The 72,089-nt window shown below is 38.5% G+C and overlaps 5 protein-coding genes across 5 annotated transcripts; all 5 read left to right on the forward strand.

Moving 5' to 3' along the window:
* Positions 1-4,532: 4,532 nt before the first annotated feature.
* Positions 4,533-5,654, forward strand: LOC311097958 (proteinase-activated receptor 1-like; the record flags this gene model as incomplete). The annotated part of the gene is made up of 2 exons (XM_084137968.1): positions 4,533-4,548; positions 4,819-5,654. 2 exons carry the CDS (start codon positions 4,533-4,535, stop codon positions 5,652-5,654), a joined length of 852 nt encoding a protein of 283 aa, XP_083994094.1.
* Positions 5,655-16,215: 10,561 nt separating this feature from the next.
* Positions 16,216-36,710, forward strand: LOC311098095 (proteinase-activated receptor 1-like). The gene is made up of 6 exons (XM_084138176.1): positions 16,216-16,864; positions 17,471-17,527; positions 17,605-17,643; positions 23,377-23,706; positions 33,033-33,125; positions 34,571-36,710. Exons 1-6 carry the CDS (start codon positions 16,801-16,803, stop codon positions 35,671-35,673), a joined length of 1,686 nt encoding a protein of 561 aa, XP_083994302.1. The 5' UTR covers positions 16,216-16,800; the 3' UTR covers positions 35,674-36,710.
* A 2,266-nt stretch (positions 36,711-38,976) lies between these two features.
* On the forward strand, positions 38,977-44,087 carry LOC311098096 (proteinase-activated receptor 1-like). Its single transcript, XM_084138177.1, has 4 exons — positions 38,977-39,198; positions 39,798-39,875; positions 40,228-40,353; positions 40,530-44,087. The coding sequence occupies exons 1-4, from the start codon at positions 39,135-39,137 to the stop codon at positions 41,669-41,671; spliced, it is 1,410 nt and encodes a 469-aa protein (XP_083994303.1). The 5' UTR covers positions 38,977-39,134; the 3' UTR covers positions 41,672-44,087.
* Positions 44,088-55,000: 10,913 nt separating this feature from the next.
* Positions 55,001-56,054, forward strand: LOC311097036 (proteinase-activated receptor 1-like; the record flags this gene model as incomplete). The annotated part of the gene is made up of 1 exon (XM_084136499.1): positions 55,001-56,054. Exon 1 carries the CDS (start codon positions 55,056-55,058, stop codon positions 56,052-56,054), a length of 999 nt encoding a protein of 332 aa, XP_083992625.1. The 5' UTR covers positions 55,001-55,055.
* A 4,134-nt stretch (positions 56,055-60,188) lies between these two features.
* Positions 60,189-69,432, forward strand: LOC311097037 (proteinase-activated receptor 1-like; the record flags this gene model as incomplete). Its single annotated transcript, XM_084136500.1, has 5 exons — positions 60,189-60,330; positions 63,438-63,500; positions 64,711-64,767; positions 64,858-64,896; positions 68,435-69,432. 5 exons carry the CDS (start codon positions 60,189-60,191, stop codon positions 69,430-69,432), a joined length of 1,299 nt encoding a protein of 432 aa, XP_083992626.1.
* Positions 69,433-72,089: the final 2,657 nt, after the last annotated feature.

Genomic DNA, 72,089 nt, shown 5'->3' on the forward strand with positions numbered 1-72,089 from the left:
ACTGCAAAGCTACTTTACAAATGGTGGAAGTCTGATGTGTGGCCCACCTGGTCTGAAATACTTGCTAACTACAAAAAGAGAAGCAGTTTTGGTGTCTGGCAAAATTATTTTAAAGAGCTGGAATGTCTGGAAAGTGTGTCTATCTGGTTTTTCATCTGTCTTCTGTGTGAGAGTGAATCGTTTAGTTGGTAAGAATGACTTCTGCCTGTAATCTCGTAATCTTACCAACAATACCAATCATTTGTAAATCTACCAGCCCAAAATTTAATCTCACCACGTTACTAATGACTAAGATGGCTATTCTGACTTTCTTCTGATGTTATCTGTGGGGGAATGTCATTAGGTAAGGCTTGTTCGCAAAAAAAATAAATAAAAAAAATAGAATTTAGAAAGCAACTGGAGGCAAGATTGTGCAATCAATTCTTAAGGTCAATATATTTTGTGGCAAGTGACTTCAAATTTATCGTGTTTATGCATAGGTTAACTTACTGAATGGACATGAACGTGTTAGTTATTTGGCCCCTGTTTTTTCTACTTGTGACTTTATGGTTTCTTGCCCATAAGTCAATTAGGCCTAGTGTTGAGCTCATTTGCATATTTAAAATAGATTTTTCAAAGAAACTTGTAAAACAAAAATGTTACTTTTCATGTACACTTTCACTGTGTGAGGTTTGATTGTGATAGAAGTAAAGGAAAAAATAAGTCCATTAGGGATTTTGGCCATATTCGATTAGTATATTGCTCATTTGCATATTCAAATTCATTTTCAAAGAAACTTCTAATACAAAATGTTTTACTTTTCTTGTAGACTTTCATTGTGTAAAGTTTTATTGTGGTAGGAGTAAAGGAAAAAATTAAGCCTATGCAGATGTATTTTGGGTAGCCTATATTCGATTAGTGTATGCTCATTTGCATATTCAAATTCATTTTCAAAGAAACTTGTAATACAAAACATTTTACTCTTCATGGGTACTTACATTGTGTAAAGTTTCACACAAAAAAATAGCCCCATTGGGGTGTATTGTTGCCTGGCCTTATTGGCACACATCTCAGATTGATGAGAATTTAACATATTTCCTCAACTAGGATTTCTTAGGACTTTTAGTATGTTTTTCTGGACACCTCATAGAAATGATCTAAGCTGCAAAAGAATCTTTTACAATTAGTTATATTTTTGACTCCAAAATGAGTTATTTTGCCTGGACTATTGCGAGAATTAGAATTTCTATATTACATGTTTTTTTGTTTTTTTATTATCGCGAAGCAAAGAGGACACTGACACCGACAGACTAGACAGAGCAGGTTGCTTTAGATATGAAACAAATTCTCAGCTCTCAGATTCTGTCAATTTTATTAGGAAATTCAAACAATAGGATTTAGGGGCTTGTAAATGTGACGTGACAGATCGTGGTCGTGAACCTAACATACTCTTTACTTAATAGTAAATAAACACAAATGAACAGTAGATGTGTTCAAAGATACTGTACAACTTACCGAAATGTTTATGCCTCATACATTATGTCGATCAATCAGTTTTTTTCAACCGTGGAAAGAGGTCAATAAAACAGCTGGAGAACACCTCGTTCACATAACGTTATATTTACCTCAGGAAAGCCATTTGATAGCATGTTAGTTGCCAAGACAAATTATATATATATAGAGCGAGGAGTATTTTGCTAAATATGTGCACTAACTATATTAAATATTTTTTATATTTTTACTTATATCATTAAAATATTGTAACATTGTTATTGTAGCAAAAACACATTATATTTAATATGAGTTGTTATTTTTAACCTTTAATAATAATACCATCTGATAGGGCTCTCTGTATGTTTACAGCATTAGTTGAGTTTTTTTTTTCTTGAGAAAAATTAACATACTGTAGCCTACCTAATATTTATCCAAATTAATCGATATTGAATCAAGATTGGAATCAAATCACAAGATTTGAATTGAAATCGTGAAATTTGTTTTAAGCAATAATAAAAACAGTAGCCTACCAGTCATTGTACCATGTAAACATTGTGACACGTTATCACTAAACTTAACAAAATTCTGTTTAGTTACCAAATGTTTTGACAATCACAATACACTTACATCAAAAATGATCCACAGACTGAGTTTATACAAAGCATATGTTACATCCTGCTTAAAGGTCCCTTCTTATCTGGACAGAATGTTCAAAATATCTTATTTTCATGAGCATAAATATGCTTATTTATTGTTCTATTTATTTTATACTATTGTACTATAGAGACAATAACAAGTTTGCAGTAATGCAAATATGTCATTATTTAATTTTGTAAAAAATATTATTTTAATTCGAAAACTGTGCATTTAGTTGTTGTTGCTAGTTTGAGTTGAGAAATACACATTTCAGAATGATCACTAATCTATGCGCAGTTTCCTTGAGAACCAAGCAAGCTGACTCATGAAACCATTTGTTTATTATATCGCAATCGCATTGCTCAATAATCGCAATATGACATTGTCCCCAAGTCGTGCAGCCCTAGCCACAACCATAATAAATAGCCTAGTGTCTAAACAAATGTTTGAGCTTAAGGGCAAATGCCCAAATTAACCATCGTGGTCCATCTATTGCTCATTGTGTGCTGCAATGTCTGTGAATTACAGCATGATTTCTCATGCACTCTGTATGTTGTATAATAGCAGCAGAATGGCTCAACTAAGGTTGGTGGGTCCAGTGATGTCACCAAATACAAATCATAGCATCTCCACACAGAAGAGATGAGCACTCAGATAGTGAAGAAGCGCTGTCAATATAGAGATTCCTTGTTTTTCATTTGTTTGTTTTTCAAGTGACCCCTAATCGGAAGCTACTCATGGAGGTCAAAACTATCTTGCTTTCATTTACACTTATGCATGCATCCACTGTTACCTTTAACGGTAAGTAGGCTTACATCAGTCCAGTTGTGCAAGAAAGAAGTTTGACTTTTAATTTTAGTCTTTTTGAATTTTTTTCTAATTATGCAGATGACTGAAACCTTGATTGCATCATATTGGAAGCTTTCGGTTTAAATTTAACCAATTAATTTATTTTTTGCAACAAGAGAAATAACACAATTTGGATTAATGTAAAAATAGCAAATGTGTAAATTTTAAGCCATCACACCATTTAAATCTGAAATTTAAATGGTGTGATGGCTTAAAATTTACACATTTGCTATTTTTCTTAATCCAAATTGTGTTATTTCTCTTGTTGCAAAAAAAGTACTGTGGCAGAACCATTGTATTTACCATGGGGTTTTGATATGTATGGTGCTGAATAATTTGTATTTTCATATACTATGGTATTTTCATGGTACTCCAATTACCATATTAACTTCATATACGATATTAACATGGTACAAAAAATCATAGCAAAACAATTTATATCTTCACAGGTTAATATAGATGTGGTTCTAAAAAAAAGTGTAAACAACAAATTGAATGTGAAATTTGAATTCAAATTCAATGTCTTGCATCAACAAGGATAAAGGACACATTTAAGGGAACCCAAAATGGAAAATTCTGTCATCATTTACTGTCAAATCATTCTGTCAAAGTCAATGGTGACAAAAACTGTTAGGTTACCAACATTCTTCAAAATACAGTAGTATCGCATGCTTTTATGCACGTTAAGTTGTAATGTGTTTCTGTTATGTCATTAGGTTCTTTCTGACATTATGTTTTGCATAAGTGGGCCTTCATTGCATTTAGGGCCAATTACTGCATCTGTTCCCTCTGGATCATATGGCTGTTTCCTGCGGGCACTGGACTCTTAGCAATGCTTTTTTGCGCCTGCATGTCTGAGAGTTTTTCTTTTCTGTTTTATCCCTGAATCTTCATGGCAATGACAGAGATCAGATTGTTAAGAGATGGGCTGGATTAATTAGCTGGACATCTTAATCTATGCCTCTTGCTTTTAGCTTGCGTGCTGCTATCACTAAACGTGTGTTTTCTCATGTTTGGTTACAGAGAGTCATGTAAGCAGCTTTGAAGAGGCTGGTGATCCAATAGACTACAACAACCATTCTGATGGACTTTAGAATCCCGAATTTAGTGAGTATAACAGCACCTATCTGGGTGAAATCAAACCAGACCTGTACTGTACCCTACTGAAATCTATGACTGTTCACCTGAAAATTAACATTCTTTTAGCCTATACTCACCCTCATGCACACCATAAGATTTTCATTCATCTTTAAAACACAAAGTAATATATTTGTAATGAAAACTGAGAAGTTTATGTCCCTCTTTTGAAAGTCTATGCAACCAAAAAGATGGATGATCCAAAAAGGTCATAAAAGGCATTGTAAAAACAATCCATCCAATCTTGTTTAGAGACACAATCACTTTCTATGATGAACAGATTTAATTTAAGCTTTTATTCACATATAAACAATGATCAACACACTTACATAAAGTGCATTAATATGGTAAACAAATGTGCATGCATGATGCACAAGAACCAATGATTTTTTTTCTATTGCGTTTCGAACACACATTTTAACTTCCGTCTTTATCGTATGTTATGTGCCGGATGTATGCGTTAACCATAAAAAATCATCTTGGCATTTCCATCCAGTATTTTTTTTGTGATATCCCAAAATTCACATAAAAATAGGTGGATGGCAACATATAGGCCTAGTGACTGAACTGTGACATGAATACTGTACAGACACTCGAACGTAGTTGTTTTTGTGCTAAATAATAAAAGTAACAGAATACGTTTTTTGTCACTTTAAATTGTTCACTTATTTATTCAAAACTGATTATTCTTTGTTCTTCAGTGACATCCTTGCATACATTTAGATTGTGTGGATCTTGTCTACCTCATATCTAACCTGGTGTGTGTGGACCTGCTCTTCACCCTGCTGCTGCCTCTGAAGATCCACTACCAGCTGAACGCTTCAGATTGGGTGTTCGGTGAGGTGGCGTGTCGTGTGCTCAGTGCTGCTTACTACTGCTACATGTACTGCTCCATACTGCTGATGATGTGCATGAGTGTGGAGAGACTTCTGGCTGTGGCGCTTCCTATCGCCTCTCTAACCTGGAGGAGTGCAAGGAAAGCCACGTGTGTATGTGTGCTGGTCTGGCTGCTGGCGCTCGCTGGTACGGTGCCACTTCTCTCAATGACACAAACGGTAGAGATTAGGGGTGTGGGCATCACTTGTCATGACGTGCTGTATCAAACACAGAAGTATGTGTACCTGTTCTCCATCCTCTCCTGCCTCTACTTCTTCTTGCCTCTGGTTGTCACCTTAGTGAGCTACTTTACCATAATATATGTGCTCAGTGTAAAGTCTGATCACTTTGCAAAATCTTCATCATCTTCAGACAACCGAAGGAGAGCTGTGATTATGGCTATCACTGTGCTGATGGAGTTTGTGGTGTGTTTCGCTCCAACCAATGGCATCCTGTTGTACCACTGTGTTCGTTTAGCTACTGGAGGGGAGGGAGATTCATCATATGCTGTTTACCTGTTAGCTGTGTGTTTTGGGAGCGCAAGTGTTTTCCTGGACCCTCTTCTGTACTACTACGGCTCGTCTCATTGCAGAGAGCAGATTAGATCTGTGTTGAAGAGGGAAAAGCCAAACACACCAAGTAACACGCAGACAAAATCCACAGCTTTCACAAGCTTGCAGTAAAGTGTAACATTTAAAAAAACAGATCAGGAATGTGGTTTTCCTAATTGCTAGTTTCTATATATTATATTATATTACAATATATATCCTGTTTATCTGTTTATCTCTCTTCTAAGCTGTTAAACACAAAGCACAACCATTCTTTAAGATTTCGGCAAAAATGTATGTCATTGCATGCAATCCACTGTTATATGTGAAACAGAAGTTTGCTTGTGTTGGGAGGACATTAATCATTTCTGTTCCATTAACAGAAACAGGGCAGGATATTGCTAGTTCCCAGCATGCTTTGATGAGCTTGGTTTGAGGATGGGTGGCTGAGCATATTGTAAAAACACTCACACAATTACAAGGACAGAGTAATTTTCTATGCTTGTTGTACATGAACGTTTATTAATAGTAATTGTGATGTCCTATAATGCACCACTAGATAGCATTTTGAGTTGGATATATGTGAAGAGAAGAAGAGTGAGAGAGAATGCTGAGCATGTGCGTGCATGTTATCCTGCTTGTTCAAAATAGTTATTAAAATTTCCTAAGAGGAATATGCTTTTTTGTGCGTATCCCTGTATTTTCCTGAGGATGGCATCAGTAAGTGCTCTGTTACCAAGGTTTTTTTTTTTTTTTTTTGCCTTGTCCCGGTGAGCCCGCTATACCGCTAGTAACATAACTGAAGATGTTTCAGCACTATGTTTTATTCATCAATGCAACTTGAGATTCCTGGCCAGAAGCTAGAAAAAAGAGCTTTGCTTCTTCACTGCCTCGAAACTGAAGGTCAGAGACTGTTTTATACATTGCCCAAAACCGGTGATGATCTGGCAGATACTGTTAAAGCTTTAGCAGAACACTTCATTCTAAAAAGTAATGTGGTCATGGAAAGACATGCCTCCAGGAAACAGCAGTACAGAGGACGGATGAAACAGTAGTGCAATATATTACTGCATGAGAGATTTGGCTACTACTTGTGAATTTGCTGATAATCTGGATGATATGCTGCGTGAACAGCTAGCTGAAAACATTGCTAACCCTTGCATTCGCGAAAGATTATTAGTGGAATCTAAATTGACACTGGAGACAGCAATTCTGCTCCAGTACAAGCTGTACATGCCACTCTTGCGACCGGATGACAGCATCCAATGGTCTAATTCAAAGCACGTACCTCATCAAAACCCTCTGCTTCTGCTCCGTCAGCTCGGACATGCTTCTGCTGTGGCTCCACTGGATGTCTTGCAAACACACGGAACTGCCCTGCTACATCTGCTAAAAGTAAGAATTGCAATAATACTGGATATTTTGCACGAGTCTGCCGCTCTGCTCCTACTCATTCAGTGCATTCAAGTAAATTACCAGAGGTCTGTATTCTACCTGGAGAAACTGACTATTTGATGTGTGATGTGACCATAAATGCTACACCTGCTGTAGACCTGTATCTCCTCAACTCACAGTGGACTCTGGTTCATCAGTGTCCATCCTGTCTAAATAATCGTATGAGCAGCATTTTCGCACTGTGCCGTTACAAGCTCCTACTGCCCATTTAGTAGCTTATTTACAACAAGAGGCAATTTTAGTACAAAATATGGCACAGGCATGGACCTGATTAAGGGACTCCAGTTTCGATTTGATGGACACACTGTTCTGCCGCCTCCACAATCTGCTTCAGTTTGTGCTCTCTCCACTCATTTTACACACAAAGTTACTGATTTCATTTCTGACTCTGTGAGAGATACTGTTTCCGCAGAACTGGATCGACTCTTGCATGCATATGTAATTGAAAAGATTGGCTCGTCTCCATGGGTTTCTCTGATTGTTGTGGTCCAAAAGAAAACGGGGGCTGCGAGGCGCCCAACAAGGCAGTTATAGTGGACAGCTACCCATTGCCACACATGGAGAAGATGATGACATTACTGCAAGGTGCAACTGTTTTTAGACTGGGAAAGTGCATATCATCAGGTACCTCTTCATGAAGTCAGCCGGTACCTTTCTGCTTTCATTACACAAGGGCCTCTTCATGTTCTGCAGGGTACCTTATGGCTTAGCATCTGCTCCATCTGCATTTCAAAAGATGGTTGTCATTCTAAAAGGACTCCAGAATGTTACAAATGATCTACGTCATCATCGTGTGGGGACGCTCACTACAGGAGCATGATCAAGCATTCATCACAACCAGATGAAATCTCTAAATTATCCAAGTTGACAGAGTGAAGATATAAAATATTGGATGACCTGTAATTTTCTTCTATTAAATTCAGATAAGACTGAGGTATTACTTATTGGACCAAAATCTGTACACAGAATATCTTAGAATATAATCATTTGCATTAAGAAGGATGGACTGTAACTTCATCCTCTACAGTTATTATATTAGACAGCAACTTGTCTTACGAAAATCATATTTCTGTTACAAAAGCAGCCTTCTTTATACCTCAGAAACATAAGCTCCAGAACATACTATCTGTTTCTGATGCAGAAAAGCTAGTTCAAGCATTCATGACCTCTAAACTAGATTACTGTAATGAATTACAGCATCCTCAATAAACAAGCTACAATTAGTCCAGAATGAAGCTGCTAGAGTTCTTACTAGGTCAAGAAAAACACCAATTTTATCATCTCTACACTGGTTACCTATTAAGTTCTGTATCAATTACAAAGTTTTGCTACTGACCTATAAGGCCCTAAACTGTGTATTTAACTGATCTTCTATCGCCCTACAATCGCCCTACAATCCATCACATTCTTTAAGATCACAAAACTCTGGGCTTCTGATAGTACCTAGAATATCCAAGTCCACTAAAGGAGGGAGAGAGTTTTCACATTTGGCTCCTAAACTCTGGAATAGCCTTTCTGATAATGTGCAGTGCTCAGACTCACTAGTTTTTTACATAATGTATCTCATGACCTTATACTCCAGTCATATCAGATCAAATACACATAATTATCTTTGTTTAATGTTATGAACAGCAGCTATGCTAATTATTTTCCATTGGCTTTTCTGTTTTATCTCGGGATGCCCATCCTGAGGTAACTAGAGAGACCGTCAGCTCCAGTTTGGATCCAGCCTCTTATGATGATGCCCAACACCTGTGAAGAGAGAGCGCCAACCCATGCGAAGACTTCAGATGAATCAAGCTCTGAATCAAGCACCAAGGCTACATTTTTCTATGTATCCGAATCATTTATTAACAAACATTTATTCATTAATTCAATGCCTTAAGTTAATACATTGTTTACATTAATACATTATTAGCTAACTTTGTGATTTGTATATGTACATTTCTGAAATACATAACTTAACATGTCATTCTTATTTCCAAAAAGGGGATAAAGTGCTCATAAAAAAGTCAGGACATGTACCAACAGCTCATCTAAAATTCACACCTCCAGTTGAGGTAAGGAAAAAACTTTGGCACTTTACCTTTTGGTAAACCAGCTGTGATCTACATGTCTAACCTGGCGTGTGTGGACCTGCTCTTCACCCTGCTGCTGCCTCTGAAGATCCACTACCAGCTGAACGCTTCAGATTGGGTGTTCGGTGAGGTGGCGTGTCGTGTGCTCAGTGCTGCTTACTACTGCTACATGTACTGCTCCATACTGCTGATGATGTGCATGAGTGTGGAGAGACTTCTGGCTGTGGCGCTTCCTATCGCCTCTCTAACCTGGAGGAGTGCAAGGAAAGCCACGTGTGTATGTGTGCTGGTCTGGCTGCTGGCGCTTGCTGGTACGGTGCCACTTCTCTCAATGACACAAACGGAAGAGATTAGGGATGTAAATGGCTTTAAAATGGTATTTGAGAGAATGAGGCCACCTGTAGTAAGTAAAGTTAGGCTAAACAAAAACAGACCAAACTATATTAACCTGCTTTTGTTATTCATAACAAACGCCAATGACGACAGCAGGAATCAGCTAAATTAGTTAGGCTATATCAGCAATTTGAAGACACAGTTGTACAGAATATGTTGAATTGAATGACTAAATCAATCTAAGACAATAAGTCAATAATTTCCATTTGTTCATTACATTAGATCAACGTAGTTAGCATCGCGGCTAAAACCTTCATACCAGATACTGTGCAATAAACGAGTGATAAACACTGTAAAAACGTAGTAATGTATAATAAATTTAGTTTATATATATGTGTGTGTTTAAATATATAGTGAGTAGACTCTGTATTTATGTTTATTTGGCGAGTTTACAAACCTTGTAACGGAGAGCCGAACAAACGGCGGAAGCTTTGATGAGAGGAGCTGTTACTTTCCCGATGACGTCGATCAGCTGAGCTTTGTTGCGCGCGAATAGTACGTCTTTTTCACCTGGGTATGTATACTGAATCAAACTTAAGTAGCCTATAATAATAATAATAATAATAATAGGATAATAATCTCACTCTGGACTCACTGAACCATTGGGTTCCTCCAGATGCTGGCTTTAACATAAGAGATCTTCCAGGAACCACTTAAATGTTAAAAGATCTTCCAATAACCCTTTTATCGCGTTCAAGTTCCTCTATTTTCCCCCAAAGCACTTCGAGGTCTCATGGTAATGAAAAGGTGACTCCAGAACCTCTGAACTAAATAAAAAGTGCTTAAAGGATCCCATAAGTTCCAGCAAGAACCTCAAAGATTGTCAATGCTCCTCCAGTAACCCTACTATAGGAGAAAGAGCTTTGAGGCACCTAAATTACATTTTGAAGTTCCTTGAGTATCCGACAGGATATTTGAGGCTCCTTTAGTTTTTACAGTGTATGATTAAAACGATGAGTGGGTCTAGTGACATTTTGCTTGACCCCAAAGGAGTTTAGTAAAAGAAACCCCTAACGCATCCTTTGTTTTATCTGTGAATGTTAAAATCTCGGACAATCGATGCTTTATCGACGTTGACCAATAGGTCTGAGAGAAAATCTGCAAACTCTTTTTAGGAAATCAACATAGGGCTCTGAGTTTCTTTCTTCTGCTGAACACAAAGGAACCCAGCAAGCAATATCCGTCATTTCAGCGTCTAGGTTAACTATAGACCCCATATAGTCCGGCTATGAGTAACACACTTCCAGACAAAATAACCTTGAATTTGGTTAAATGTCGTTTTTGCCAAAATAACTTGCGAGATGTATGATATTCCATCATGTAAGCAAAGTCAACAGTAATTACAAGACGTTTAGTTTAATTTCTTTGACATGTTCTCTTGATGTATGCTTGACCTCTGGTTACACGTGTATTAAACCTTCACTGACAGCCCAAACTTTGCCTTGTTTTTAGACGTCTGGGCCGTGTTTGGACGGCTATTAGACGTCTTTTAAACACAAAATTGCTTACTGGGAAGATATTTTGAAGAATGTTGGTAACCAGACAGTTGATGGACCTCATTGACTTCCATGGTAAGAAAAAAACTACTATGGAGGTCAATGGGGTACATCAACTGTTTAGTTACTGGCATTCTTCAAAATATCTTCTTTTGTGTTCAGCAAAAGAAACTCATACAGGTTTGAAACAACCTGAGGGTGAGTAAATGATGACAGAATTTAAATTTTTAAGTGAACTATTCCTTTAAGAATATCTATATATATTGTTGCAACATCTCTAGAGATGGATGTCACCATGGCCAATCGTACAGGGCTTGTAGAATCATTAAAACCGAGATAATCATTTGGTTTAAGCCAGGATTCAGTAGGGCAAAGTACATCAAAACTATCATTTCATTTATAATAACTGGCTTTAGTGGGAGCGATCTTGTTTAGGAGCCCAAGCTTAAGAAAGCATTGTACAAAAACTTTACAAATGAGATCCATTACATAAATGATAAAGGAAATAAAGTGCTCATAATGTTATTACACATGAATGGTTCTTGCATGTCAAGAATGTATTGTGTTTGGAGGCTGTGTTTTTAGTTCAGTATTCAGTATCTTGCGAGTTTTGACCTGTAGTGTTTTCCAGAATGCAACAGTTCAAATAAATGAACTGATATGATTCCTTCAGAATGTTGTGTTTTCTGCAGGCAACATGAAGTAAATATGTCGTCCAGGGGCTCGTTCTTCGTACGTTGCTTATTACATCCGAGATCAAATGACACATCCAAGATGATATCATCGTGCTAATCATGATCCGGCTAATTGGGTTCTTCGAACACACCTGTTGTTTATGATTAGTATCGCTGGATTGAGTTATCTGAGATAACTGCGCGTTCATGCGCTGGTTTAAAAGGGGATATGTATCGATAGTAGAAACATTGATCAGCAACGCTGCTATTGGCTGCTCAGCGTGGCCAAAGAGCGCGCTCAGTTTTTCTCCTCAGCAGAGCAAGATAGTCGAAGTTTATTCGGAATTTTAATGTTTAATCAAAACGCCAGGGAACACCTCAAAGTCTGCAAAAGCCAGGAGAGAGGGCTCGCAAAAAGTAGCAGACAATTTAAATCCGTTAGAAGTGGCCATGTTATTTGTTTTTATCACTTATTAGCCTTATTTGTATTTTAATAATTGCATAATTACTTTGTTCATTGTAATGTCAGAGTCAGGGAACAAATAAAAGTGAAGAACAAAAATATTCTACATATTTTTTTAGTTATATTATAGTCTCTTCTCTTCTATAAAAGGCACTGTTAAATAAATGGTTGTCTGTTTATAAAAGCAACCAAAAAAAAAGGCTGAGAAAAAAAGAGAAAAGATCTTAGTAGCCTACACTGTAAAATATTTTTTGCTGCATTAAATTAAGGCCATATAGTCATTTCAACTGTTAAATCTTGAGTAATGATGAATTGCTTTGACTTGTGAAAGTGAAAACTGATAAACTTATGTTAATGTAAAAATATTTTGCCATGAGTTATTGATCACATGTTTCCCAAGTGTAGTTCATTGTAATGACATTGTGTTTTCATCTTTTGTGCACTTTTACATAATACACCAACACTTGTATCTGTTCCCAAGAAAGTGGTGGCTGAAATATGTGCAGTAAATGGACATTTTCTAACTTTCCAAAAGAAAGAAAGTATAAGACTCTGTAATGTCCATTTGTTTCCATTGCACTGGACAGTGAATAAACCCTCTCAGATAACTGTCATATGGAGGAACTAGCCTACCTGCAAGTGCATAAATAACTTTACTTAATTTATACTTGTATGCTTTATGGCTGCAATATAAGTTGCAGGATTCCACATCTACAGAAAGGCCTACAGAAGAGTCTGCACAGACAGATGAGACACAGGTGGGCAGTGTATAGCCAACTTTTTATTTTTATTTGTTGAATGAGGCATGTTTCTAATCAGGGTTCGAAATGAGGGGGGTCTGGGGGGGTCCCGGACCCTCCATAAGTCATTAGGGACCCCCCATAAGAATTTATTTTTGGATTTTGGGGGGTCCCCGACAAATATATTTTAACATTAAAAATGATTGTGAAAATTCTAGGTCTTTAGTGACGTTTTATATTTATAACAGTAATTAATTTATTTCCTAGCGCGAGGCAGCAATCAGGGCAGCTATTAGCCGAGTGAGTTCCTATACAGCGTCACAGATTGTTGTTGTGGTGCTCCCGCAGATACGTGCTGTAGCTGAACGCGGCAAAACGAAACAAAGAGTGAAATCCTGAATGAAAATCCTGTAAGTGCTTCGATTATATTTATATCTCCATAATTGCTTATAGTAAAATATCAGGAGTTCGAGTTCCTATATCAAAAGTTGCATTAACTAGATACCCAGTGTAATGATTAGAAGAGTACGTTTGTCAACGTTTCTTGCTAGCTGTAACGTTATGTGTATGAAGCCAAATGATCTGCCAGCTAACAGCAGAATATGGAAGCTTCCGCCACAGAGTGAAAAATAAAAAAGGTAATTGCGACTTTTTAATCTCACAATTCTGACTTTTTTTTCTCACAATTGCGAGTTTACATCTTACAATTCTGACTTTTTATCTCAGAATTACGAGATATAAAGTCACAATTGCAGGTTATAAAGTCAGAATTGCGTGATATAAAGTTGCAATTGTGTGTTATTAAGTCAAAATTGCGTGATATAAAGTCGCAATTGCGTGTTATAAGATATAAACCCGCAATTGCGAGAAATATACTTGAAATTCTGACTTTTTTTCAGTTTATATCTCACAATTCTGACTTTAATACGCAATTGGGAGATATAAAGTCAGAATTGCATGATATAAAGTCGCAATTGCGTGTTATAAAGTCAGAATTGTGAGATATAAACTATTCTGAGGTAAAAAAATAATAATAATTAAAAAAAAGTCTGTCTTTTTTTCCTTAGAATTGGACTTTATATATATCACAATTGTTAGTTTATATCTCACAATTCTGAGAAAAGATGTCAGAATTGCGAGATATAAACTCGCAATTATGTGTTATAAAGTCAGAATTGCGTGATATAGCCTAAAGTCGCAATTGCGAGAAAAAAAGTCAGAATTCTGACTTTATAACACGCAATTCTGACTTTATATCTCGCAATTCTGACTTTATAACACGCAATTGCTACTTTATTTCATGCAATTCTGACTTTATTTCTCAGAATTGCAAACTCGCAATTGTGAGATAAAAAGTCGCAATTTTCTTTTAAAATGTTTTATTCTGTGGCGGAAACAAGCTTCCATAGAAGACCTAGCAGCTAGACTAGTTATTCAAAGCTAGCATAACAACCTACTTTTCCAGTCAGTGATTACGAAAGATAACCAGATCTGTGAGTTGATTAAAGTGAATGTGATTTGAGCATGAATGAGTATACATGAGAGCTTGGTAAGCTATCTAGGAAGCTAATATTATTTTTCTTAATTTAGAATCCTGCATCATGGAGAGAAAAATAACTTGTAACTTTGTTGCTCCAGAGTTAGAGGTTTACCTGTTAGATTATAGCCACTTCTCCAGACACCACTACAATACTGGGCCTAGCCCAAACCATGAAAAACATCCCAAGACCATTATCCCACCTTCAACATTGGTCCATATAATTTTGCCTACAGTATATAGTGTAGCAAGGTAGTCTTCAAAATTTTTAATAATTTAATAATTACATTTTAGGGGACCCCCCAAGAGTCCTAAGTCATTTCGAATCCTGTTTCTAATATCTCTTGTTGCAGGCACTTGACCACTGGCTTTTCTTTACAAAGAACAATTGAAATAAAACTCAAGGAACTAAGCATATTTGTCTTTTATTAAACATTAATGAAAAGTGTTTTTTTTTTTTTTTTGGGCAGTGTTGTGTAATATGGCACATGCAACAATGTCACAGGCCCTGTCAGGTGTGCAACCCTCAGACTTTTCAGACACTGAAATCTTCCCTTTAGTAAGCCAAAGTTCATTTCATTGTGTGCCCTTGTTCAATGAGCTAGAGCTGCATTGTAACTGGTTTGGGTCAGGGAATGTGGTCATAAAACACCTGTCTGCAAGCAGGAACATGTCATAATCACCTATGAAAAAATGCAGTTCTGTTAGGATCAGCATAAGTGTGTGTAATACAGTGAGCTTGATATTTAATTGTGGAACTTTTCTTACCACTTTCAAATAATGTGCATAAATGTGAATCTCTGAAAATTCTTAAGTCATGCACAGATCCTGGCCATTTTGCTTTCACATTTGTGATACGGAAGATTTGTCAACTGCCTTTTTTTTATTTGATATATTATTCATCTGGAATATTAAGAATCACAATAGTAACTGGGCTGCACATTTACATTGTGAACCCCCTTTCTGTTCACATAATCCCCTTCACTGAGGCCTTGATGGCAGTCTGGTCTAGCCTATAAGCCTGAGTGACATATATACTGTAATCAGCATGGTCATGATTGCATGATCTTCATAAAAAATTATGATAGTCTAAAAAAAATATAAAAAAATAAAACTGCTTAAAAATACTGCTTTACAGCATTGGGTCTTAAGTGGCTTGGAAATGCCACAAAAAAAAAAAAAAACTAAAACTGTTTTTTAAACCTAAATCGCCAGGTAAACTCCGAATGACACGATAGACAGCACTTTCCATAAAGTTCTCCACATCTCCAATAGTGTAAAGGAAAGAGCCACTCGCAAATAATCTTAGGGTACAGTTTGTGCTGTAGTTAAAGCCCGACTCCGACAAGTCGAAAATAAATGTGCGTTTCCAACAATTTAATAACGACAATCTCACGAGTCACGAGAAAAAAATATATCTCTCAGAAAGTGCACTACCGCGCTTCCCGTATCAGCTCCGCTTATGAAGCCGGGATCTAATCCTGTTTACATGAAATAAGCCTGCTCCCGAGCAGGTTTAAGCTTGCGCACCTGTTGCTATGACAGCAAGTCCAGGATGAGCTTCGAAGAACCAAACAATCCAAGATCATGCCAAATCGTCAACAATCAAATCCAGCTAACTGAGTTAGCGACGTACGAAGAACGGGCCCCAGGGCAAGTAACTGTTGGTTTGTGATGATTTTCTTTGCAGACTTTATGACTCTCTGCAAGGCCTTTTTATCAGCTGCAGAGCTGCCTCCTTACTGTACCACACCAGCATGCCATGTGTGAGGAGGACTCTCTCAATGGAGCAGCGGTAGAATGACACCAAGAGAAGAGCCGTTGTGACAGGTTTACATTCCTGAGCGTTCATAAGAAGAACAGACGCCTCTGGTGATCAACCCCACCACAGTCTTGTCATCCGTGAATTGGATAATGGTGTGTTATAATATGGTATACAGCATGAGTATACCGAGAATAGAGAAATGGGCTCAGCACACAGCCTTGTGGGACTCCTGTGCTGAGTGTCAGAGTTGAGGAATGATGCAGGCTCATCCTTACTGGCTAGCCACTTTAAAGGGTCATGAACCCCAAACACATTTTTTTTTTTTTATCTTCATGTTCATATACTAATATTCATGTGTCTGTATATGAGTGTGTTGCTATCAGGTGTTTTATTGATTGCTGTCTCCCCTTTTCCTACCTTCTACTCTCCCACTTTTCCACAGCTTTACACGCCCAACCTTTTTTTCTTTTCTTTTCTTTTCTTTTTTGACTTGTTCTGACTTTTTTAACTTTAAGGTGTGAACGACCAGGGTAGTTTCCAGCAGCTATAAACCCGTCGGCTCGGATCATCCGGTTAATCTGATTCAGTGACGCACAAATCGGACGTTGCGAATCCACCAGAGCCTAGGCTATATAATTTGGAGTAAAAAGTCTGACGTTAGATATAGACAGTTGATCGTCATGGGGATTAAAATGATCTTGCTTTCAGTTGTAATTGCACAAATGTACACTGCCACCATTGACGGTAAGTAGGCTAGATCATCAATTCAATATGCATAAAAAGTGACTTGAAATTTTGCTGATGCGAAACTTAATAGCCTACAGTGTTACTGAAACCTTGATCTATATTATGAGTGTAAGGAATTTTTATTTGCTTTCACAATTAATAATGTTTTTGTACCATTGTATATATCTTATTTATTTCGAACTTATTTATTGCACAGTTGGTTTTCATACAACTTTATAAAGCGGCCTTGCTTAGATTATTTTGATCAGTTTAATCATAATTAGTTTTTTTTTCTTCTATAGGTTTACCAAACAAAATCTTTGTCAAAAAGAAAACATCTTTGCTTTTCCTGAAAAACTGCTTTTTCTATAAAAAAAACACAAGCAAATAAGCAACAATAGAAAATTGCAACGATCCAATCTATTCTCGTTGGACAAAATCAAGTCTTGATTTTTTTATCGCAACTTCCGCTAGGCTACACCGACTCTAATAATTTACAAAAACTATACAGGAGATGGAAATGGCTGCAGCCTGCAGAACGGGGCGGGACTGTGTGATATTATTTTGTGCAGCAGAATATGGAGAAGGAAAGATTCTGTATATTTGACATGTTTTTATTTACAGATGATACAGAATACTACGACGAGTCAGATTACAACGACACTGTGACAAATCTGAGAGGTAAGCACTGGATGCTTTTGTGCAGCAGAATATGGAGAAGGAGAGATTATGTATATTTGACATGTCTGTATTTACAGATGGCCCATCATACAACAGGTCGGATTACAACTTCACAGGTAAGGATTGTTGTACAAGCACGCCCTCTAATGTTCACACTCCCAAATAACATTATTCACTACATCACCTTCACATTTTGTCGGCTTTAAAAATAAAAAAAAATAAAAAAAACACTTCGCAGATAAAATAGCTAGCTGTTCGCTATCATGGAAACCTCAAGCAGCATTAATGAGGAGGACATCGTTGCAAATGTATCATCCACGCCGTTTTCAAGATTCACTTTTAAAGAAAAGCAGTTAATTGGCGAAAGAAGACCTATAGGCTACACACATTTTTTGCAGAAAGCCAAAGCTTTTTAGAAGATTTCAAACACAGAAATTAAGCGATACCCCTGAATAACAGCATCAATAAAGAAGCTAATGCTTTACTGCTGGAATTGTGTGCTATTTGGGTAAATCTTTTAAAATCTAACATTGATTTTATTCTGGCCGCGGCTGCCACTGTTTTACATGTTAAGCTTTAGTTGAGAAAACAGTTATTTTGCAGAATTATTGGTCAATTTGTAAATTTTCTAACTTAGCCACCATGTACATTTGCTGTAATTCTGCATAATAGTTACATTTTCCCAAATCACAATTTGAATATACTGTCCGTTACATGCATTTAATCGGCTGCTATGACAGTCTAGGATTTATTATCAACATGCGGAACTGCATGTGGCAAATATGCTTTGGTCTGATTGCTGTCATGATGTGTCAGCTTACATTAAATTTTGTTGGTTTTGTGGCTAATTGTCACCATATATTCCGCTGAAATGACACACTGATCGTGTGATGCAATTCTTTGTAATGTTGATTTGCATTTTATTACTTTTTGTTTAGGTTTGGTGATAACTCTCACTCTGATGTTTGCTTGTGGTATTTCTTGTCAAAGGTAACGTAGTATTATAGAAGAGGACACAGTAGGGACCTCGACTGCATCCATCTCCATGAGTTCTAGGGCGCAATCTTTCAAATAACTGGGCAGCTTCCTTGTCCTTTTGGACCTTCTGAGCTCAGGCTGCTCCTCCACACATGAAGTCTCAGACACTGTAACCTCTGGTGTAATTCCACTTGTCTGCTGTACAACACAGTCATTTGAAGGTACAGAATTAGCTGGTTCAGGTGATGGAAACACATCAACATCTTGCAACAACACAGATGTTTCAACTGGAGGTACCACATGTCTGTTCCTCTCCTGATCAATGTGCCAGTGCAGTACCATTCCCAAAAGTGGCTTTATAAAGCTTGGTTTATACTCACTGCGTCTGCACGAGTGCGAATGTGCGCGTGGCAAAAATGGGGCCATCGCGGTGTGTGCGGTTATGTGCATTGAGTGTGCAAGACACCATTTCGCGTGGCGCCATTGGCGGTGTGCACACCATTTTTTTTAACTTTCCACATCCGAAGATACACGACTTCGAGCTGAATCTGACAGAGCACACCACTACGTCTCACCGCACCGGCACCCAGTTTGTGAGTCTAAATTAGTTAATTAGCCTACAATAGCAGACATAACCCATTTTAATAAAAATAAAGGTCCATGTTTTATAAAAATGTTAACAAATAAATGAAAGTGTTTAGTGAAATTATGTAATATATTGTTAATTTAGTTGTAGCCTATAGGCTACGTTATCATATCCATTTATTTTGTTCTAATTTCACAAGTAATAATCTCAAGGTTTACTGTTTTACACAATTATTTTGAGGTGTGCTTTTGTTGAAGTGTGCTAAAATAAACATTCATGTGTGAACCTTCTGAAAAATGGATCATCTAGTCTCTTGGGTCATCCTCTAAGAACATATTCTCTCATCCATGCTAAAACAGGATCTTTATCAGTCCATGTCCTCACCTGGTCTGCTTTACAGTGACACATCATTTTCATCCAGCAGCTGTTCTCTCTCTTCCTCAGCTGGAGTCTCCACTCCTTTTTCAGACAACGGCAACTGGCTCAATCGATAAACATTTTAATGCTCCCGGGCTGCTTGATACACAATGATGTAGTTGTACCCACACAATACTGCCCATCCCTGGATACGTGGTGAGGCCATCTGTGGAAATTCTCTCAGTTCATTAAACAGCGAAATCAGAGGCTTGCGATCTGTTATGATGCAAACAGTCTGCCACATACATATGTGTGGAATTTCTTTACCCCAAAAATGTAATCTTATCCAATTGAGACTGCATTTAATGTACGTGACACAAACTCTATCAGCCAGTCTGTTCCATCTTCCATCTTGTGCGACAGCACCCAACACGTCTCAAGCCAAGATGAGCAGTTTGGTAGGATTGTAGTGCACTAATATAACAGAGGACAAAGGCTTCTTCCTACTCACAGCCCCACATCCATTTTGTCTCCTTTCTCAACGGCGTGTGCAATGGCACCAACACTGTGGACAGGCTAGACAGGAAGTTGTGATAATAATTCATCAGCCTTCAGTTCACTCACTGTCTGAGGAGCGGGCGCTTCTTGAATTGCCTGCACGTTTTCTGATTCTGTGGCTCAAGAAAACCACTTCCTTTCCCAGGAACTCACACTTGCTCCTCTTTAGCCTCAATCTACTTTTCTTTAGTCTACTCAAAACCTCCTCCACATTTCTTTGATGTTCCTCTTCACTGGCCCCTGTGACTAATATGTAATCCAGGTAAACCGTGACATGTTTCATGTTTTGCAGGATTCCCTCCATGGTGGATTGAAAAAATGGCTGGACTCAACACCACTCCAAAAGGCAGCCTACAGTAATTGTACAGTCCCTTGCGTGTGTTAATAGTCTTGGTACTCTCATCCCGCATGATTTGCTGATATGCACACTCTCATCCCGCATGATTTGCTGATATGCACACTCTCATCCCGCATGATTTGCTGATATGCATGACTCAAGTTTGGAGAATTGTTAGCCTCCAGGTAGCTGAGCGAACAAATCTGCTACTTTTGGAATACGATATTGTTTTACACTGGATGCTCTGTTTACCATGAGTTTGTAACCTCCACAAATCTGGAGTCCCTGGAGCTCGACATCTGCCAAGGGCTGAACAGCAATTGGAATACGTCTGGGCTTATAAAATTGTTGTTGGGCCTCGGGTTGGCATGAATCTCAGACGTGGTGCCTCTAATCTGCCCCAGCTCTTAAAACACCTCTGCGTGTCTGTCTAGCACGTCTGCAAACTTCAGTGCTGGCACTGGCGTTACTTGATTCACCACCTCTGGCAACAACCCTAAGTCTTTTAGCCAGCTTCTCCCCAACATGTTAGGCCCCTCTCCTTCTACCATGACCATTGTTAGTTTTTTTTATTTTCATTTTTGATTTCCACTGTTCCTGCAGTCTGGCCCAGCATCTCCATCTTTTCACCAGTATACGTCTTCTGGTTCAAACTGCAGGGTTTCCATTCTGACATGCCTGTTTTTTCCACAACTTCGAATATTGCTCTTTGCTGATGAACGAAACTCCACAACCGTTGTTGAATTCAAACTCCACTTCCATGCCATTTACATTCACTTTCTGTTTGATAGTTGGACTTGGGACTTGAGAAACCTCTTGGGGCAATAAACAACATTTCTCAAGAGCAATTTTTGAAGGGGACACCAATAATACAGGCAAAATTGTAAAGGATATGTGTACACAGAGGGAAGCCTTACTATTAGCGTAGCATGGAGGCTGTACCATTATCCTTCTTCTCAAAGTTTCTCTCTGGTTCAATGAAAAAGCTGACTAAAGTGACCAAAATATTCTTCATTGGTGTACGATATTGACAAAAAAATTATCTCTATATTTTTGGGGATTTTATCGATAACGATAATTAGCCAACATTTTGCTGAGTGTGTTATTGTGCTGGTACCTTAGCACGTTTAGGATTACCGTGGACAGCTGACTCTGTCAGCTGAGTGGCAGTCAGTTCACAGCAGTGACGGAAATCATTTTTTTTACCTTTTATTGGCATTTTTACCTTTATAAATTTATAAAGATGATGCATGCAAAAGATGATGCATGCATTTAAGTTAAATTTATTTAATTATTTTGTTGGTGAAATAGAGCTAAAACAGGCAATATGGTTGTAAGTCATTAATATTAACTTCTTGTTTATTAAACTTCACATTTGTTATCATGCTAATATCTGGAGAAACACTGCACTCCTGAGCACTGTGAGGTAAGGGAGGGGGGACTCAAAATGTTTAAAACGTTTTTTTGTTGTTGCCACGTTTGCATTTGTATTGGTTTACTACTTACACAATTATTTTAAGTATATATCATTATATTATTTACAATACACATATTTTAATGATATTTTTAGGAGGGACAAACCCTCAGGTTCTTTGTTTTATGTTTGATCATGTTTTGAAAATAAAGCTGCACTTGGATTCTCCAAGCTTGCCTCCAGTGGATGTTGATTACAGCTAGATTATTTATTTCTTTATGAAAAAACTTTGAAATTGAAATTTAATTTTCAACACATGATGTTTTATTAACAAAGTTCGGGAGGAGCACGTTCAGATAACACAAGGAGAGCACTCAGCAATAAATGGTAAGAGGTAGGCTATATATACATTCAGCAGTCTCACCTCAATCCATTGACAGTTTTGCAGCATCCCCCCACCTCCCCTTCTCCACGCTTCTAGTCCTAAACACTTACATACGTGGGGAGTACTCTGGGTTCGGGCTCGGAGCCCTCCCCCCGGACAGCATGCCAAATACGCATTAAACTTTACCCCCTCAAATTGTATGTAAGTGTGAACTCGTGAAAAAGCAGATGAATGTTTTTTTTTCCGCACCGACAGCGGAGGCAATTAAAACACAACCGTTTTATAAAAAAAAGCAAATTACAAAATATAATTCCGACTACAATAAGAACATAACATAAAAAAATTAACTGAACTACATTTAATCGATGCTCTGTAGGCTTATCTGCCTGAACTCAAATCTTCCTCCGGGTCCGCATTGACTTAAACTGTGTGCATAATCAAACGCATCTTTTCGTGACAGTTGTTTTGTTCTGGCGCAGCTACACCCCTCTGCGTCCCATAGTGGTCACTGACACGCTCTAAAGCGTCCTGTCCAGTGCCCATAGCTCTTCAATGCACTGTCAGCTCCATAGCGAGTAATTTAGACATAGACATAATTTACAGATGTCTACAGAGAAACATACAAGTGGGATCCGCAACCAAGCCTGGGTATCAACAACAAGGGTAGGGCACACCCTCTAATGGTCACACTCCCAAATAACACTATACTTCCCTATACTTCACTACAGGCTGCACCTGGGGAGGGGCTACATGTGTTGCTCTGCCCCATATTTATTCTGATTGGCTCAGTGGTCTTTCATATGATAGGAAACATGTTCAGAGTTGTCTTCACTATAATGCATAGACACTACAACATTAGCCTACATCCTGCAATGGCAAGAGAAATTAATTATGAAATGTTTATTTGTGGTGGATGGTGTACACAAACGCTGTACTTAAGTTAATGCAGAGAAACACTAATAAAAAATTACTCTAGTAAAAGAGAGGTTTCTAATGCGACAAGTAAGATAGACCTAAAATAGCTCAGTCTGACATTAATATGAACTATTAGGAGCACACTTGATCTGAGGATGTCATAGAATGTAAGATCCAAGATCCCCTGGATCTTTGCTCATTTGAGTGGGACAAGGCCAAATCAAGTGTTTATTGTTCACTTGACTTTAAGAAAAGGTGAGAAACACCCTGGTTATGTAACCTTTCACTAATGTTGTTGTGCTTTTGTATGTTCATACAGGCTTCATTTCAATTTTTGCTGCTAAAGAAGATGAGAATTGTACTTTGGACCAAGCAGAGCTCAACTGTTCCTCAATGTCAATCTCAGAAGAGGCTGTTCTCTTTCTCAAAGGCTTGATGGTCACACGCGTCATGCCCTCGTTCTACATCTTCATCATCCTCATTAGTTTGCCCCTGAACGCTTTGGCCTTGGTGACGTTCACCTGTAGGATTCGAGTGAAGACACCAGCTGTGATCTACATGTCTAACCTGGCATGTGTGGACCTGCTCTTCACCCTGCTGCTGCCTCTGAAGATCCACTACCAGCTGAACGCTTCAGATTGGGTGTTCGGTGAGGTTGCGTGTCGTGTGCTCAGTGCTGCTTACTACTGCTACATGTACTGCTCCATACTGCTGATTATGTGCATGAGTGTGGAGAGACTTCTGGCTGTGGTGCTTCCTGTTGCCTATCGAACCTGGGAGAGTGCAAGGAAAGCCAAGTGTGTATGTGTGCTGGTCTGGCTGCTGGCGCTCGCTGGTACAGTGCCACTTCTCTCAATGAGACAAACGGTAGAGATTAGGGATGTGGGCGTCACTTGTCATGATGCACTGCACCACAAAGACCCTACAGTGCTGTATTATGTGTACCTGTTCTCCATCCTCTCCTGTCTCTACTTCTTCTTGCCACTGGTTGTCACCTTAGTGAGCTACTTTACCATAATATATGTGCTCAGTGTAAAGTCTGAACACTTAGCAACATCAGGCAACCGAAGGAGAGCTGTGATTATGGTTATCACCGTGCTGATGGAGTATATTGTGTGTTTCGCTCCAACCAATGGCATCCTGTTGTACCACTGTGTTCGTTTAGCTACTGGAGGGGAGGGAGATTTATCATATGCTGCTTACCGGTTGGCTGTGTGTTTTGGGAGCGCAAGTGTTTTCCTGGACCCTCTTCTGTACTACTACGGCTCGTCTCAGTGCAGACAGCAGATCAGATCTGTGTTGAAGAGGGAAAAGTAACACGCAGACAAAATCCACAGCTGTCACTAAAACCAGACTTGCAGAAAAGTGTCAAGTAAAAAAAAAAAAAAAAAAAACTGATCAGGTATGTGGTTTTCCTAATTGCCAGATTCAGTATATTATATTATACAGTATATGTATTCTGTTTATCTGTGGAGGTTCTAAGAAACACACAAGCAGCTTTAAAAGCATTATTCAGCTTAAGTCAGTTCAGTTTTGATTCATTCCAATAATTGTGTAAAGAAAGGTCATGGAAATGTTGTCCATATTTAGATATGTACTGCTAGGTTTACCTCCATATTCAATAGAAATGCCAAAAACACTAATATTTTAGTTTTTGTAATATTTTTACTCTGATTTATAGAGTCTAGCAGGATGTTTTTGCGATGGTTATTATTAAGGCTTCTATATGTAAATGGCTGGAATCTGTGACTGTAGTTCACACTGTCATTATTCTGCGATAAATTTAGCTGAATTCTGACAAAGCATTGATATGTAACATGAGGAAAGGCCAGATAATTTGCAAAGAAAATTAATTTTTTCCATATTTTTTCTAATTTTCTTTCTTTTTTGTTGTTTGATCACCATTGGTGACACGAACAACTGAGGGTACATTAGGCTGCTGTCCCTTTAAGACAAATGCACTAACCTAATACAAATGACTCATCCGTTTTCTTTCTCAATTGTTTACAACACAAAACCGACTGTGTTTACGAGGATACTCGCCGAGACAGGCGTTTTGACCTCATTTTGCGTGCACGTGTCCGTTTAAGCTTAAAAGAAAGAGTACTGAATTTGCCTTGTTGGAAACTTTATTCCTTCATCGAAGCAGGAGACGTTGGGATATCGTTCAAGCGGAAGTTATTCTTTATTGAGGACTTCACTGAGCATTGCTGCAGTCATCCAACAATCTAACTTAGTTCTATACAGTATAGTTTTTTATACATTTACAAGGAGGAGGGACTGAAAAAGCTGAAGACAAATCCAAACAAAGCATGCAAATGTAGGCATGATTTGATTCTATCAAGTGAAAACTGGTTAGGCAGGTTATCTGGCTTGCTCAAGAGAAACAGACCCAATCAGCATAACTATTCAAATGCATATATGCTAATCCAATCAGCTTAACTATTCAACGTCTGGAGCTGGGGCTTTAAAGACAAAAGGTGAGAAACAGGAATTGCAACTTTGCTTAGCAGAATCATTCATGTGATATCATCATCTTAACCTTAAAAGCTAAATACAAGATTCTTAAAGCATATCTGACTTCTTAAATTTGTAATCCTTCACCGCTCACATGCTGTCTGCGCAGCTCTGTGTGTGCGCACAGAAAACAGTGCACGAGTCCTCTTGCGCTTGATGCCTGACTTGACACATGCAAATGATAAACTTTTACTCTATGATGGTTAAATTTTGCAAATAATCTGAGAATCACACTCGTTCTGAACCGGGGTGCAGCTGGCCCGTACGGATCACGAATTAACTACGATCCCTATACTTGACATCGCACATCCTGCGATGTGACTATTGTGGATGCGCACATCGCGATATCAATGCTAAAATGGTATATCGTGCAGTCCTAGTTCTGGCTGTTCATTTACACAAAGTAGGTTTCAAAGTTTTTGGAAACAGGTTTTGATAACGATCCAATTGTCATCTCTGTGTAAACTTCAAAAACGTGAATTTGTGAAAACGGTGATGGCATGCACATGCATATTACGTGTTTAGTCTATATAGGCATATAGTCTTTCTTTACAAAGTGACATTGCCAAATACTTGTCTGGCATGCATAATACAGTGTTTTTAGTCGTTTCCACAGATGCGTGTGAATGAGAATCATTATAATAACGTTTTCATCTGTACAGAGGAAAAAAGTTTGTCGTGTTGATGAGGCCTTAACGGGATAGTCTAGTTCACACGGTCTCTGTTGACATATCAGGGCTGCATTGTGGTCGTGTCTAGGCGCAGGTCCTTCATCTGATTTGGATATGGCTCAGATCCAACTGAGTACGGTAAATCTTGGGATGAACAGAGAGACTAACATTAGCCTTATAGAAAAAATATAGAGCTGAGTATCATCAGCGTAACAGTGAAAGCTAATGCCATGCTTCCTAATGATATCTCCCAAGGGTAACATGTACTCTAGTACCAGGGCTGCCAACTCTCACGCATTGAGCGTGAGACTCACGCAATTGACACTTTTCACACGCTCTCACGCCACACATCCATTTTCTCACGCACAGAAAAATTACGGAGCAAAGAGGTACTTTTAATATTAAACTAATTCTCAGCTCTTAGATTCCGTCAATTTTATTACGAAATTCAGACAAAAAAACGTTTGGCGCTTGTAAATGTGACGTGACAGATCGCTGAGCGCCTCAGTTCAAGTCCACGTGAACCGATCATTTGTTACTTTTTTTATTTAAAGATGCAGTACAACTTACCGAAAGTATACATAATATCGACCAATTAGTGTTTTTCAACCACGGAAAGAGGTCAATATAACAGCAGGAGAACAATTATGTCACATAACGTTACATTTACCTCAGGAAAGCCATTTAATGACCATGTTAATTGAATAGAAAAATAGCAAGAGAGGAGATTTTGCTGAGCACTATATTACATATTTATTATATTTTTACTTATGTCATTAAATAATTGTTATTATAACAAAAACTGCATTATATTTAATTTAATTTGTTATTTTTAACCTTTAATAATACCAGCAGATTGGGACCTCTATGTTTACAGCATTAGGTGAGGTCATAAATTTAAAATAATCATGTATCCAAATTAGTCAATATTGAATCAAAATCGGAATCAAATCACAAGAATGGAATTGAAATCTTGAAATTTTTGTCAAGCAATAATAAAAACTGTATCCTACCAGTCATTGTACAATGTAAACATTGTAACATGTTGTCACTAAACTTCATAAAATTCTTTTTAGTTACCAAATGTTTTGACAATCACAATTACACTTATTGTGATGCAATATTTGTTTTTACATAACCCCGAAAAAAAAAAAAAAAAAAAATCTCACTCCAAGCTAAACTCAAAAGTTGGCAGCCCTGTAGTAAGGTGCTAATACTGAGCCTTGAGGTACTCCATACTGAACTTGTGATCGATATGACACCTTTTCGTTTAGCTGCTAAAACTGATAACGGTCAGAAAAGTATGATTTAAACCATGCCAATGCAATTCCACTAATGCCAACATAATTTTCGAGTCTGTTCAAAAGAATGTTGTGCTCTACAGTGTCAAATACTGCACTAAGATCCAGTAACACTAATAGAGAGGGGGAAAAAAACAACAACAAAAAAAAACATATTATACAGGGAGTTGACTAACTAGCATGAGCAAACATGCGAAAATCTGGCAAAGAAACGAATGAGACGACAAATCAAAGGAAATTATAAACAGGTGTGCAAACAGTTACAAACTTTTTTTTTTTTTCTCAGAGAAACGCACAGAGAAAAAAAATGTTTGTAACTGCTTGCACAACTGTTTATTTTTTCCTTTCATTTGTTTCTTTGCTAAATTTTCTCATGTCTGCTCATGCTAGTTAACGTTAATCCTTGTTTTGTTTTCTCACAAATGTATGACTTTTGGAAGTGCAATTTGATTACCATATGCAGTTTTAATAAAGTTGAATTAGGTAACCTTTACTCTTCAAAGTGTAAACTTGCAGATGTTGATTATACATATTTTACTGTTAGGCCCATACATAATAATAGTAAACAATATTTAAAAAGTATATAATTTTTTAACATATGACTAATTAAAAATTAACCACAAAACATGCTAAATGGGGGATATCTATATCTATATCTAGCATTTAAAAAAATGGCCAGAACGTCATCTCTCATTTGCCGAATGTCGCGCAACAACGTTGCGACAGCCCTGGCGCGTCTTACAATTCTACGTTATTACAATGTTGCGAGCACGTAGACAGCGACCTTGCCATAGCAGAAATGCAACGTGCCACAGACGTTGCCACAACGCAAATGTGTTTGCTGGGAAGGATCTGAAGTGCCGGTGTTTCGGCAACAAAAACCCGCCGAACTGATCCGAAACCAGCTCAATTTTTATCGACCCGCCCAAACCCATTGTTGCCCGCAAAACCGCCCAATCTGGCAAAACTTGAATTGGTTCGGAGATAACCCATCGACTCTGCTCAAACGGTTCAGTCAGTGAAAGATTCAAATGAATGACTGGCTCACAAATCGGACGTCGCAAATCTATAGTGTCCAGGTTTTGGAGTTAGAATCAGGTTAGAATTAGTCGTCATGGGGATTAAAATAATCTTGCTTTCAGTTCTAATGGTACACACGTGCACTACCACCATTAACGGTAAGTGGCTTAAAAGTGGCTTGTAAAAGTGAAATGTATAGCCTATAATAGCCAGTGGTGTGACTGAAACCTTGATCTATCATATTGTGTCAGGAATTTTTTTTATTGTAGCCTATCATGAATGTCATACCTTAACCATGGTACTGTGATGGTATGCTTTGTAAAAATACTGTTATAAAAAAACGTCGCTGTCTACGTGCTCGCAACATTGTAACGACGTAGAATTGTAAGACGTGACCATAGACAGTATATAAACTGGACACAGCGACCCCATTGGATTCAACGGAGACAAGTGAAGTCATTTAGAAGCTTTCACTTCCTGGGGGTCGAGCGTACTGCGCAGACTCAAACTGAGCTTGACGACGTAGATGCCAAGAGAAATCTGAATCATTCCCTTCCGAAACTTGCAGACACGGAGAGCGTGAGTAGGAGGTGTCCATGAGCTAGGAGCAGGAGAAACTTTTAGTAGGTATTCTGATTAATTACTTTGTCATTTTGCCTCCATGTCCCCCCGATTGCCCGCGAGCTTCTCCTCCTGTCCATACGGTAATTTCCTACTGTGCGACAGAGAGTCGCGTGGTTATGACGCAATCGTTAGCCTATTTTTACAAAAATTGCTTCTACGGGGCCATAACGTAATCTACAAGGTAATGGAGACTTTTATACATCGTCGTGTTTCTTTAGAAATAAATAATGGACAAATGGAGTCTTTAAACGCCTCAGATGTAAAGTTATTCGCTGTCAAAGTGACGCCAAAATGAATGGGAGTCAATGGGATGCTAACAGCAGGTGGGGGTCCGCTAGCCAATGGCGGCGCCCGGGGGTGATACGGAAATCGAGCGCTCAATTACCCCCCTGGACGTGACAGGGCTGTAGCAACGTTGTTGCGCGACATTCAGCAACTTAGAGACGACGTTCTGGCCATTTTTTTAATGCTAGATATAGATATCCACCATTTAGCATGTTATGTTTTGTGGTTAATTTTTAATTAGTCATATGTTAAAAAAAAATGATATAGCCTACTTTTTAAATATTGTTTATCCCTATTATTATTTATGGGCCTAACAGTAAATTCATTATAATCACCATCTGCAAGTGTACACTTTGAAGAGTAAAAATGACATAGAATGTTACCTAATTCAACTTTATTAAAACTGTATATGGTAATCAAATCCCCCCGAAAAAAACCTATTATACAGAGAGTGGACTAACTAGCATGAGCAAACATGCGAAAATCTGGCAAAGAAACGAATGAGACGACAAATCAAAGGAAAATATAAACAGGTGTGCAAACAGTTACAAACATTTTTTTTCTCTGTGCGTTTTCAAAAAAAAAAAAAAAAAAAGAGGAAAAATCATTAACGTGCAAGTAGGCTACGCGCTGAAATCAATTACTTATCATTAAAGTCATTTTGGCTTCATACTTTTGGCATAAAGTTAAATATTTGTCATACCTGACCAGATGATGTAAAAAAAAAAAAAAAAAAATCACATCAGATAAGGAAGTTGTAGGTTGTGCTTGAATAATTACGTATCTTATTTAGCTTAAGTAAATTAAACGCAATTCTCACGTATCCTTGCTTGATGAAGAATGAGAGACAGCCCAAATGGTCAGTTGAAATTCAAAAGGCTGATTTTCGCGCTTCAGGGCAGTGACAAGTACATATGTTGTCCAGAGATTGTCGAGACACCCTAGGCACAACCTTAAGCAATGGCCCTGAACGATGGTTTAATGTGACAACGCTGTAACAACCTTCACCACACAACGTAGTTATAGCAACCTTTTGGCCATGTTGTTAAAACGTTGTTAGAAGGTTGGGTATGTTGCGCCAACGTTCTGTGTTTGCTGGGTACTAGTCCGCCATCTTGCCGGAACCCGTCTGTTGTGAGGTTAGGGGGCACGTCAGCCAGAGTTGTAGTGTGTGTGAGTGAGTGAGACTGCTGCCTGCTGAACATTGGGTCGCAGGAAGAACCCAGCAAACACAGAACGTTGGCACAACTGGCACAACGTACCCAACCTTCTAACAACGTTTTAACAACATGGCCAAAAGGTTGCTATAACTACGTTGTGTGGTGAAGGTTGTTACAGCGTTGTCACAATGTTGACATTGAACCACCGTTCAGGGCCATTGCTTAAGGTTGTGCGTAGGGTGTCTGGACAATCTCTGGACAACATGTACTCGTCACTGCCCTGAAGCGCGAAAATCAGCCTTTTAAATTTCAACTGACCATGGGCTCATTGTGTTGTCTCATTCTTCATCGAGCAATCCGATCATACGTGAGAATTGCGTTTAATTTACCTCAGCTAAATAAGATACGTACTTATTCAAACACAACCTACAACTTCCTTGTCTAATGTGACATTTATTTGAACATCTTCTGGTCAGGGATGACAAATATTTAATAACTTTATGCCAAAAGTATGTAGCCAAAATGACTTTAATGATGAGTAATTGATTTCAGCGCGTAGCCTACTTGTTGCACGTTAATGATTTTTCCTTTTTTTTTTTTTGGAAACGCACAGAGAAAAAAAATGTTTGTAACTGCTCGCACAACTGTTTATTTTTTCCTTTCATTTGTCATCTCATTTGTTTCTTTGCTAAATTTTCTCATGTCTGCTCATGCTAGTTAACGTTAATCCCCGTTTTGTTTTCTCACAAATGTATGACTTTTCTGAAGTGTTGACAACTTAGTGTTAACTAATAATTGTTGCAAACTGGTATTACCAACAAAATATTAGTGCATTCCTGGAACTGGGCGTCGTTACACTACATCCTTATGCATTGCTTTCTGCCAGGACTTTTACATGCTTTTCCCAAATCACCGAAGTGACGTCGACGTCCGGGTTAGCGGTAGCATGAGCCATCAGACAAGTGTTATATAAATAAACTCCTGATGTACTTACAAACTTTCCAATGCCTCGTTTTATGAGTACAGAACCTATCTGTACTACTGTAGAAGTTTGGTACCATTCTGGGCATTATTAGTGGGATAATTTACGAGATACATCTTAGGATCCATTAGCGCCTGCACTAAGCCATTCGGCTGATATAAATAAGCTCTAACTTTAATAATGTTCGACCAAGGGAAAAAAGGCTTCGGGGGTGTTTGGCTCGAGGTCATGGTGCAAAGGACCCTAGGTTTATTTTACTCCGAACCATCCCTTAAGCTAGGTGACCTTAAACTAAGACCTTTCCAACGTGATGACGCAATGTGTGGCGCATCTCAGAGATGGTACATGACGGGCATATGTGGTTTGTGTGAAAATTACCGATCGTTTCGCTGGATAAGACCTATATTTCCCGACTGGGATCGTGACGAGCCTTTGAAGCTGCATTGAGACTGACATTTGAACCTTCTTTGAAGATTTGAATAGTTGGTTGCCATTGAAGTCCACTAGCCTATATGGAGAAAAATCCCAGAATGTTTTCCTCAACCTTAATTTCTTTTCAACTGAAGAAAGAAAGACATGGAAAGGGATTTATTTATTTTTTTAAGTGACCTAATCCTTTAAGAGGATACTTACTTGAGTCACCCCCTATTTTCATGGTAGGCTACTCCAATTACCATATTAACTTTACATACAATATTAACATGATACAAAAAAAATCATGGCATAACAATTTATATGTTCACAGGTTAACATAGGTGTGGTTCTACAAAAAGTGTAAACAACAAATTTAATGTGAAATTTGAATTCAAATTCAATGTCTTGTATCAACAAGGATAAAGGACACATTTAAGGGAACCCAAAAAGGAAAATTCTGTCATCATTTACTCACCTTCATGTTAATGATAACCTGTATGCCTGTTTTTCATCTTTGCAACACATAAAGAAGATATTTTGAGAAAGGTCCATACAATGAAAGTCAATGGTAACAAAAACTGTTAGTTTACCAACATTCTTCAAAATACAGTAATATCGCATGCTAGTTGCCCTTTTTATGCACGTTAAGTTGTAATGTGTTTCTGTTATGTCATTAGGTTCTTTCTGACATTATGTTTTCCATAAGTGGGCCTTCATTGCATTTAGGGCCAATTACTGCATCTGTTCCCTCTGCATCATATGGCTGTTTCCTGCGGGCACTGGACTCTTAGCAATGCTTTCTATGTGCATGCATGTCTGAGAGTTTTTCTTTTCTGTTTTATCCCTGAATCTTCATGGCAATGACAGAGATCAGATTGTTAAGAGATGGGCTGCTAATAGTGCTCGCAGGAAATTAATTAGCTGGACATCTTAATCTAGGCCTCTTGCTTTTAGTAGCTTGCGCGCTATCACTGATAGTGTTTTGTCATGTTTGGTTACAGAGAGTCATGCAAGCAGCTTTGAAGAGGCTGATGATCCAATAGACTACAACAACCATTCTGATGGACTTTATAAATTGGAAGGTCCGAAAAAAAGTGAGTATAACGGCACCGATCTGGGTGACATCAAACCAGACCTGTACTGTACCCTACTGAAATCTATGACTTTTCACCTGAAAATTAACATTCTTTTAGCCTTTACTCACCCTCATGCACACCATAAGATTTTCATTCATCTTTAAAACAAAAAATAATATATTTGTAATGAAACCTGAGAAGTTTATGTCCCTCCTTTGAAAGTCCATGCAACCAAAAAGATGGACGATCCAGAAAGGTCATGAAAGGCATTGTAAAAACAATCCATCTTGTTTGATACACGATCACTTTCTATGATGAACAGATTTAATTTAAGCTTTTATTCACATATAAACAATGATCAACACACTTACATAAAGTGCATTAATATGGTAAACAAATGTGCATGCATGATGCACCAATGAGTTTTTTTCTATTGCGCTTCGAACACACATTTGAACTTCCGTCTTTATTGTATGTTATGTGCCGGATGTATGCGTTAACCATAAAAAATCATCTTGGCATTTCCATCCAGTATTTTTTTATAATATCTTAAAATTCACATAAAAATAGGTGGATGGCAACATATAGGCCTAGTGACTGAACTGTGACATGAATACGTACAGACACTCGAACGTAGTTGTTTTTGTGCTAAATAATAAAAGTAACAGAATACAATGTTTTTTGTCACTTTAAATTGTTCACTTATTTAGTCATAAGTGATTATTCTTTGTTCTTTAATGACGTCCTTGCATACATTTAAATTGTGTGGATCTTGTTTCAGAAAATTAGCTCTAATTGTTACTTCTATCCCCAATCTGTGTTACAACTCACAAAAGTAGTGGGGTAGGTTGTAACAACGGAACTATTTATGTTTGAAATTAACTAACATAATCTGTGATTGCATAGCACATGTCCAAGTATGTAGTAAACAAATGTGGCTAACATGTATACATTTTTGAGAGATCTACCACAAACAACCACTGAGTTACCAATGCTCAAACAAAAGGTGTTACTTTCATCCCCGGTCTCCCCTATAGCTGAACCATGGTATAGTATCAGATGCATTGTAAAAAAAAAAAAAAACCTGTAATCAAAAAAGCTGGTATTCAAGAATTCAATAGATGTTGCATGCACCCACATAACAAAATTAGACAAACCACATAAGGCAATGAGAGAATGTCCTCAGCGCTCTCTGCTGTACATTTCTCTGTCTAAACAATGAAATGGTGCAGAGCAATGTTTCCCGGCCATGTCATTATTGTTTGTTAGTGATGAAGGCACTTTATTCCATTCAGATTGTGAATGACTCTACTGCAGGGTAAGACAAATTTATGTCCATATATTCATAATGGTATCAAAATATGAGGACACTTTTTTGATGAGGGGCCTCATGAAAGAAAAGAAACACCCAGGTTGTGTGAACTTTCACTAATGGTTTTGTGTTTTTGTGTGTTCATCTACAGATGGCCTTGAAAGTTTTCTTATTCAAGTAGACTCCAAACCCCAAGACACTATTTTTACTCCAGACCAAGCAGAGCTCAACTGTTCCTCAATGTCCATCTCAGAAGAGGCTGCTGTCTTTCTCAAAGGCTTGATGGTCACACGCGTCATGCCCTCGTTCTACATCTTCATCATCCTCATTAGTTTGCCCCTGAACGCTTTGGCCTTGGTGACATTCACCTGTAGGATTCGAGTGAAGAAACCAGCTGTGATCTACATGTCTAACCTGGCGTGTGTGGACCTGCTCTTCACCCTGCTGCTGCCTCTGAAGATCCACTACCAGCTGAACGCTTCAGATTGGGTGTTCGGTGAGGTTGCGTGTCGTGTGCTCAGTGCTGCTTACTACTGCTACATGTACTGCTCCATACTGCTGATGATGTGCATGAGTGTGGACAGACTTCTGGCTGTGGCGCTTCCCATCGCCTCTCTAACCTGGAGGAGTGCAAGGAAAGCCACGTGTGTATGTGTGCTGGTCTGGCTGCTGGCGCTCGCTGGTACGGTGCCACTTCTCTCAATGACACAAACGGAAGAGATTAGGGGTGTGGGCGTCACTTGTCATGATGCGCTGTCTCAAACACAGAAGTATGTGTACCTGTTCTCCATCCTCTCCTGCCTCTACTTCTTCTTGCCACTGGTTGTCACCTTAGTGAGCTACTTTACCATAATATATGTGCTCAGTGCAAAGTCTGAATCTCTAGCAACACCATCATCTTCAGACAACCGAAGGAGAGCTGTGATTATGGTTATCACTGTGCTGATGGAGTTTGTGTTGTGTTTCGCTCCAACCAATGGCATCCTGTTGTACCACTGTGTTCGTTTAGCTACTGGAGGAAACAGTGGGGAGGGCGATTCATCATATGCTGTTTACCTGTTGGCTGTGTGTTTTGGGAGCGCAAGTGTTTTCCTGGACCCTCTTCTGTACTACTACGGCTCGTCTCAGTGCAGACAGAAGATCAGATCTGTGTTGAAGAGGGAAAAAGCAAAAAAGCCAATCACACCAAGTAACACGCAGACAAAATACACAGCTTTCACCAAAACCAGGCTTGCAGTAAAGTGTAACATTTAAAAAAACAGATCAGGAATGTGGTTTTCCTAATTGCCAGTTTCTATATATTATATTACATTATATATGCTGTTTATCTGTGGTGGAAGGTTCATTCCGCTGTAAAGCAGCTTTAAAAGCATTATCCAACTTAAGCCAGTTCAGTTTTGATTAATTTAAATAACTGTAAAGTCTAGTGTAAAGAAAGATAATGCGAAGGTTGTCTATTCATAGACATTTCGATATTGTCACGGTGTGGTGCAGAAGATGAGGAGACAAAAGTTCCAATGCAAACTTTTACTTATATACAACGGGTACAGACAGGCAGAAGGTTACTCACCAAAATAGGACTAACTGCGGACAAGGACTGACTGAACTGAAGGAACTAAATACAAACACTGATGAACATGATTAACTGAAAACAGGTGACACAGATGATGACAATTAACTGAACAGGAGATACAGAAGAACAAATAAAGGTTGACATGGAAACGGATGAGTGGTGGGAAAACAGAACAAGACATGTTACTAACACAAACAGGGGTGCGTTTCCCGAAAGCATCGTTAGCCAACTATGGTCGCAAGTTCCGTCGTTACCAATAGAGTTCAATGGACATTGCGATGAACTTGCGACCATAGTTGGCCAACGATGCTTTCGGGAAACGCACCCCAGAACAAGACATGTTACTAACACAAACAGAACACAACTGTGACACATATGTACTGCTAAGTTTTACTTCCTGATAATAAAAAAGGCCAAATATCTAGTCAATGTTTCTTTCACCAATAACACTCATATTATGTTGCTGAATTCTGACAAAGCATGTATATAACATGAGGAAAGGCCAGGTGATTTGCATAGAAACAAAGTCTTCATTTTGTGATCCATTGCTGTGTATAGCAATGTAGCAAGTTGTAGTCCATGTAAAGTTTTTTTTTTTTTGGAGGAAAAAAGAGAAAATAGTATTTGCCAAGAGAGTAAAAATGTTTTGTGCTTAAATGTACGGTATATCAAATGTCAAGCTGTAATTAATTCATTAAAATTGTACTACTGTTATCTGAATCCTATATCTTTAAGTCTTTTTATAGGTTTTAACATAATAATAATAATTAATTTATATAGCGCTTTTCTCGGCACTCAAAGCGCTTTACATAGAAGGGGGATCTCCTCAACCACCACCAATGTGCAGCATCCACTTGGATGATGCGACGGCAGCCATATTGCGCCAGAACGCCCACCAGCTTACTGGTGAAGAGGAGACAGTGATGAAACCAATCAGTATATGGGGATGAAACCACATCACTAACACCTCTTCCAGCAGCAACCTGGTTTTCTCAGGAGGTCTCCCATCCAGGTACTAACCAGGCTCAGCCCTGCTTAGCTTCAGTGGGCAACCAGTCTTAGGCTACAGGGTGACATGGCTGGGTTAGTTGCTGGGCAATAATGCACTGAATCAGTGATAAATTAATCCGGTTGGTGTATTTTGTTCACATTAGATAAATTCAGACTTGATCAGTCTTCTAAGCTGTTAAACACAAAGCACAACCATTCTTTAACATTTCAGCAAAAATGTATTTCATTGCATGCAATTCACTGACAAATGTAAAACAGAAGTTTGCTTGTGTTGGGAGGACATTAATCATTTCTGTTCCATTAACAGAAACAGGGCAGGATATTGCTAGTTCCCACCATGCTTTGATGAGCTTGGTTTGAGGATGGGTGGCTGAGCATATTGTAAAAACACTCGCACAATTACAAGCCGTGGCGGACTGGGACCAAAAAGTGGCCCTGGACTTTCTGGCCCACAGCAGTCCACCACATCCCACATCATAACACATTGGCTCATTAATGTCCAGAATAAATAACACTATACAATAATAAATGCTAATTAAACATTTATTTTAAGTAAAACAACATATATTAGGTCATATTTGTAAAACAAATGGAAACAAACAGAAGAACATTAAGACAGACACACAACATTATTAATATAAAACTATCAAGACAGCATATCAGCTAGTCAGGGAGTATCATTTTGGTGCAGTGTAAGATACACTACTCAGCAGAGTAGGCTGCACCACTCAGCTGTGCAACTCCTGAATCAAGATTGAAACTATTTTGCATTAACACAAATCCTCATGGCATACTATTAGGCTATCGTGTGACATTAAACTTGATGTCCACAGTTCTCAGGGCATCTTCTGGGAGCAGGTCAGCAGAGTTTTATGAGGAAGAGGAGGAAATGGCTTGTGTGTGTGTGTGTGTGTGTGTGTGTGTGTGTGTGTGTGTGTGTGTGTGTGTGTGTGTGTACATTTGAAAGAGCTTGTGTATGTGTATGAGAAACAGAGTTTGTGTGTATGAGAGATGAAAGGATTCCTGTGAAGGAGACAAAACAGATTAGGGATTATTCAGCAATATCTGTAATACATATTTGTTAGAGTAAAGTAAAGTGTAAAACAAGTAGCCAATACAACATAGAAATATGGTTAAACGGCATATTGTACACACATCTGAAAAAGACTACTTTCTTTTCCTATTAATTAGGTGAGCAATTTTGAAGGAATGTTCACATTCCTTTTCCTTCCCAGCACTGCCTTTTCCGTACAAACCGGAAACAGCCACAGCCACTGTGCATATGTGTGTGTCTGTTATCGGAGGTTGAGAGTCTCGCATGAATAAGTGAATATGCCGTTTTTCTATAACATTCTGGCATTATGATTCGTGTCTATAGAGCAGCATAAAAAAAATCAAATGTGATCATATTATCATGCAGAATCAGAATGCACTTTATTCGCCAACTGTGCACAAGCACTCAAGGAATTTGGTTTCCAGAAGCTCAAGGTACTTACATAACACAATTGAGAAGAGAGAAAGAATGAAGTATGTGGAATTAAAGAAAAAACAACAACGTGATAGTTTGTTGAATGAAGTATAGTTGATGAACCCCATTGACCTCCATAGGAAAAAAAATACTATGCCAAGATTAATCAGGCTCAAATTGTGAAAGATAGGGAGCATGAAGAACTATTTGCACAGACGAATTGGCTTCTCTGAGTCCAGACCTTAAAATCATTGAAAGTCTTTGGGATGTACTGGAGGAGACTTTACAAGATACAAGATCTTGACCAAAAATGTATGTACCTCTTGATGGAAATACATGTTGTGATGTTATTTTCATTAAGAGGTGCTCCAATTTTTAGTATAAATATAAATATGTGTATTTGAGTTATTGGTGTAAGCGTCTGTCTGTCTGTATGTTGAACTGTAAAGTGCAAGTGACAGCCCACTTTCCCAGGGGCGCTGTGGGACAGTCAGACACACTGTGTGGGTTTTATAATAACAGCCATATGGGACGTAGGGTCTGAAGACTTCACGCGCGAGTTTGATTCTCAAAACAACATTTCCTTTCTTCAGTTTGAAGAGCTTGTTTTTTTCGTACTGAAATTCACTTTTTGTTCAAGAAGCGGACAATAGTTCACACATCATGGAAATCCAAACTATCTTGTTTTTAATTCTAAATGCGCACACATGCACTGCCATCTTTAACGGTAAGTTCAATTATGCAGGAAGAAAATGAGCTTATGATTTTAAAAAGCGACGACTTTTTGTATATTATTGCTGGTGTGTATATATGTTATAGGCTACTTTATAACCTTTCGGTTAATTAAAAAAGAGTGATACTAGATGAAAACAGAATACTATTTATATCTGAAATAATGGTTTAAAAACACCCCGAATGGATGGCCAGTCCATAATGGGGCTATTTTTAGATATTAAAATAAATAAATGAAGCTGTGAAAGCAAAGTGCCAGCATTACTCCAGGCTCTTAAGAAAACTAACATCTAAAAGCATCTATAAATGTTCCAAAACACCAGTACCAACCAACAGGATTTATATATATATATATATATATATATATATATATATATATATATATATATAACTTGTCATTTAAATTTATACTCAAACTTAATCCTTCCAGGCGCATCGCCCAATAGAGAGGCTGTTCACAGAATTCCTAAGAAGCGTCCTGTGTTTGTTTTGGCTGGGAGTAATTTCAGCCTTTATCGAGATCTCAGATGTTGTCGTTTTCCTGTATTTATAGTGTTATATAAAAATGTATTTCTTTTGTATGTTTGATTACAGTCAGTGCTGAATACAGTTTCGCTGATACTGCAGTAACTGTTAATCCAGTTTATCCACCGGATCATGAGAAACCCAGAGGTATAGTATCAAGAGATCCTCTAAATACTGTCTATACTTTTGACCTAAGAGCAGCCGGACAATACCAGTCTTAAGAAATAACTGTTTGCCCTTACAACTCTGAATCGGCATAAATAAAGTATTAGTATATTATTATTTCTATACTCACTGCTTTTTACATTGGACAGATTTTTTTGTTTTTCAAAGAAAGTCCATAAATTTGTATTGAACTTTAATTAATATTTCCACAATAGGCTAAAGAAGGCTGCTCTTAGAGTAGAGAGCTCTATAAAGAAAATGGCTGTTTGCATTTAGCTAGGACTAACTTATCAAATTATATAGCTATCACTGATGGTTCTGTGTTTGGTTACAGCCCCATCTGGACGCAGCTTTGCTCTTAATCGTGTCTATATAGCCCAAACCGATGAACCGATTGACTTCAATATGGATGAGACATTACCCAACTCTTCCTTGATTGAAGTACAAACCCATAAACAAGGTACAAAATCCTCATAGACAGACTGCCAACAACACTTTTACAATGAAGGAAATGGCCATGTGTTTGTTTTGACTCTGATTCTTTAGTTTAACATCTTCATTAAAACCTCTTAGTCATGTTCTGTTGTCTTCTGATGGTATGAGAGATGTCAATGATGCTGTTGTTTTTGGTTACAGAGATTTCTTTTAGCTTTGCTTATACAGAGGAGTCTTGGCCTGTATATCCATGTAACGACACTGATCTGAATGCTGAAAAATGCAACCGGACCACATTCCTGGAGATATTCGTCGTCTCAGAAGAGACTGTTCTCTTCCTCAAAGGCTTGATGGTCACACGCGTCATGCCCTCGTTCTACATCTTCATCATCCTCATTAGTTTGCCCCTGAACGCTTTGGCCTTGGTGACGTTCACCTGTAGGATTCGAGTGAAGAAACCAGCTGTGATCTACATGTCTAACCTGGTGTGTGCGGACCTGCTCTTCACCCTGCTGCTGCCTCTGAAGATCCACTACCAGCTGAACGCTTCAGATTGGGTGTTCGGTGAGGTGGCGTGTCGTGTGCTCAGTGCTGCTCACTACTGCTACATGTACTGCTCCATACTGCTGATGATGTGCATGAGTGTGGACAGACTTCTGCTTGTGGCGCTTCCCGTCGTCTCTCTAACCTGGAGGAATGCAAGGAAAGCCACGTGTGTATGTGTGCTGGTCTGGCTGCTGGCGCTCGCTGGTACGGTGCCACTTCTCTCAATGACACAAACGGTAGAGATTAGGGATGTGGGCGTCACTTGCCACGATGTGCTTTTACATGACGACCCTACAGGTCAGCTATACATGTACCTGTTCTCCATCCTCTCCTGCCTCTACTACTTTGTGCCACTCATTGTCACCTTAGTGAGCTACTTTATCATAATATATGTGCTCAGTGGCAAGTCTAATCGATTAGCAAAACCATCATCACTCTCAGAAAAACGAAGGAAAGCTGTGATTATGGTTATCACCGTGCTGATGGAGTTTGTGCTGTGTTTCGCTCCAACCAATGGCATCCTGTTGTACCACTGTGTTCGTTTAGCTACTGGAGGAAACAGTGGAGAGGGAGATACATCATATGCTGCTTACCTGTTGGCTGTGTGTTTTGGGAGTGCAAGTGTTTTCCTGGACCCTCTTCTGTTCTACTACGGCTCGTCTCAGTGCAGACAGAAGATCAGATCTGTGTTTTGGTGGAGAAGAGCAAAAACTAAACTATCAAACACAAACACTCAGACAGGATCCTCTTTCGTGAGTTGTAAATATAGTCAGGCTAGTGTTAGTTTAAAGAATTGAATTATTCAGAAAATTGTTTTAACTTTTTGTTTCATCAAGTGTATACTTTTTATACTTTTTTTATACTGCTGCTCATTGACAGAAAATTGAATCCGAAACAGTCTCTTTCTGGCCACAAATCCTGATTCATGATAAAGCAGGATCCATTTCCCTTCCGGTGTTAAAAATCCAGGGCTGCTTTTGACAAATTGACCCAGTTTTATCACATCATCAAGGGACTCCATTTCCTGTTTGTGACTGAGTGTGTTTAAGAAGCATGGTGATTATCCAGCTTAAGCCAGTTCAGTTTTGATTAATTTCAATAAATTGTGTAAAGTCTTGTGTAAAGAAAGATCATGCAAAGCTTGTCTAGTCATAGATATTTAGATATGTACTGCTAAGTTTTACTTCTTGATAATAAAAAATGCCAAATATCTAGTCAATGTTTCTTTCACCAATAACACTCATATTATGTTGCTAAATTCTGACAAAGCATTTATATAAATGAAGTTCCTAAACGTAAGTTAGGGAGGAGTGAGCCAATCTTTCAATCAACAGCCTGAGTATATAAGCAGCCTCTTACCTCTCTCTAGCATCAGCTGTTCCAGTATCCCTCCACCTCCCCAAACTCCACCTTCATCTCAGGTACCTTGCCCTTCAGTTATCATACATTTAGCCACTGGGGGGGTATATCAGAGCTCGAGTTGAAGCTGCTTCATCGAGCCCCTCTTTAGTGGACAGCAAGCCAAATAAGTTTAACCTAATATCTTAAAGATTTGATTGGCAAACAAACTCGTTAACATGAGGAAAGGCCAGATGATTTGCATAGAAACAAGTCTTAATTTTGTGATTCATTGCTGTGTGAAACAGCCTAGTGAGTAATAGTCCATGTAAAGTTTTTTTTGGAGGATAAAAAAGAGTACTTGCAATTAGCCTGGATGCCAGCCAAACTTAGCCCCGCCCACAACATTTTTAGGTCGTGGAGCTATTATGCCCATAGACAGTAAAAGAAATGGTCACAGCGACCCCATTGGATTCAACGGAGAAAAGTGAAGTCAATTAGAAGCTCTCACTTCCTGATGGCTGAGCGTACTGCGCAGACTCAAACTGAGCTTGACGACGTAGATGTGACGTGAGCAACCCGTCTGTCTTCTAGTAGCTGTGCCAAGAGAAATCTGAATCATTCCCTTCCGAAACTTGCAGAGATGGAGAGCGTGAGTAGGAGGTGTCCATAAGCTAGGAGCAGGAGAAACTTTTGCTAAGTATTCTGATTAATTATTTTGTCATTTTGCCTCCACGTCCCCCTGATTGCATGCGAGCTTCTCCTCCTGTCCATATGGTAATTTCTCTACTGTAATTTCTCTACTCTCTACAGAGAGTCGCGTGGTTATGACGCAATCGTTAGCCTATTTTTACAAAAACTGCTTCTACGGGGCCATAACGTAAGATACAAGGTAATGGAGCCTTATATACATTTTCGTGTTTCTTTAGAAATAAATAATAAACAAATGGAGTCTTTAAACGCCTCAGATGTAAAGTTATTCGCTGTCAAAGTGACGCCAAAATGAATGGGAGTCAATGGATTGCTAACATGATTATACCCGATTATACCCGAACAAAAGCTGTTCGGACGAATCAAATTGTCAGGGTGGGCTTTATAAGATGATGGACAGATGATCAACAGTAACATAATCATCCTCGTCACCAAAGAGCTTGGGTTCGTTTACAACAAAGATGACTGCCGCTGGAGAATTGAGACACTTCTGGTTCACACTTACAAATAAGTCAGATAGAATAAATGCATATTTGGCGTGCTGTCCGAGGAGAGGGCTCCGGGCTCGGTATTCGGCCCGAACACAAAGTAACGTAACTACCCCCGTATTCCTGGCTGTGGAAGAACAAGCCAAGTGTGAGTGGAGGGATGCTGAAAACTGTCAAGGAATGTTAGGTGAGTTGACAGAGTGAATAAATGCTTCCTCTCATGCTGATAGGGTAGACCTGGTAATTGTTTGATGACAAGTTGATTGGATTGATTATTTGAACGTGCTCCTCCCGAACTTTGTTTATGAAACATCATGTGTAGATTCCGCCATCGCGTCTGTTATAGAAGATATCGACAGCGCATTCATTATAAAAGAGGAACAGAGAACCACGATCAAGGCATTTGTCGATCGGAAAGATGAATAAAGAACATACGTCACTTACTCCGTTGATTGGTTGTAGGTCTATCGAATTGAGTGCAGAGGCATTTTCCTTCCTGGTTCGGATGAAACACGCCCCATAATACACAGCCCAATGGAGCAGTATCAGACTCACTAGAATCTGAGTATGATGACGTCAGGCTAACTTGCAATAAGAGTAAAAATGTTTTATGCATAAATGTATGGTATATCAAATGTCAGGCTGTACTTCATTAAAATTGTACTATTGTTATCTGAATCCTATATCTTTAAGTATTTTTATAGGTCTTAAAGTCCGCGTGAACCGGAAGTTGCAAATGACTTTTCTCCAGTGTTGTGACGTATTTCAACACTGAATATTGAATATTAACGGAATATTGAACAGAGGGCAGGGTTTTACTCTAGCGCTCCTCCTCTCCATCTCTCACTCATAGCAGACTAACGGTTTGAGGGGAGTGGTTAAGCGTTTCCCAACCCAAGCCGTCAAACCTACATCATCAGCCATTCCAGACCGGAAGTAACTTTTCAGACTTTGATTAAAGATTACAACAGCAAACAATTTTTTTCTGTGTATTAACTTGCACGGATTATTTTTTCACCACAAGACTAGTAATATGCGCTAACAAAGCAAATAGGGTCAATTTTGATTTCAGTTGGACTTTAACAAAACGCACTGAAGCAGTGATAAATTAATCAGGTTGGTGTATTTTTTAACATTAGATAAATTCAGACTTAATAAGTCTTCTAAGCTGTTAAACACAAAGCACAACCATTCTTTAATGGTTATCTAACTATAGTGGTCACTGAAACGTCAAGGTATATCGAAAAAGAATGACGTAATCATATGTCATATGTTAAAAAACAGCCTTCTTCCACCTCAGAAACATCGCTATAAAGCTACAGAACATCCCTCTACGGAACGAACATATATTTCCCATATATGAATGATCAATATATTAAATGGTTTAACAGTAAATTTGAAAATATACAGAATAATATATTGTGCTAATATATTACAATATATTGAATAACAGATAAGGAATTGTCACTTTTCATATATTGAAAAATATGTGACAAATATATTTATTAATATATCATAATGAATGTAATTTTATATTCAGTAATAGACTTCATAATATATAGATGTATATGATATCAGATATACTACATGTGTAATTTATAGCAGATATATTTACTCATGCAACATAAACACACTTAAAAATGTAGTGTAATATATTTCTTTTTTTAATTTAATTTACATCTTAAATGTAACATATATTTTTTAAGCTAGTTGACAATAGCACAAGCACATCTGCATATACTAAAATATTTGACCATGATATTATTACTGTGATGAGAAGTGCACAACCATTACTTTTAAAATATAATAATTATAGTCTTAATAGTATTATTAAGCCAATCATCAAACAAACCACAGGCTCTACTCTTGTATATATATATATACATTTTATTTAAGTTTATTTATGTATTATGCATGTGTACATATTTAAATTCCCTATTAATATGAAATGGTTGAACCTTTCAGTATAAAATAATGTATTTTCTCTGTTCAAGTCAGTTCTGGTGAGGGACCTCTGTGAGGGTCACCTTTAGTGTCTTTGTTTATGTTATTGATTTGTTATTATTTTTCTGAAGTCAATCAAATGTCTCCTGCCTTTGCTCTGGTCATGTCCCCACAATGTATGTGCAATATATGTAGCCTACACAATAAAGGATAAAACTTTGTGAATATTACATGTAATGCTATTTTGTCTTCATTTATAAATATTTTATATTCATTCATATATTATAACCATGGTTGGTCAATATATTGCAGTAATATTGAAAATTATAAGCATTATATTTTGCAGTATAATCCCGTATATTTTGTTCTGTAAGGGATGCTATCTGACCAAAACTCTTTCTGATGCAGAAAAGCTAGTTCATGCATTCATGACCTCTAGATTACTGTAATGCATTAGTTGATTCTCCTCGCATCTAAACTCTGGAGCCTTCCTGAGAATGTTCAGGTCTCAGACTTATTCTCCCATTTCAAATCTGCAAGATCTCTAGCACTTTATCGAGTCGGTTCATTTTAAAGAACCTATTCAAAATATACAACTTCAAGAAGTATTGTGGCTACCAAGGCTACAAAAACTACATTTTATTCGTAACTTTCCCCACATCAATCAAATCGTCATGAAATGTCTTAATGAATCACATTTAAATGAGTCATTTGTGAGGGATGCTGTCATAACTGAACGCGTATCGCCGCCTCACACATCATCGGGTGTTTAGGTTTTAAAACAACTTTGTTGATTAGAAAGGGATCTACTTTTGTCCAGAGTCCAGACTGAGTTGTTGACTTCAAAACTTGAATTGGTTCGGACATAGGCCTAACCCATCGGATCGGCTCTGCTCAACCGGTTCATCCGATGCAGTGAAAGATTCAAATGAATGACTGGCTCACAAATCGGACGTCGCAAATCTATAGTGTCCAGATTTTGGAGTAAAACGTCTGGAGTTAGAATCAGTATGGGGATTAAAATAATCTTGCTTTCATTTGTAATGGCACACACGTGCACTACCACCATTAACGGTAAGTAGGCTTAAAAGTGACTTGTAATTTGATGTCTTTCTGATGCGAAATGTAGCTAATGGCCAGTGGTGTGACTGAAACCTTGATCTTTCATATTATGAGTGTCAGGAATTTTTAAAATTGTATCATGAGTGTCATACCTTAACCATGGTAGCCTACTGTGATGGTATGCTTTGTAAAAATGCTGTTTTCAAAAAATCGTGTAGCCTATTCAAGAATTCAAGAGATGTTAAACACACATATTAGACAGACCAAATAAGGAAATGAGATTAGGTGCTCACCGTATATGTTTGGCAATGTGTCAGTCTAAACAATTATACGTTGCAGAGTTTCCCTGCCTTTGTTGCCAAAGCAGAATGTGCTCCTTTTAACTCCTTTTATGCGAGATATAATTTAGAATTATCATACATGTTTATTAAAATAGTTTAAATATGCTAAATGTAAGTATATTAAAGTCATATGCAATGTGGATGACAAACACAAATCACCAAGTAGCCTAACACAAATATTTTACTATGTGTTCAATACACATTTATAAAGTGGTCTTGCTCAGATTTTGATCTTGATCACAATTAGATTTTTTTTTTTTTTTATTGGTTAACAAGGCAAAATCAATAATTATATTACAAATATATCTGCAGGTGATTTTGCTGTTAGAAGAACAGAGATTGGTGAGAAAATATGAAATTCAATATGATATTTCATATTGAAATATAATATTTCCATATGAAATATGAAATTCAGTGAGAACACTGATATCATTATTAAGCAAGCAAATTCAAACAATATACTTACTGAGGAAGCTTAACTCTTTTGGGGTCTGTAAAATAATTCTATGCACATTTTATTAAGCCTTCATTGAGAGCCTATTCTTGTGTTGGTTTAATGGACTATCTGTGAAGGACAAAAAGAGCTTGGGCGACATTGTTAAGGTATGCTCAAAAATCACTGGTACCCAGTTAAGAGATCTCTGTTCTCTCTGGATAACACGAGTTGTCCAGAAAGCAGACAGAATATTGTGCCAACCAGATCACGTACTCAGTAATGGATTTGTTATCATGCAGTCAGGTCGGTGGTATTATGTGCCAATACGGAAAACTAACCGCTATGCCAACTTATTCATTCCCTCTGCTATAAGACTGTTAAATGAACAACATACAAGACTGTTAAATGAAAACACATAACTACAACAAATCTGGTTCTTGCACTCCGCTGCTCTTTTCTGTCACTGGCAGGTGAATGTGAATGTGTGTGTGTGTGTGTGTGTGTACATGTGTGGATGTTATGGGAGAGAGAGAATAATCTGTATACAGGGGTATGTATGACAGCTGTAGTACTTATTTATTATTTATTTTGTTTTATTTTTTAACATTACATTATATACATTGTATGCTATGCACTTTTTAACGTTAACCCTTAATGGATGGGTTGGCTGTAAAACTGAATTGGGGACTAATAAAGTTATCTGAATCTGAATATTCAGTATTTATTCCTCAGACCCCAGAAAGACCAACTGTTCCTCAACCCGAGAATGCTTAGGGGTTGAACAAACAATGAAACTGAAACACCTGGTTTTAGACCACATTGATTTATTGTGTTTTTAGGCCTCCTTTTGCAGTACAGAATCAATTAGACTTGAAAATGACAGATAGAAGTGCTTCACAGTGTCCAGAGGGATTTTGAGCCATTCCTTTTCCAGAACAGTGGCTAGGTCAATATGTGTAGAGGTCAACAAAGAGGTCAATAAAACAGCTGGAGAACAGTGTGTCACATAATGTTACATTTACCTCCGGAAAGCCATTTAATAGCACGACAAATTATAGAGAGAGGAGTATTTGGCTAAATATGTGCACTATATTAAATATTTATTCATTAAAATATTGTAACATTGTTATTATAGCCTAGTAAAAACCACATTATATTTAATTTGAGTTGTTATTTTTAATAATAATACCAGCTGACAGCCTGCTGAACAAAAACAATAGAAACCATTACAGAATTGCTAATGGTTTTAATGGTTATAAAGGGAACTGTATTGGTTTTTAATGGAAACTGTAATGGTCCTAGTGGGTCTCTATTGGTAATTAGCTTTTTCTATTGGTGGCATGTTTTTGTATTGGATGCCATTAAGGACCAATAGAACACCTTTGGGAACTTATATAGAGGTTACATGTTGGTATCTACTGGACACCAGTATGAACCATTAAGACTCATAAATGTAGTGTTTTCTTTGGTTTGATGATAATGTTTTAATGTACACATAATTAATTGGCTAGATGCAGATTATTATTGTTTTTGTACAATTATTACATCACCAAAATAGATTTAAAAATGACATAAATAAAAAAAAAATCAGTTTTATAATGTGACGGTTAAGTTTATCAATATGTAAAATGTAAATAAATTATATTGTTAAATATGTGCATTGTTTATTAGAATTCACACAAAATGTTCATTTATTGGGTCATTGGCCAACATAACTTTTGCCTTGTAACCGCATGGGAGACATTGACGTAACTTTGTTTTAAAAAGTGGGTGGGACAGGTGTGTGTGTGTGTTTATGTGCGCGCATGCTCACGTAATAACATTACGATATCCAGAAACCAATTTCAATAGCACATTAAGTTTAATTTATCGACATAGAACTCATGTTTACTATGATAGTTTCATCTTTACATCTACTACTTCTGCATGATTTCAAAAACAACACATTCCAGCGCCAGGTTGCCTCTTATTTAACTCTGCTTGTCAACTAGAGATGTTTCATTGATGTCTCTGATACATTTTGTAAAGTGGTGGAGACAATATCAACCCAGGCAAAAAGTTGTGTCGACATGTCTCACCCGCATATTACTCCTATTATGGGAGAGGTACATTTTTATTTGGACATTCTGATAATCTTATTTAATGTTTATTGTAATTATGGCTTTTATACATATTTTTTGCCTCACTTCGTGTGTATAATGTTATTTTACTTGCCTGTGTGATTATTTTTGTAATTGTACCATTTTTTGCGTTAGCCTATATTTTTGTCTCAACGTGGAAATGAGAGCTCATGGTGATCAGTTTATCATATTTAATTTTTAGAGAACTTCAAGGGCAATTCACTCAAAGAGTCTGCTTGTTTGTTGTATGTTTTCTGTTTTATACTATATTCTTGTTTAAAGTGATTTTTCTTTACTCAATTTAAGATTCAGTCTCCTCTGTCCTTTTGCCTTGTAAGTGCATGAGAGAAACACACAGTCATCACACTGCACATCAGTCAGGCCTGGTCCACTGGTTACACTTACACTAATAGAGAAACTTCAAACTTCAATTTAGCAGGCTTGTAGAAAAGAAAAAATACAATCGGACAGGTATACAGAAGGAGGTTATTTAAGTAATACACATAATGCATGATATTACTGTGGACATTACTTTATTAAGTTCGCTCCGTGGTATACTACCACTAGTTATTTAAAAAACTTACATCAGGTTGCTTTAAATCAAAGATAAAGATAAAAAGGAGCGAATATTTTATGAAAGCCAAAATAGTACAGAAAAAGAATGTCTCAAGAACATTTACCTGGCATTTACGTTTGTTTCCATACATACTGCATTTTACTTCCAATTATTGACAAAACATCTTTAGATAACATAACTTGACTTAACATCAGCCAGCACACACACACACATGTGTGGAAAACTGCAATTGTATAATTTGTCTTCCACTTTGATACACATGCATTTACCCTGAAGGCAAATAACAGGAACTAATTCTGTCTTGGATGAATACCAGCATTGCACAATGGAAATGTGTGGAACAAAACCACAAGGTTGTGGTAGTGGAAATACTGCAGCTATACCTTAAATGTTGTTATTAATAATGCTATGTAGCAAATATGCTCTATGAAATATTAATAATCAATAATCACTTGTTATAATTGATTATGAATATTTGGATCAGTTAATATAATTAACTTAATGTTGTAAATTAATATTACAATCAATTAACCTGTTTGTCCCGTGAACACTCAGTGTTAATTGTTTATTAATTCTAAGAAATGTACATTTCCAGGGCATGAAATGTCTTTCTTACTTACAGTAGGCTACTACTAAGAGCAAGTAGTCAAGATCTATGATTAGAGACTATGACCTTGAGACACGGACAACTTTATGTGTGACATGAACAAGATTTTATTAACTAGACTAAACACTTAAACTACTCTAACATACACATACATACATGCATACAGTTTACCAAGGGAATAAGAGCTGAAGCAGAATACAGGAAAGCAAGAAGTTATAGCATTGTTTGAAATTCAGTAGATCAACAGCCTTGAGCTAACCATCAGTTTAGTTCTAACACGCCCTTCTTTAAAAGGGGTAAGGATACTTAATGTATCAAATTATGAGACTAAGTTCGACACTTGCATGCAAGGGCGTAGATTTGGTTTTAACATTGGGGGGGTTGAAGTTTGGGTCTGCATATTTTTCATGTGATCATGGTATAAATATTGGGGGGGGTTGTAATGCATAGATTTAAATATTGGGGGGGTTATCTCCCCCCCAACCCCCCCACAAATTACGCCCCTGCTTGCATGTCTTTCAATTAAACTGTCCTGATGCAATTTGTTGAGGCTCCAGTTGATCTTTGCTGATGTTGTATGGATGAGAGAGAACCAGTGGAAGTCAGAGGATCTATTTCCATTGGTGAATGGAAACACAAGGTCGCAGCCTGGCACAAGCTTGGGGGTCCTTAGAAAACTTCTAGTTCAGCATCATCTTCACATCAGGATTCCAGAAAAGGACTAAAAGAGTAAGAGCCTAAGAGGCTAAGAAAGCTGATCTTGTGATCAGTGATTGTAGGTAACAATGAATTATTATTTTTTCCGAAGTGTTGACAACTTAGTGTTAACTAATAATTGTTGCAAACTGGTACTACCAACAAAATATTAGTGCATTCCTGGAACTGGGCATCGTTACACTACATCCTTATGCATCGCTTTCTGCCAGGACTTTTACATGCTTTTCCCAAATAACGAAAGTGACGTTGACATCCGGGTTAGCGGTAGCATGAGCCATCAGACAAGTGTTATTTAAATAAACTGCTGATGTACTTACAAACTTTCCAATGCCTCGTTTTATGAGTACAGAACCTATCTGTACTACTGTAGAAGTTTGGTACCATTCTGGGCATTATTAGTGGGGTAATTTACGAGATACATCATAGGATCCATTAGCGCCTGCACTAAGCCATTCGGCTGATATAAATAAGCTCTAACTTTAATAATGTTCGACCAAGGGAAAAAAGGCTTCGGGGGTGTTTGGCTCGAGGTCATGGTGCAAAGGACCCTAGGTTTATTTTACTCCGAACCATCCCTTAAGCTAGGTGACCTTAAACTAAGACCTTTCCAACGTGATGATGACGCAATGCGTGGCGCATCTCAGAGATGGTACATGACGGGCATGTGTGGTTAAAAAGTATATAGTTGTTTTTTTGTGTGAAAATTACAGATCGTTTCGCTTGATAAGACCTATATTTCCCGACTGGGTGCGTGCCAAGCCTTTGAAGCTGCATAAGCCCCTTTCACACAGCGCTTTGAACCCGGGAAATTGCCGGCAAATTGCCAGAGCACCTTCTGTGTGAACGCAAACTCGACCCGGGATTTATGCCGGGATCGATGGCGTGTTGGGGACCTAGTAACATTGCCGTGTTCAGTCCCGGAACGCGCGCTGTGTGAACAAAAGCCGAAATAATGCCATGTCGTAGTGATGACGCTGAAGCCGGGATCGTTCGCCAGCTGTGTAACGGTACGTAATGCGCAAGTTTATGATCGAATCAGAGAAAAAAATGGACAAGCTTGGTTTCTTGAGAGAGAAATCGCAGCTCATGAGCAAACTTAAGACCTGCTGAGACATTACAAGTCACATCGATGTCACGTGGCTTTTACGGGATTTTTACGGGTCGTGTGTGAACGCACTCTCTGATTACGGAAAATCACTGGCAGTGTGAATGAACCAAAATCAAACGAACCCAGGTCAAATCCCGGGTCACTTTATCCGTGTATTTTCCGGAATCTCTGTGTGAAAGGGGCTATTGAGACTGACATTTGAACCTTCTTTGAAGATTTGGATAGTTGGTTGCCACTGAAGTCCACTAGCCTATGGAGAAAAATCCCAGAATGTTTTCCTCAAAAACCTTAATTTCTTTTCAACTGAAGAAAGAAAGACATGGACATCTTTTTTTTTTAAAGTGACCTAATCCTTTAAGAGGATAATTACTTGAGTCACCCCCTATTTTTTATGGTAGGCTACTCCAGTTACCATATTAACTTCACATACAATATTAACATGGTACAAAAAGATCATGGCATAACAATTTATATGTTCACAGGTTAACATAGGTGTGGTTCTACAAAAAGTGTAAACAACAAATTTAATGTGAAATTTGAATTCATTTAAGGGAACCCAAAAAGGAAAATTCTGTCATCATTTACTCACCTTCATGTTAATGATAACCTGTATGCCTGTTTTTCATCTTTGCAACACATAAAGAAGATATTTTGAGAAAGGTCCATACAATGAAAGTCAATGGTAACAAAAACTGTTAGTTTACCAACATTCTTCAAAATACAGTAGTATTGCATGCTAGTTGCCCTTTTTATGCACGTTAAGTTGTAATGTGTTTCTGTTATGTCATTAGGTTCTTTCTGACATTATGTTTTCCATAAGTGGGCTTTCATTGCATTTAGGGCCAATTACTGCATCTGTTCCCTCTGCATCATATGGCTGTTTCCTGCGGGCACTGGACTCTTAGCAATGCTTTCTATGTGCATGCATGTCTGAGAGAATTTCTTTTCTGTTTTATCCCTGAATCTTCATGGCAATGACAGAGATCAGATTGTTAAGAGATGGGCTGCTAATAGTGCTCGCAGGAAATTAATTAGCTGGACATCTTAATCTAGGCCTCTTGCTTTTAGTAGCTTGCGTGCTATCACTGATAGTGTTTTGTCATGTTTGGTTACAGAGAGTCATGTAAGCAGCTTTGAAGAGGCTGATGATCCAATAGACTACAACAACCATTCTGATGGACTTTATAATTGGGAAGATCCCAAAACATGTGAGTATAACAGCACTGATCTGGGTGAAATCAAACCAGACCTGTACTGTACCCTACTGAAATCTATGACTGTTCACCTGAAAATTAACATTCTTTTAGCATTTACTCACCCTCATGCACACCATAAGATTTTCATTCATCTTTAAAACACAAAGTAATATATTTGTAATGAAATCTGAGAAGTTTATGTCCCTCCTTTGAAAATCCATGCAACCAAAAAGATGGACGATCCAAAAAGGTCATAAAAGGCATTGTAAAAACAATCCATCCAATCTTGTTTAGAGACACGATCACTTTCTATGATGAACAGATTTAATTTAAGCTTTTATTCACATATAAACAATGATCAACACACTTACATAAAGTGCATTAATATGGTAAACAAATGTGCATGCATGATGCACAAGAACCAATGAGTTTTTTTCTATTGCGTTTCGAACACACATTTTAACTTCCGTCTTTATTGTATGTTATGTGCCGGATGTATGCGTTAACCATAAAAAATCATCTTGGCATTTCCATCCAGTATTTTTTTTTTGTGATATCCCAAAATTCACATAAAAATAGGTGGATGGCAACATATAGGCCTAGTGACTGAACTGTGACATGAATACTGTACAGACACTCAAATGTAGTTGTTTTTGTGCTAAATAATAAAAGTAACAGAATACAATGTTTTTTGTCACTTTAAATTGCTCACTTATTTATTCAAAACTGATTATTCTTTGTTCTTCAGTGATGTCCTTGCATACATTTAGATTGTGTGGATCTTGTTTCAGAAAATTAGCTCTAATTGTTACATCTATCCCCAATCTGTGTTACAATTCACCCGAGTAGTGGGGTAGGTTGTAACAACGGAACTATTTATGTTGAAATGAACTAACATAATCTGTGATTGTGTAGCACATGTCCAAGTAATTTATATTTGTAGTAAACAAATGTGGCTAACATGCATACATTTTTGAGAGATCTACCACAAACAACCACCGAGTTACCAATGCTCAAACAAAAGGTGTTACTTTCATCCCCGGTCTCACCTATAGCTGAACCATGGTATAGTATCAGATGCATTGTAAAAAAAAAAAAAAAAATAGCTGTAATCAAAAAAGCTGGTATTCAAGAATTCAAGAGATGTTGCATGCACCCACATAACAATATTAGACAAACCACATAAGGCAAGGAGAGAAGGTCCTCAGCGCTCTCTGCTGTACATTTGGCAATTTCTCTGTCTAAGCAATGAAATGGTGCAGAGCAATGTTTCTCGGCCATGTCATTATTGTTTGTGGATGACTCTACTGCAGGGTAAGACAAATTTATGTCCATATATTCATAATGGTATCAAAATATGAGGACACTTTTTTGATGGGGGGCCTCATGAAAGAAAAGAAACACCCAGGTTGTGTGAACTTTCACTAATGGTGTTGTGTTTTTGTATTTTCATCTACAGATTTCAACGTTAGCGGTTTTTATGCTAAAGAAGACTGTATTTTTACTCCAGACCAAGCAGAGCTCAACTGTTCCTCAATGTCCATCTCAGAAGAGGCTGCTGTCTTTCTCAAAGGCTTGATGGTCACACGCGTCATGCCCTCGTTCTATATCTTCATCATCCTCATTAGTTTGCCCCTGAACGCTTTGGCCTTGGTGACGTTCACCTGTAGGATTCGAGTGAAGAAACCAGCTGTGATCTACATGTCTAACCTGGCGTGTGTGGACCTGCTCTTCACCCTGCTGCTGCCTCTGAAGATCCACTACCAGCTGAACGCTTCAGATTGGGTGTTCGGTGAGGTGGCGTGTCGTGTGCTCAGTGCTGCTTACTACTGCTACATGTACTGCTCCATACTGCTGATGATGTGCATGAGTGTGGACAGACTTCTGGCTGTGGCGCTTCCCATCGCCTCTCTAACCTGGAGGAGTGCAAGGAAAGCCACGTGTGTATGTGTGCTGGTCTGGCTGCTGGCGCTCGCTGGTACGGTGCCACTTCTCTCAATGACACAAACGGTAGAGATTAGGGGTGTGGGCATCACTTGTCATGACGTGCTGTCTCAAACACAGAATTATGTGTACCTGTTCTCCATCCTCTCCTGTCTCTACTTCTTCTTGCCACTGGTTGTCACCTTAGTGAGCTACTTTACCATAATATATGTGCTCAGTGTAAAGTCTGATCACTTTGCAAAATCTTCATCATCTTCAGACAACCGAAGGAGAGCTGTGATTATGGTTATCACTGTGCTGATGGAGTTTGTGGTGTGTTTCGCTCCAACCAATGGCATCCTGTTGTACCACTGTGTTCGTTTAGCTACTGGAGGAAACAGTGGGGAGGGCGATTCATCATATGCTGTTTACCTGTTAGCTGTGTGTTTTGGGAGCGCAAGTGTTTTCCTGGACCCTCTTCTGTTCTACTACGGCTCGTCTCAGTGCAGAGAGCAGATTAGATCTGTGTTGAAGAGGGAAAAGCCAAACACACCAAGTAACACGCAGACAAAATCCACAGCTTTCACCAAAACCAGGCTTGCAGTAAAGTAACATTTAAAAAAACAGATCAGCAATGTGGTTTTCCTAATTGCTAGTTTCTATATATTATATTATATTACAATATATATCCTGTTTATCTGTTTATCTCTCTTCTAAGCTGTTAAACACAAAGCACAACCATTCTTTAAGATTTCGGCAAAAATGTATGTCATTGCATGCAATCCACTGTTATATGTGAAACAGAAGTTTGCTTGTGTTGGGAGGACATTAATCATTTCTGTTCCATTAACAGAAACAGGGCAGGATATTGCTAGTTCCCAGCATGCTTTGATGAGCTTGGTTTGAGGATGGGTGGCTGAGCATATTGTAAAAACACTCAAACAATTACAAGGACAGAGTAATTTTCTATGCTTGTTGTACATGAACGTTTATTAATGGTAATTGTGATGTCCTAACATTAATGCACCACTAGATAGCATTTTGAGTTGGATATATGTGAAGAGAAGAAGAGTGAGAGAGAATGCTGAGCATGTGCGTGCATGTTATCCTGCTTGTTCAAAATAGTTATTAAAATAGCGAGGAATATGCTTAAAGAGGAATATGCTTTTTTGTGCGTATCCCTGTATTTTCCTGAGGATGGCATCAGTAAGTGCTCCGTTACCAAGGTTTTTTTTTTTTTTTTTTTTTCCTTGTCCCGGTGAGCCCGCTATACCGCTAGTAACATGACTGAAGATGTTTCAGCACTATATTTTATTCATCAATGCAACTTGAGATTCCTGGCCAGAAGCTAGAAAAAAGAGCTTTGCTTCTTCACTGCCTCGAAACTGAAGGTCAAAGTTTATACATTGCCCAAAACCGGTGATGATCTGGCAGATACTGTTAAAGCTTTAGAAGAACACTTCATTCCAAAAAGAAATGTGGTCATGGAAAGACATGCCTCCAGGAAACAGCAGTACAGAGGACGGATGAAACAGTAGTGCAATATATTACTGCATGAGAGATTCGGCTACTACTTGTGAATTTGCTGATAATCTGGATGATATGCTGCGTGAACAGCTAGTTGAAAACATTGCTAACCCTTGCATTCGCGAAAGATTATTAGTGGAATCTAAATTGACACTGGAGACTGCAATTACAATTGCCAAACAGCTAGAGGCTGCTGATGCCCAGGCAAAATCAATGGCTACAAGCAATTCTGCTCCAGTACAAGCTGTACATGCCACTCTTGCGACCGGATGACAGCATCCAATGGCCTAATTCAAAGCACGTACCTCATCAAAACCCTCTGCTTCTGCTCCGTCAGCTCGGACATGCTTCTGCTGTGGCTCCACTGGATGTCTTGCAAACACACGGAACTGCCCTGCTACATCTGCTAAAAGTGAGAATTGCAATAATACTGGATATTTTGCACGAGTCTGCCGCTCTGCTCCTACTCATTCAGTGCATTCAAGTAAATTACCAGAGGTCTGTATTCTACCTGGAGAAACTGACTATTTGATGTGTGATGTGACCATAAATGTTACACCTGCTGTAGACCTGTGTCTCCTCAACTCACAGTGGACTCATCATCAGTGTCCATCCTGTCTAAATAATCGTATGAGCAGCATTTTCGCACTGTGCCGTTACAAGCTCCTACTGCCCATTTAGTTGCTTATTTACAACAAGAGGCAATTTTAGTACAAAATATGGCATAGGCATGGACCTGATTAAGGGACTCCAGTTTCGATTTGATGGACACACTGTTCTGCCGCCTCCACAATCTGCTTCAGTTTGTGATCTCTCCACTCATTTTACACACAAAGTTACTGATTTCATTTCTGACTCTGTGAGAGATACTGTTTCCGCAGAACTGGATCGACTCTTGCATGCATATGTAATTGAAAAGATTGGCTCGTCTCCATGGGTTTCTCTGATTATTGTGGTCCAAAAGAAAACGGGGGCTGCGAGGCGCCCAACAAGGCAGTTATAGTGGACAGCTACCCATTGCCACACATGGAGAAGATGATGACATTACTGCAAGGTGCAACTGTTTTTAGACTGGGAAAGTGCATATCATCAGGTACCTCTTCATGAAGTCAGCCGGTACCTTTCTACTTTCATTACACAAGGGCCTCTTCATGTTCTGCAGGGTACCTTATGGCTTAGCATCTGCTCCAACTGCATTTCAAAAGATGGTTGTCATTCTAAAAGGACTCCAGAATGTTACAAATGATCTACGTCATCATCGTGTGGGGACGCTCACTACAGGAGCATGATCAAGCATTCATCACAACCAGATGAAATCTCTAAATTATCCAAGTTGACAGAGTGTGTTGAAGATATAAAATATTGGATGACCTGTAATTTTCTTCTATTAAATTCAGATAAGACTGAGGTATTACTTATTGGACCAAAATCTGTAAACAGAATATCTTAGAATATAATCATTTGCATTAAGAAGGATGGACTGTAACTTCATCCTCTACAGTTATTATATTAGACAGCAACTTGTCTTACGAAAATCATATTTCTGTTACAAAAGCAGCCTTTATACCTCAGAAACATAAGCTCCAGAACATACTATCTGTTTCTGATGCAGAAAAGCTAGTTCAAGCATTCATGACCTCTAAACTAGATTACTGTAATGAATTACAGCATCCTCAATAAACAAGCTACAATTAGTCCAGAATGAAGCTGCTAGAGTTCTTACTAGGTCAAGAAAAACACCAATTTTATCATCTCTACACTGGTTACCTATTAAGTTCTGTATCAATTACAAAGTTTTGCTACTGACCTATAAAGCTCTAAACTGTGTATTTAACTGATCTTCTATCGCCCTACAATCGCCCTACAATCCATCACATTCTTTAAGATCACAAAACTCTGGGCTTCTGATAGTACCTAGAATATCTAAGTCCACTAAAGGAGGGAGAGAGTTTTCACATTTGGCTCCTAAACTCTGGAATAGCCTTTCTGATAATGTTCTGGGCTTAGACTCACTAGTTTAAATCTAGATTAAAGACAGATCTCTTTAGCCAAGCATTTACACAATGTATCTCATAACCTTATACTCCAGTCATATCAGATCAAATCCACATAATTATCTTTGTTTCATGAGTTCACACTTACAAATAAGTCAGATAGAATAAATGCGTATTTGGCGTGCTGTCCGAGGAGAGGGCTCCGGGCTCGGTATTCGGCCCGAACCCAGAGTACTCCCCCCGTATTCCTGGCTGTGAAGAAAGAGCCAAGAGTGAGGAGTCGGGGTGGTGGAGGGATGCTGGAAAACTGTCAAGGAATGTTAGGTGAGTTGACAGAGTGGATATATATATACTTCTTGTCATGCTGATTAGGGTAGACGTAATTGTTTGATGACAAGTAGATTGGATTGATTATCTGAACGTGCTCCTCCCGAACTTTGTTTATAAAACATCATTTAATGTTATGAATAGCAGCTATGCTAATTATTTTCCATTGGCTTTTCTGTTTTATCTCGGGATGCCCATCCTGAGGTAACTAGAGAGACCGTCAGCTCCAGTTTGGATCCATCCTCTTATGATGATGCCCAACACCTGTGAAGAGAGAGCGCCAACCCATGCGAAGACTTCAGATGAATCAAGCTCTGAATCAAGCACCAAGGCTACATTTTTCTATGTATCCGAATCATTTGTTAACAAACATGTATTCATTAATTCAATGCCTTAATACATTGTTTACATTAATTCATTATTAGCTAACTGTGTGATTTGTATATGTTCATTTCTGAAATACATAACTTGGACACAGTCACCTCTGATAACAGATCACTCTAAATTGTAATGTAGACATGCATTTTCTGTAAAGCTGCTTTGAAACGATATGTATTGTGAAAAGCGCTAAACAAATAAATGTGAATTGAATTGAATTGACAGGTGTTTCCTCCTTCAAATTACTTCATGGAAGGAAAATGCGTACCCTCCTCAATGTCCTTAAACCCTCACTGTGTCTGGTCATGAGCATAAACAACTGCAGAAGTGTGTTTCAGCACGTCAGGATATCATGAAATCTCGCTTTGAGCACAAGCATCGAGTATGTCATTCTTATTTCCAAAAAGGGGATAAAGTGCTCATAAAAAAGTCAGGACATGTACCAACAGCTCATCTAAAATTCACAACTCCAGTTGAGGTAAGGAAAAAACTTTGGCCCTTTACCTTTTGGTAGCCCCTAATGGCTTTGGCCTTGGTGACATTTACATGTAGAATTCGAGTGAAGAAACCAGATGTGATCTACATGTCTAACCTGGCGTGTGTGGACCTGCTCTTCACCCTGCTGCTGCCTCTGAAGATCCACTACCAGCTGAACGTGTCATGTGCTCAGTGCTGCTTACTACTGCTACATGTACACAGCAGACTGAGATGTTCAGTGTCTCTGTGACTAGTGTAGTGTTGTGACTATATGCTGCTGCATCTGATGTATTGCCCTTATTTGGTGTTTGAGACCTCCAAAAAAGGCTAAAAACCCAAATGGAGCAGGTATAAGGCAGTCAGAATCTGTAACCAGCACAAAACACAATGAGTGAAGGTCATATTCAATTCACATTTATTTGTATAAAGCTTTTCACAATACAGTACATATTGTTTCAAAGCAGCTTTACAAAAATGCATGTCTACATTACAATTTAGAGTGATCTGTTATCAGAGGTGACTGTGTCCAAGTAATGTATTTCAGAAATGTCCAATTAAATATACAAATCACGCAGTTAGCTAACAATGTATTAATTTAAGGCAGAAACAATGAGCTCAGTTAAGTAATTATTACAAGTTGTGAACATAATTAACATAATTAAAGTCTAGAGGTTGTTACGTAACGTGGTAGTGGAAATACAGTAGCATGAAGATGATGATAATAATGATGATGATGATGATGATCTTTAATGACAAAACTCAAGAACCAGGAGAAAACCACACTAAACATTAAAGAGAACAGACGAAAACTGAGGGAGAACACAGGGTATAAATACACAGAGCAAACAAAAGGAACTAAATTAGATAATTAACAGGACACGGGTGAAGGAGATGACTAACTGGGTCACAGGACTAAACCAAAAACACTATGAAACAAGGGAGACAGACTATACATGTAACAGTACGCCCCCTCCCAAAAAGGCGCGTCCTTGCGCTGTAAATAGTCCAACTGAGGAGGGAGGGAGCTCTGGAGGACGGCGTGGAGCAGGCAGAAAACAAAAAGAGTTCAGGGCAAACATAAAAGAAGTCCATGGAGGAGTGGATGGTGGGAGGAGACAGTGAGGAGCCAGGAGCAGGAGGAGCCAGATGTTAGGCCAGAGACCAGCCAGGACGAGTCGAAGGCGGGAGGAGCCATGGTGTAGCTGACTTGATGGTATGCACCCTTGGGACGAATGACGGAGATTCAGCCACTAACGATGGAGACCCGAATGGAGCTGAAGAGCCCACCACTTGTAAAGCACTGCAATTGTTCTTAAGGGGTGATAACTGAGGCTGGATCATAAAACGCTTTTAAAAAATGGACATTTACAATTGTATTTCGGATGCTTTTGATTTTCTAAGTGAAGAAATTCATAAGTTCATTACAACTACACTGTAAATATGTAAATACTGCAAATATCAGCAGTACGCAGTATGCATGTTACAAGGTAGTGATCATCACTGTGGTAGAATATCTATATCAGTAGGATTGGTTCCATGTGATATAATCTAGTGTATGATTAAAACGATGAGTGGGTCTAGTGACATTTTGCTTGACCCCAAAGGAGTTTAGTAAAAGAAACCCCTAACGCATCCTTTGTTTTATCTGTGAATGTTAAAATCTCGGACAATCAATGCTTTATCAACGTTGACCAATAGGTCTGAGAGAAAATCCGCAAACTCTTTTTAGGAAATCAACATAGGGCTCTGAGTTTCTTTCTTCTGCTGAACACAAAGGAACCCAGCAAGCAATATCCGTCAGCGTCTAGGTTAACTATAGACCCCATGTAGTCCGGCTATGAGTAACACACTTCCAGACAAAATTGGTTAAATGTCGTTTTTGCCAAAATAACTTGCGAGATGTATGATATTCCATCATGTAAGCAAAGTCAACAGTGATTACAAGATGTTTAGTTTCATTTCTTTGACATGTTCTCTTGATGTATGCTTGACCTCTGGTTATACATGTATTAAACCTTCACTGACAGCCCAAACTTTGCCTTGTTTTAGCCTAGACGTCTGGGCCGTGTTTGGACGGCTATTAGACATCTTTTAAACGCAGAATTGCTTACTGGGAAGATATTTTGAAGAATGTTGGTAACCAGACAGTTGATGGACCTCATTGACTTCCATGGTAAGAAAAAAACTACTATGGAGGTCAATGGGGTACATCAACTGTTTAGTTACTGGAATTCTTCAAAATATCTTCTTTTGTGTTCAGCAGAAGAAACTCATACAGGTTTGAAACAACCTGAGGGTGAGTAAATGATGACAGAATTTTAATTTTTAAGTGAACTATTCCTTTAAGAATATCTATATATTGTTGCAACATCTCTATAGATGGATGTCACCATGGCCAATCGTACAGGGCTTGTGCTTAAAACAGTATCCTAGTGTTATAGACTCATTAAAACCGAGATAATCATTTGGTTTAAGCCAGGTTTCAGTAAGGCAAAGCACATCAAAACTATCATTTCATTTATAATAACTGCCTTTAGTGGGAGCGATCTTGTTTAGGAGCCCAAGCTTAAGAAAGCATTGTACAAAAACTTTACAAATGAGATTGCACATAATTTTGAAAGAAAGTAAATTAAATAAAGTGCTCATATGTTATTGCACATAAATGATACAGGAAATAAAGTGCTCATAATGTTATTACAGAATGTATTGTGTTTGGAGGCTGTGTTTTTAGTTCAGTATTCAGTATGCTGATAAACCTGTGTTTTGACCTGTAGTGTTTTCCAGAATGCAACGGTTCAAATAAATGTTGAGCAGGGTGATATGAGTCCTTCAGAATGTTGTGTTTTCTGCAGGCAACATGAAGTAAATATGTCGTCCAGGGCAAGTAACTGTTGGTTTGTGATGATTTTCTTTGCAGTGTTTATGACTCTCTGCAAGGCCTTTTTATCAGCTGCAGAGCTGCCTCCATACTGTACCACACCAGCATGCCATGTGTGAGGAGGACTCACTCAATGGAGCAGCGGTAGAATGACACCAAGAGCCGTTGTGACAGGTTTACATTCCTGAGCGTTCTTAAGAAGAACAGTCACTTTTTTGCCTTCTTGACTAGTGCCATGATGTTTATCGTCCATGAGATGTGTGTGCCCAGAAATTTAAAGCTCGACACTCTCCACCATCTCCCTGTTAAAGTGCAGTGATGTGTGAACATCCTGTTTCTTTCTGAAATCAATAATGATTTCATTTGTTTTCTTGATGTTTAGAGACCATCAGCCTTTGTACCTCCTCTCTGTAGGCAGACTCATTGCCTCTGGTGATCAACCCCACCACAGTCTTGTCATCCGTGAATTGGATAATGGTGTGTTATAATATGGTATACAGTAGGCTAATGAGTATACAGAGAATAGAGAAATGGGCTCAGCACACAGCCTTGTGGGACTCCTGTGCTGAGTGTCAGAGTTGAGGAATGATGCAAGCTCATAGCCGCTTTAAAGGGTCATGAACCCCAAACACATTTTTTTATTTCTTCATGTTCATATTTTAATATTCATCATTGTGTCTGTATAAATGAGTGTGTTGCTACCAGGTGTTTTATTGATTGCTGTCTCCCCTTTTCCTACCTTCTCTCCCACTTTTCCACAGCTTTACACGCCCCCTTTTCTTTCTTTTTTTTTTTTTTTTTTTTTTTTTTTTTTTCTTTTTTTGACTTATTTTGACTTTTTAACTTTAAGGTGTGAACGACCAGGGGAGTTTCCAGCCGCTATAAACCCGTCGGCATCCGGTTCATCTGATTCAGTGATGAACGACTAGTCTGGCGCACAAATCGGACGTTGCGAATCCACCAGAGCCTATAATTTGGAGTAAAAAGTCTGACGTTAGATATAGACAGTTGATCGTCATGGGGATTAAAATGATCTTGCTTTCAGTTGTAATTGCACAAATGTACACTGCCACCATTGACGGTAAGTAGATCAACAATTCAATATGCATAAAAAGTGACTTTTTTCTGATGCGAAACTTAATTGCCTACAGTGTGACTGAAACCTTGATCTATAATATGAGTGTAAGGAATTTGTATTTGCTTTCACAATTAATAATGTTTTTGTACCATTGTATATATCTTATTTATTTCGAACTTATTTATTGCATAATTTGTTTTCATACAAATTTATAAAACGGTCTTGCTTAGATTATTTTGATCAGTTTAATCATAATTAGTTTTTTTTCTTCTATAGGTTTACCAAACAAAATTAGGTTTTGTCAAAAAGAAAACATCTTTGCTTTTCCTGAAAAACTGCTTTTTCTATAAAAAAAAAAAAAAAAAAAAACACGAGCAAATAAACAACAATAGCAAATTGCAACGATCCAATCTATTCTCGTTGGACAAAATCAAGTCTTGATTTTTTTATCGCAACTTCCGCTAGGCTACGCCGACTCTAATTTACAAAAACTATACAGGAGATGGAAATGGCTGCAGCCTGCAGAACGGGGCGGGACTGTGTGATATTCTTTTGTGCAGCAGAAGATGGAGAAGGAAAGATTCTGTTTTGACATGTTTTTATTTACAGATGATACAGAATACTACGACGAGTCGGATTACAACGACACTGTGATAAATCTGAGAGGTAAGGCTTGTTGTACAAGCATGGCTGCTTTTGTGCAGCAGAATATGGAGAAGGAGAGATTATGTATATTTGACATGTCTGTATTTACAGATGGCCCATCATACAACAGGTCGGATTACAACTTCACAGGTAAGGATTGTTGTACAAGCACGCCCTCTAATGTTCACACTCCCAAAAAACATTGTATAGTTCCCACAGGCCAATTAATGTCACGTGACCTCACCGGAGACGCCATCTTTGATATTCTTAGTCTTAACATGATCATGTTTCACGTTGTGGTCCTGGGGGTGGCCACTTTCATCAGAAGAAGTGAGCTAGCTTCTAAGCGAATTCTGAACGGACCGCCACGGCAGACCTCTTTGCGTGATCACGAAGGTAGGCTAATGGCTGAATCAAAATTTATAAGCAAAATCACGGGAATCAATAGCCTAATACAGCCCAGTTGTGCTAAAATAAATATCATGAGACGTCCATCATCAGATGAATGATATGGAAAAGTTAAGTTAGAGCCGCTAAAGCCAGTGCTACTACCCATGCGAACATGAACACTAAGCTTTTCCCTCCAAAAATATAGCCTAAAACTTACCTCCAAATGCAAAACTGACATTAACAAAATGCAATAACAGCTGAAAAAGTACTTGGGTGTGTGTTTTATTTTATATTTACCGTTCAATAATGCAATCGCTGCTGTCTGTCCCATAGAAGAACATGACAGCCAGCGTATGTTTTGGAACTATTGGGGCTTACATGAACCACGTGACAGCCATAGCGGCGACATCAAAGAGTGTCGCAACTCTTTCTCTCTATAGCTCTGCCACAGGCCAATTAATGTCACGTGACCTCACCAGAGACGCCATCTTTGATGGCATAAGCTGCTGTGTTTACAAAGTTTTACAAGCAAATTTCGAATATTTCTTTCTGTTTATAATGTTACGAAAATCATGAAGAGACAAAGTGACAGAGATTATAAAGAGACTCTATTAACACAAGACAGAGAGAGGTACAATGCGAAAATTTCAGTCATAAATGGTGTGAATTCATGCGCTAACGAAGGAAGCACTGAGCACTGATTATGCAGCTTTGCCTCAGATACAGTATTATCATGTGTACCATTATCTGGTATTGGCTAGGAGTTTTTACACATGTGAGCAATTCCGAGCCTGGAAATCACTGGAGGCGTACAATCAGTTTGCCGAGGGTTGGGTTGGTGACGTTTGCTCAAGTGCAATCAATGGAAAAGTAGCATGAATATACACGGTATAAAAATAAATAAAACTTGCGTGCAAATTAATTAATGTAATGCGGAACTACTTTATACGCGGGTTCTTTAGGGACATAATCTGAGATTGCAATGCTGGAATGTGTGTGTGTGTGAGATAGAGAGAGAGAGGCGCGGGCGCGATCGAACAGTGGAAACATTGTTTTTGTATGTTTTTAATACCTCGTCATTTTGAATATGTGACATCAAGTTTCTTTCCTGTTTATCCTCGCCAGCCATAACCTCCGTCATTGTTCTGACTTCTCACATTCATGAAGTCTAATGACGGGTATACTGTAAAATCCAAATTTAACTGAACCTCTGGCACGATTTGAACATCCATTGACCCAGCAGGAGATGACCATTTTCACTTTTTATCACGAAATTAACTCGAAACACAGCTTCTTCTTCTAATGCTCTGCCCACAGCATGCCCACAGAAATGGCGCCGGGTCGTCAAATGCCCGTATGTTGTGACGTCATGTAGGAACTATGTATTCACTACATCACCTTCACATTTTGTCGGCTTTTTGGAAAAAAAAACTTCGCAGATAAAATAGCTAGCTCTGTTCGCTATCATGGAAACCTCAAGCAGCATTAATGAGGAGGACATTGTTGCAAATTTATCATCCACGCCGTTTTCAAGATTCACTTTTAAAGAAAAACGTCGAAAGAAGACATATACACACCGGAGCTTAATTTTGTGCAGAAAGTCTAAGCTTTTTAGAAGATTTCAAACACAGAAATTAAGCGATACCCCTGAATAACAGCATCAATCAAGAAGCTAATGCTTTACTGCCAGAATTGTGTAGCCTGGCTAACGTCAGACCTCTTCTCATTGAGACGTGGTCTGGGAACCACATGTTCATTTTCTCGTATTTGAGGCGTGGTTTACGAATGCCCAGAGCCGTTTATTGGGCGCTACGAATGTCTATCAAATGCGCCTGCATGTAGCTCATAGCCAATCGTTTCAATTATACCAGATGACATATGTAGAGCGACAGAAATTCGACGAGGAAGAAGACGAAATAAACTTGCATTCTAAACTACTTAGAACACTATCTGCTGCATCGAAAGGTAACTTCACGTCTGATGCCATGTCGGATCCATAGAAATAAACAAACTGCTTCGGTGTGTCGCATAGACGTCGTCATCGTCTTGCTGCTCCCTCCCCGTTCTGTGATTGGTTCCCTTTTTGAGGGGAAAATCTGGTCCATGGTGTCCAGGCTGCCTAGCAGTGTGAATAAAATCGCGCTGCGCTCAAGGCAGCATGGGGAAACCCAGGCTAGGAATTGTGTGCTATTTGGGTAAATCACTTAAAATCTAACATGACTGATTTTATTCTGGCCGTGGCTGCCACTATTTTACTATTTTACAACTCGTGAAAAAGCAGGATGCAGAATGTTTTTTTCCGCACCGACAGTGGAGGCAATTAAAACAACCTTTTTATAAACAAAGCAATATATTACAAAATATAATTCCGACAACAATAAGAACATAGACATACCATAAAAAAATTAACTGAACTACATTTAATCGATGCTCTGTAGGCTTATCTGCCTGAACTCAAATCTTCCTCCGGGTACGCATTGACTTAAACTGGGTTCTCGTCTGTGCATAATCAAACGCATCTTTTCGTGACAGTTGTTTTGTTCTGGCGCAGCTACACCCCTCTGCGTCCCATAGTGGTCACTGACACGCTCTAAAGCGTCCTGCCCAGTGCCCATAGCTCTTCAATGCGCTGTCAGCTCCATAGCGAGTAATTTAGACATAGACATAATTTAAAGATGTCTACAGAGAAACATACAAGTGGGATCCACAACCAAGCCTGGGTATCAACAACAAGGGTAGGGCACACCCTCTAATGGTCACACTCCCAAATAACACTATACTTCCCTATACTTCACTACAGGCTGCAGGGAGGGGCTACATGTGTTGCTCTGCCCCATATTTATTCTGATTGGCTCAGTGGTCTTTCATATGATAGGAAACATGTTCAGAGTTCTTCACTATAATGCACAGATACTACAACATCAGCCTACATCCTGCAATGGCAAGAGAAATTAATTTTGAAATGTTTATTTGTGGTGGATGGTGTACACAAACGCTGTACTTAAGTTAATGCAGAGAAATACTAATAAAATATTACTCTAGTAAAAGAGAGGTTTCTAATGCGACAAGTAAGATAGACCTAAAATAGCTCAGTCTGACATTAATATGAACTATTAGGAGCACACTTGATCTGAGGATGTCAGAATGTAAGATCCAAAATCCCCTGGATCTTTGCTCATTTGAGTGGGACAAGGCCAAATCAAGTGTTTATTGTTCACTTGACTTTAAGAAAAGGTGAGAAACACCCTGGTTATGTAACCTTTCATTAATGTTGTTGTGCTTTTGTATGTTCATACAGACTACATTTCAATTTTTGCTGCTAAAGAAGATGAGAATTGTACTTTGGACCAAGCAGAGCTCAGCTGTTACTCATTGTCCATCTCAGAAGAGGCTGTTCTCTTTCTCAAAGGTCCCATGGTCACACGCGTCATGCCCTCATTCTACATCTTCATCATCCTCATTAGTTTGCCCCTGAACGCTTTGGCCTTGGTGACGTTCACCTGTAGGATTCGAGTGAAGAAACCAGCTGTGATCTACATGTCTAACCTGGCGTGTGTGGACCTGCTCTTCACCCTGCTGCTGCCTCTGAAGATCCACTACCAGCTGAACGCTTCAGATTGGGTGTTCGGTGAGGTGGCGTGTCGTGTGCTCAGTGCTGCTCACTACTGCTACATGTACTGCTCCATACTGCTGATTATGTGCATGAGTGTGGAGAGACTTCTGGCTGTGGCGCTTCCTGTTGCCTATCGAACCTGGGAGAGTGCAAGGAAAGCCACGTGTGTATGTGTGCTGGTCTGGCTGCTGGCGCTCGCTGGTACAGTGCCACTTCTCTCAATGACACAAACGTTAGAGATTAGGGATGTGGGCGTCACTTGTCATGATGCACTGCACCACAAAGACCCTACAGTGCTGTATTATGTGTACCTGTTCTCCATCCTCTCCTGTCTCTACTTCTTCTTGCCACTGGTTGTCACCTTAGTGAGCTACTTTACCATAATATATGTGCTCAGTGCAAAGTCTGAACACTTAGCAACATCAGGCAACCGAAGGAGAGCTGTGATTATGGTTATCACCGTGCTGATGGAGTATATTGTGTGTTTCGCTCCAACCAATGGCATCCTGTTGTACCACTGTGTTCGTTTAGCTACTGGAGGGGAGGGAGATTCATCATATGCTGCTTACCGGTTGGCTGTGTGTTTTGGGAGCGCAAGTGTTTTCCTGGACCCTCTTCTGTACTACTACGGCTCGTCTCAGTGCAGACAGCAGATCAGATCTGTGTTGAAGAGGGAAAAGTAACATGCAGACAAAATCCACAGCTGTCACTAAAACCAGGCTTGCAGAAGAGTGTGAAGTAAAAAAAAAACTGATCAGGTATGTGGTTTTCCTAATTGGCAGTTTCAGTATATTATATTATACAGTATATGTATTCTGTATTCTGTTTATCTGTGGTGGGAGGTTCTAAGAAACACATTTTGCTGTAAAGCAGCTTTAAAAGCATTTTTCAGCTTAAGTCAGTTCAGTTTTGATTAATTTCAATAATTGTGTAAAGAAAGGTCATGAAAATGTTGTCCATATTTAGATATGTACTGCTAAGTTTTACTTCCATATTCAATAGAAATGCCAAAGATCTAAAAAATGTTTCTTTCACCAAAAACACTGATATTTTAGTTTTTGTAGTATTTATACTCTGATTTATAGAATCCAGCAGGATGTTTTTGGATGGTTATTATTATTAAGGCTTCTATATGTAAATGGCTGGAATCTGTGACTGTAGTTCACACTGTCATTCTTCTGCGATCAATTTAGCTGAATTCTGACAAAGCATTGATATGTAACATGAGGAAAGGCCAAATAATTTGCAAACTAACAAGGTCTTAATTTTTCTAATTTTCTCTTTATTTTTTGTTGTTTGATCACCATTGGTGACACGAACAACTGAGGGTACATTAGGCTGCTGTCCCTTTAAGACAAATGCACGGACCTAATACAAATGACTCATCCGTTTTCTTTCTCAATTGTTTACAACACGAAACCGACTCTGTTTACGAGGATACTCGCCGAGACAGGCATTTTGACTTCATTTTGCGTGCACGTGTCCGTTTAAGCTTAAAAGAAAGAGTACTGAATTTGCCGTTCACATGCTGTCTGCGCAGCTCTGTGTGTGTGCACAGAAAACAGTGCACGAGTCCTCTTGCGCTTGATGCCTGACTCAACACATGCAAATGATAAACTTTTACTCTACGATGGTTAAACTTTGCAAATAATCTGAGAATCACACTCGTTCTGAACCGGGGTGCAGCTGGCCCGTACGGATCATGGATCAACTACGATCCCTATACTTGACATCGCACATCCTGCAATGTGACTATTGTGGATGCGCAAATCGCGATATCAATGCTAAAATGGTATATCATGCAGTAGTAGTTCTGGCTGTTCATTTAGACTACAACTGTGTTTTGGTAGCTAGAGAACGCAAACTTTGAAGTAGGTTTCAAAGTTTTTGGAAACAGGTTTTGACAGCGATACCGTTATCATCTCTGTGTAAACTTCAAAAACGTGAATTTGTGAAAACGGTGATGGCACAAAGTGACATTGCCAAATACTTGTCTGGCATGCATAATACAGTGTTTTTAGTCATTTCCACAGATGCGTGTGAATGAGAATCATTATAATAACGTTTTCATCTGTACAGAGGAAAAAGTCTGTTGTGTCGATGAGGCCTTAACGGGATAGTCTAGTTGACACGGTCTCTGCTGACATATCAGGGCTGCATTGTGGTCGTGTCTAGGCGCAGGTCCTTCATCTGATTTGGATATGGCCCAGATCCGACTGAGTACGGTAAATCTTGGGATGAACAGAGAGACTAACATTAGCCTTATAGAAAAAATATAGAGCTGAGTATCATCAGCGTAACAGTGAAAGCTAATGCCATGCTTCCTAATGATATCTCCCAAGGGTAACATGTACTCTAGTACGGTGCTAATACTGAGCCTTGAGGTACTCCATACTGAACTTGTGATCGATATGACACCTCTTTGTTTAGCTGCTAAAACTGATAACGGTCAGAAAAGTATGATTTAAACCATGCCAATGCAATTCCACTAATGCCAACATAATTTTCGAGTCTGTTCAAAAGAATGCTGTGCTCTACAGTGTCAAATGCTGCACTAAGATCCAGTAACACTAATAGAGAGATACAACCACGATCGGATGATAAGAGCAAATCCTTTGCAACTCTAACAAAAGCAATCTCAGTACTCTGATACTGTCTAAATCCTGACTGGAAATCCTCGCAGATATCATTTCTTTCTAAAAGATACATAGTTTTGAGGATACTGCCTTTTCTAGTATTTTTGACAGAAAATGTAAATTCGAGATTGTCCTGTAATTTACTTATTTGGTCAATTGGCTTTCAAATGTAAGATTGGTATCAAAGAGCACACCCAGGTTCCTAACTGTTTCTAAATGTTTCCCAGGTTCCTAAATGTTCTCAGGTTTCTTAATGTTGCTTGTTTTTTAAGAGGTTTAATAATAGCCAGCTGAAAAGTTTTTGGTACGTATTCCTAATGACAAAGATGAATTAATGATATTAAGAAGAGGATCTACTGTATGACCTCTGGAAGTATCTCTTTCAGTAGCTTAGTTGGTATAGGGTCTAATATACATGTTGTTGATTTAGATGATTTAAAGAGTTTAGATTATTCTTCCTCTCCTATAGCACTGAATGAATGGAATTTGTACTCAGGGACACTACAATGCATGTGATACTGTAGTAGACGGTTGCATGGTTATAATTTCCTTTCTAATATTATCAATCTTGCAAGTAAAGAAGTTCATAGTCATAACTGCTGTGCTGTTTGTAAACGTCTAGGGTTGAAGCTTTATTAATTTAGACACTAGCTTTATTTCTTCTTAATTTAGCCACTGTATCAAATAAATACCTAGGGTTGTAT

The sequence above is a fragment of the Abramis brama genome, assembly GCF_963993115.1.
Source record: "Abramis brama genome assembly, chromosome: 15".
Taxonomy (NCBI): domain Eukaryota; kingdom Metazoa; phylum Chordata; class Actinopteri; order Cypriniformes; family Leuciscidae; genus Abramis; species Abramis brama.

Bases quoted from the DNA above. Each gene is read 5' to 3' on its own strand.
- LOC311098095 (XM_084138176.1), top strand. From the start codon at position 16,801: ATGGGGATTAAAATGATCTTGCTTTCAGTTGTAATTGCACAAATGTAC. The intron at 16,865-17,470 runs GTAAGTAGGCTA...TTTTATTTACAG, and splicing joins GTACACTGCCACCATTGACG to ATGATACAGAATACTACGAC. The intron at 17,644-23,376 runs GTAAGGATTGTT...ATGTTCATACAG, and splicing joins GTCGGATTACAACTTCACAG to GCTTCATTTCAATTTTTGCT.
- LOC311098096 (XM_084138177.1), top strand. From the start codon at position 39,135: ATGGAAATCCAAACTATCTTGTTTTTAATTCTAAATGCGCACACATGC. The intron at 39,876-40,227 runs GTATAGTATCAA...GTTTGGTTACAG, and splicing joins GGATCATGAGAAACCCAGAG to CCCCATCTGGACGCAGCTTT. The intron at 40,354-40,529 runs GTACAAAATCCT...TTTTGGTTACAG, and splicing joins AGTACAAACCCATAAACAAG to AGATTTCTTTTAGCTTTGCT.